The sequence below is a fragment of the Macaca fascicularis genome, chromosome 5 (genome assembly GCF_037993035.2).
Source record: "Macaca fascicularis isolate 582-1 chromosome 5, T2T-MFA8v1.1".
Lineage (NCBI taxonomy): Eukaryota > Metazoa > Chordata > Mammalia > Primates > Cercopithecidae > Macaca > Macaca fascicularis.
In genome coordinates this window covers 24089928-24161749 of record NC_088379.1, presented here as the reverse complement: position 1 = coordinate 24161749, position 71822 = coordinate 24089928, and the positions used below count along the sequence as shown (strand labels likewise).

The following is a 71822-nucleotide window of genomic DNA, read 5'->3' as shown; positions in this document are numbered from 1 at the left end:
ATTAAAGTGAATTTCACCTTTTGTTTTTTTATTTTTAAAAAATATAGTTAATAGGTTTAAAATTTTATATGTAGCTTGCACTTTATTTCTATACAATAGCACTTTTTTAGGGGAAAAGTACAGATACTATAAGCACCGAAGACAAGCAGACCTGGCCTACTTAGGGAATTCGGGAAAATCTTCTCCCAAAGACATGAGGTTTAGATGGAGAATTTTTGTGTGTGTGTGTGAGATGGGGTCTTGCTCCGTTGCCCAGGCTGGAGGGCAGTGGTGCAATCTCAGCTCACTGCAACCTCCACCTCCCTGGTTCAAGCAATTGCCCTGCCTCAGACTCCCCAGTAGCTGGGATTACAGGCGCCCGCTACCACACCCGGATAATTTTGTATTTTTAGTAGAGACGGGGTTTCACTATGTTGGCCAGACTGACCTCGAACTCCTGGCCTCAGGCAATCCACCCTCCTCGGCCTCCCAAAGTGCTGGGATTACAGGCATGAGCCACCGCGCCTGGCCTAGATGGAGATCTTGAGATTCATTAGGGTTTAAGTGATGGAATAAGGTGAGTGAGATGTGGAAGGGCAGAGAGCCCCAGGCAGAGGAAAGGGTTTGTACAAACACTCAGGCAGGAAAAAGTGTGGACCTTGCCTGAGCTCCTTTTTGCCCACAACAGCTGGCCAAATGTTGACATTCAACTGCTGGGGGGGGGGCTAAGTACTCCCTGCAATCCCACCCCTGACCGCTCAGGGGCGCTGTAGCACAAAACGGCGGCATGCAGTTGTAAAGAAGACTCAAAGACAATCAACAGTTTCTGGGAAACATCGTGTATAATTGAAAGTTTAGGCCGGGCGCGGTGGCTCAAGCCTGTAATCCCAGCACTTTGGGAGGCCGAGATGGGCGGATCACGAGGTCAGGAGATCGAGAGACGATCCCGGCTAACACGGTGAAACCCCGTCTCTACTAAAAAATACAAAAAAATAGCCGGGCGAGGTGGCGGGCGCCTGTAGTCCCAGCTACTCGGGAGGCTGAGGCAGGAGAATGGCGTAAACCCGGGAGGCGGAGCTTGCAGTGAGCTGAGATCCGGCCACTGCACTCCAGCCTGGGTGACAGAGCAAGACTCCGTCTCAAAAAAAAAAAAAAAAAGTTTAGCGTAAATAATCTAATTATTTACACCTGTAAACAATTCAGGCACACTTGGAAGATAAGATGAGCCTATTACCAAATTGAACAATTTGAAGTTACGAAAACACTCCCTAGGCATCACTCAAACGACACATCTCCAGTTTACCCCCATTAGCCAGTGGTGGCTGTGACTTTCAGGGTGTCCTTTTCATGCTAGTCAATAGGATCCGTTTTTATTGGGTTATCAGAGACAACAACTCCAACAACCCTGCAAGAATTTACTATAGTACCCACAGGATTCCAATGTTTGTGCCAAGAAGAGGAATGCCCCCTCCACCCTAACACAGGGTGTGAACCCAATGCTCTGAGCTGAGAGCGTGGATGAGGCTGTGCTCAAGATGACAGGATGAAAGCAAGGGCAGAGAGAAGGAGATTCGTGTATTCATTTCCAAGCTAAGCCCTGCTGCCTTAAATATATCTGGTGTCTTAACTGGGAAGGAAATTTCCTCTACACTTTGAAAAATGGAAATGTAGTTGGTTAGCACTAGAAGAACATCTTTGAGGCAATCTATTTTTGAATGCAAGCTAATTCCTCTCTACCCCCATGCTCCATTGAAAATTTGAACCATTGGAAGTCTCTATAGCACGATGTTTTCATTCATTCATTCATTTATTCACTTATTAACCCATTTGTGGAGCCCGGAGAGGTTAGTGATTAAGGTTACAGAGACAGTTAGTGACAGAATCTATCTTTTTTGGCTGAAGCCTCATTCCCTATAGTGAAAGCAGGATTTTTTTCTTTGTGTAAGAGACAGGGTCTTGCTATGTTACCCAGTCTGGTCTTGAACTCCTAGGCTCAGGCAATCCTTTCGCCTCGGCCTCCCAGCTAGCTGGGACTACATGTGTGCTCCACTGTGCTCAGCTAAGGAAGCAGAATTTAAGAAGCCAAGCTTCAAACTATGACAGGAGCAACCTTGACCTAGGCCAGATTTCTGAATGACTCCAGGGGCCTAGAGACCTTTTGGTCCTTCCTGGTTTCTCTTTGTACAGCTTGTCCTTTTCATTAATGCTTATCCCAGGTGCTCCAAAACCCAATGCTGTCTAGGAAGCTTCTACACTGTGGGGATGCGGGGATGAACGCGGGTCCTTTCTTTATTCTTTCATTTATTCATCTAATGAATATTTGAGAGACTCTTCTGCACCAGGGACTGGGCTGAGCCAGGAAACCATAACAGTAAACCAGGCATCATGGACTCTGCCCTTGGGCTTCTTCAGGAACATGCAGTTTCAATGCCATCCACTCATCCACTCATTCTGCAGTAGGAGCTTTTCTAGGCCTTTGGGATTGAGCAGACAACAAGACAGGCAAGGTCTCTGCCTCTGTCGAGGTCACATTCTAATGAGGCAAACAAACATTAAATGTGTGAGCAAGCAATGTATACTACGTTGAGTAGTGGGAACTGCTTACAAAGAAAAAGCTGCGTGCACAGATGGAAGGTGATGGAGGTCCCATTTTAGATGAGGTGGGCAGGGAAGGCTTTGCTAAAAATGGGATCTTTAAGAAAAGATATGAATAAAGCCAGGGTGAGCTGCTGCTGAGTGAAGATGAATAATGGGCTCTTATTCCACCCAAGGGCGAAATTGACAATGGAAGAATCTTGTGGGGTCTCAGTCCCTGCAGCACCCGAGTGGGGGTCTTCCTGGCATCCCCCTGTCTGCTCCCCCTGGCCTAATGATGTTGTGTCTGAAGTTGCTCAATGTCCTCTTCTGCTGACGGCAGTGCAGCCAGGGGACTGTAGAGAGCCAGCTGGAATAGTCAAAGTCAGAGTGACAGATAGGAGGCTCGCCACACGAAATCGCACCCCTCCTGCCTCCTGAGAGTTCTTCATCCGTTGAGGAGAGAGGAGTGTCATTTCCCAGAACTGCATGATCAGAACCTAATTATCCTTGGAGCCATGAGTTTGAGCAGTGGGATTCCTGTCACCTGGCACTGGGAAATGGGTCAGCTGCCAGGACAGAATGTGCTGCTCTCTTGAAGTGGGCAGCCTTGCCAGGCATGTGCCGCAGGGCTGGTCCACTCAACGTTGGTACAGGAACACTTGGAGACAACTCAACACACCTATGCTCAGCACCTTATTATAAAAGGAACCATGGACACCTAATTTCCTACACAGAGAACAGTGATCTGGTTCTACTACTTACTCTCCCAAAGGCACCTGCCCTCACCAAACCCAGCGGGCCCCTCTAAGTCCTCAACCTTCTCAGTCCCAGCACATGACAGCACTGGAGGCTGTTTCCGCGTAACTCCCCTCTTTGCATCAGGACAGTGCCCATCTTCTTTCAGCTTCCACCTTCTGGCCCCTTCTCCCCCGAAGCCCACAAGCATTATAATATGCAAAGCTCTGGGATCATGAGGTCTGGAGCTCCCACATGGAGACGTGAGACCCAGAGATGTTCAGTTGATGTATCCAAAGCCCAGCACTTGGTCCAGGGCAGAGCCAGGTCCCAGGCTCTTCCTTCTATTCAAGGGCACCTCCATCCTCTCTCTATTCTACTCTTTGCTTTCTCTTTCACTGGATTTGGTCTCCTCTGCAGCTTCTTAAGTGGTGCAAAGTAAGGGAAGTTCCATCCTCAGCCTGTTCTTTCTCAGCCAGGGCGCACTTGCTCCATGAAAACTCAACAGATTTGATTCAAATCACCAGCCTGTGAAAGGCCAGAGTCCTGCCCATGATTTCTGCAAATTTTCCATGCTTGAGTTCTCAGGGTACCTCTGCCTGGGCCCCTGTTCCAGGTACACAGTCTCTGTTTCATCCAGTGTGGGGCCTGAAATGAAGTCTGCTTTGTTGACTTACACACACACACACACACACACACACACACACACACACACACACACACACACATTATTATTCGTTCAGATCATGTGTGCTTTTGGTAGTTTTTCCAAAAGCTGGGGAGTCATGAGAAAGAACTTATAGCTAGCAGAGCCTTCCTTCTCTCTCTCCATCTTACCTCTGCCTTCTCTCTTCCTATTTCTCCAACCCATTTGCACCCCTAGCAAAACAGATTCTGTTCTTCTGCTACAAGACAGCATTGACATCTCATGCTCATGGTATTTTTCCAAACAGACCCACTGCTCTCTTTGAGTGAATAAATAGGTCTCCACCTCTAAAACTAGCAATGATCTCTCCCTCTCTCTCCAGAACTCCTTTCTAACTCCAACCTCTTGTCTGCATTTTAAATTCAAATTTCTGACAGGCTTCTGGGCATGTCCACCTAAATGTTCCACAGACCACCCAGGGGTGACTGACCACTCTTCTTCTCCACTCCAGAATGTCTCCTTCTCTTCATCCTCATCCTGCTGTGTGCCCTCCCTGGCCAATGGTATTGTCAGTCTCACATGTTAGCAAATTGTGTAGGGGTGGGAATAGGTTTTCAAGTCAGATCATCTGACTTTGAAAACTGAATTTTCCACTGCCTGTGCAACCTTAGGCAAATTACTTCATCCCTCTGAGCCTCAGAACCTTTACCTATATATTGGGAATACTAATACTGATATGGTTTGACTGTCCCCACCCAAATCTTGTCTCAAACTATAACTCTCATAATTCCCTCATGTTGTAAGAGGGACCCAATGGGAGATAATTGAATCATGGGGGTGGTTTCTCCCATACTGTTATTGAGGTCGTGAATAAGTCTCATGAGATCTGATGGTTTCATAGAGGGAAACCCCTTTCACTTGGCCCTCATTTTCTTCTCTTGTCTACCGCCACGTGAGACGTGCCTTTCACCTTCTGCCATGATTGTGAGGCCTCCCCAGCCATGTTGAACTGTGAATCCATTAAACCTCTTTCTTTTGTAAATTGCCAGGTCTCAGGTATGTCTTTATCAGCAGCGTGAAAATGGACTAATACAATTAGCTCCTGGGCAGAACTGTTTCAAGTCTTAGGTAGGATAAACTTACATAAAGTGTGTGGCACATAATAGGCACTAGAAAAGTGTTAGCTATTATTCTTGCTGTCATTAATCAGTGGCTTTGCTCATTCCATTCCATGCAAAATGTCCCTCTCCTAGTATCTGTCTACTTAGGTCCTACCCATTCTTCATTGCCCAGCTCTAACATTAACAGTCCCGGAAAGCCAGTCTGACCTTGCAAAGCAATCACTGCCTCTTCTGTACATGTATAGTCCTCTGTGTTATCACCTCCTGTGAGGTGGTGAATTTATAAGCAAAATGGGCTAACACAATGGCTCACTGCTGTAATCCCAGCATTTTGGGAGGCTGAGGGAGGAAGTTTGCTTGAGGCCAGGAGGTCGAGGCTGCAGTGAGCTATGCTTGTGCTGCTGTGCTCCAGCCTGGGCAACAGAGTAAGACCCTATCTCACACACACACACACACACACACACACACACACACACACACAAAGGAAGAAAGAGAGAGACAGAGAGGAAGGAAGGAAGGAAGAAAGAAAGAAAGAGGACAAGGAAGGAAGAAAGGAAAAAGAAAAAGAAAAGAAGGAAGGAAGGAAGGAAGGAAGGAAGAAAAAAAGGGAAAAATTACTGCTAATAGTCTCTTGGGTCTAGCCAGAAAGACCTGAAGATTTTCTGTGACAACTTCTAGTGAGTTTCTTTCAGTTTTTGTCAACTGATCAAGCCCAAATGTCTTTCTTTTCAATAACAATTGTCCCAAGCTTTCTTGGATTTCTTCAGCTATTTGCACACCATATTTATCTGTTGCAGAAGTAAGCCCTCAGAGAGGAGGTCATAAGCCTCAGGAATCTTTGTAGCTTCAACCCTTCACTCAGGGTTTACCATTTTCAAGGGGTTCAATAGATATAGATTGAAAATGCTCAGTAGATGTTTATTGAATTAGCTAGTGAAGTAGGAAAGAATAAAATTCAATAAGAGGCAGTTATGAACTCCTGTTAAGCAGTGAATTTCTAGGGAGAAATCACTGTAAATATTCTTTTGGGTCTAGAAAGGCCTGGAGATCTGTAACAGCTTTGACTGAGATCCTCTGAGCTCATGTCCTCTGGCCAAGCCCAAATATCGTTCTCACCATTTGTAGCAGACCTGGAGAATCGCAGCTCAGATCTCTTCATGAAAAGACTGGCTGCACAGCGACTGAGAGTGTGCTTAGCTCACCGTCTCCAGCTGTTCACTCCTCCGGATTTTCCTCAGTTTGCAGGGAGCAAGGGAACCCTGGTCCTGTAACTAAGCAAGACCATGGTACAAGGGCCCAGCCTCTTGCCCTGGATGTGGGATTCCTCTCGCAAGCAATTTCTGCTTTGGAGCTCCCTGCTGGGCTGGTAGGGACTTTATCCAGTCTACAGTGCTTCTCCTCTTTTTCTTTCCTTGGTGTACTTCCTAATAAGGCTTTTGCATTGTCAATACCAGCTCAGCCTCTCATTCCCAAAATCCCAAAAAGCACACCACTGCAGACCAGTGTCTCCAGGGAGCTTGGAAAGAGCCAGGAGGAAGACTGACCTCATTTTCCAGGAGCAGTGCTCATTTACAGCAGGTGAAGAAACATAGAATATTGAGCTGATCTGACAGCACCAGGCATATGGCCATCAGAAGCCTTGTCCAGTGGCCTGGGCTGCCCATATACCAGAAGGACACCCAGAGTCCTTTGGTTTTGCTGGGGGAATCCAGCTGTAATTACATTGTCCAAAATATGATACTGTAGCAAAATTGATCAAAGAGAATACTGTTCCCGTGGCAAACTTCTTGATTTCCCAAATGAGTCTAAACATAAGACATTATTGATGAATCCTATTATTTTTCTCAGAGGATAAAAGATAAAAATAAATAGGGCTGTCTTGGATTGTACTCCCCAGGAAGCTGCCATGGCTCATACTAGAGTGGGGAGGAATGTGCAAGAGGCTGGGCAGTTTTTCCAGCTGGCCTTTTGCTGGTCTGGAGGCTCCAGGATTATCCCTGATATCCAGGGGTGACTGTGTCTTTTCTACTGTCTGCCATTGTCAACATCCAGTGATTCTCTCTTGGCTCTTGGGAAAGCTTGTCTCTTGCCAGGTCTCATTTGGATCAAGGAGGAATTTGCAGAGGGCTTCCATTCTCCATGCCCCCTTTTGCACTCAGCTGGTGCCTCAAGGGATATTTGGACAGGTTCATCCTGGAATTCATGTGTGTCTGCAAGTCATGAAGACTCTCCCTCTGAGGGCCTGAAGAATGGTCATATTTAAGATTGCTTTTGAATGATATTCCAACATCAAAGAGATGCCTTCAAATAATTTGGGGTTAGATGGTGGAAGGAATGATAAGGCTTCTACCTTCTAGAACTTTGTGGAAAGCATTGATACTCTTTTTCCCTCCTCAGTATTCTCCAGCAGCTTTGTTGATAGAATAGGACAACTCCAACCACTATAGTCGATGACATGATGACATTGGCTACCTGATCACATAACCTGTCCAAGCCTCAGTTTCTTCCTGTGAAAACTTCTGTTTCAGGGTTATGTGAGCTGCAATAGAGATAATAGAGATGAAAAAACCTTGTAACCTAGAAAACCGCTAGATGAATATCAGATAATATTGTAACCTTAAGGGCTACTCGACTTCTCCTTCCAGGGAAGGTGAATATCGCAACATAGGGATGCTGGAGATAGGAACTCTCCCAGAAGTTTATGTATAGCAGAGGGAGAGCCCTTGTCTGACATGAGCTAAGACAGCCTACTGGTGACAGACTTGGGATTTACAACTGTCCTCTCCTTGAAATGACTGCTCCTGCGTGTCAGCATTTGGGCCAACAGACACACCCCTTTGCCCTTCCTCAAGTGATAGATCACCCACTCTCCCACCAAATTAGCAGTCTTCAGGAGCCACATAAATTCTAGGCTCCAATGTCCTTGTAACAATCGAGAACAAAGAGTCATGAGGTTTGTTTAAGGGATAGAGATTTATCTCAGCACAGTGGCGGGTCTGGCCTTGTCCTGGTGGAAGGGCAGTGGTGATTGAGTATGCTGGAGTCTCCCACATCTTGTCCTTGGGCTGGGCTCCCAAGATACTGCCTAATGGCCTGGGGGCTGCTAATCCCAGAATGTAAGAGGTACACCTGGAATTGTTGTATGTGCAGGGCAGGCTGAAGGCAGCAAGAGTCGCCTTGTTCACCAGTGGACTCCTACAATCTAGCACAGTGCCTGGCCATGGGAGCTGCTCAGGAAATACTTGCTGAACAATTAAACTAAGCTCCCCAGCTTTCAGAGAAATTCACAGATACTGTCTCTTGGGATTGTGGAAAGTGTTGGAGAAAAACTAAAACACTTCTGAGGCTCTAGGAGGCTGTTTTGACATAGAAGAGTTTTATTTTCTTGGTACATTTTAAGCTTCTTGAGAATATCTTTATCTTCTCTCTATATATATTTAGCTATATCTATCTGTCTGTCTACTGTCTATCTATCTATCTATCTATCTATCTATCTATCTATCTATCTATCTATCATCTACCTATCTGTCCATCCATCCATGTCCATATCCATATCTTATCCACATCCATATCTATATCTATAGTGATTTGTGGCTCTCAATAAACAGGGAGAGACCAACTAGCTAACCATTTAGTTAACTAATTTGTGCTGCTTATAAGAATGTTCACATTTTTCAACTGACTTCATCCTTCAAGCAATCCAAGCTGATGTCCATTGTCCTCTCCCATTTGCAGAAGAAATCAAGGCCTTAGAACTGGTGAAACTGAGATTCAAATCACGCCCTGTGACAACACAGGCCATGCTCCTTCACTGCACCACCTTCTCAGTTGGTGAGCTTTGGAAAGGGAGGCATGGGGGTGAGTTCTGAAGATGAGCTATGCCTGCTTGTCTTCTGAGCAATCCTTCCTATAAGATGTAGGTGAATCGAAGAGGAGGGACCCACAGCCAGGCCCGTAGGTAGCAGTGGAATCCTTTGTCCACGTTCTGATTTTAGGAATTCAGAAATTCCCTCCATGGTGATTAGTTTAAGTCTGAGAGCTATATTCAAACACAAACATCCCTGGGAAGTCTAACCCAATAAGCAGGCAGTCATGGGATTAAATGTGGATGCATTTTGGACACTTTTCCCAGAAGACATTTTGATGTGAGCTAGGGTAGGTTGAACAGAGGGCATGAGACCACAGAGTAACTCAGATGCTAAGGAACAGAAAAATTATAAATCCCAAATATATTTAATTTAGCCTTGATTAAAATTAAGTTGAGACCAGAGGCCACAGTCTTGAATAGCAAAAATCTTGAGAGGATATAAGACCTTTCAGAATGCAAAGCGTTGGATTAACCATGGTTTGTGGATAACAGAAGAGCTTAGAGGATATTTACAGACCCCTTATTATAAATTTAAGTTAAATCTCTGCTTATTCCACAACTCGTTCGCCTAAAGTAGAATTTCTGCTAAGTCTGTTTGCTAAGAAGAGTAAAGAGATTTCTCATAAAGTTATTATGTTACTTGTAAAGTTGAGACTGAAAGTTTGTTATATAGAAAACTGTGCTTGTCTTAGGGGGTTGACTTTACTCACAGACTCACTCTCTGTGACCTCACAGACTGGGCACATTCTCCTAGAACTAGGAACACAGATAAAGGCATTCTGTCTTGTAAACATAAATAAAGTATAAAATAAAAAAGCATAATAAAAGATTCTGATTAACTTTTTTTGCACAGTGCAGAACTTCAGAATAAGTAAAAGAAAAGAATGAGAAAGATAAAAGCATGTAGTAATGAAATAGAAAACCAAGATAGAATACAGAAAAGCAACAAAGGCGTAACTTGATTCCTGGAGAAAACTAATAAAATCGACAAAACTCTGACGGTATTGATCAAGAAAAAAAGAGATGACATAAAGGGGAGAGGAGCAGAATTTCAAAACCCCCTTAACAAAGAGGATGGAAAGAACATTACGAAGTTGGAGAGAGAAAAAGCCCTGTTAAGGAGTTTTGTTAGCCCTGGTTGTTCCAGTTGGGTGGTGTGTTTATCTCTAAACCACTCAGTGTGGCTGGGAGAATGGAATATTCTGGAACGCTCTAGTCTAGATGACATGTATACTTCTTGGAGATGAAGGTATTCATCAAGTGAGCCACATAGACTGAACCCTGAGGAGGAGTGATTCTCTCCAAAGGAAAGTCATGCCCTGTTGTCATGAGAAGGGGAAGCTGGTGCAGGGTAACAAAAATCCCACAGGCACATTACACTGGTAATGGGGAGTAGGTAACAAAGGTCACCAGAAACCAATGCCAGGGTCCTGAGGGCCTTTGGGCTGATTTAGGAATCTAACTAAGATATCCACAGGCAGCTCTTCAAGAACATGATGCAATCTAAGAGGCCAATCAGGGATAGATTCCAAATGAGTTCTAGACTTGTGACACCCACTGAGTTTATGAAGAAAACAAATGGTGGGAAGCCAGAAACAGGATCTACATTTGGTCAGCAGCCAACCACAAGAATAGCCCGTTAGGGTGATATGGTCGAGAAGGGATTGACATACCCTGATTTTTAAAAAACGGACAAGAACTTTTTTCTTTTTCACCCCAAGGAATCTCATTTGTAGCCATTCAAGCCAAGTGCCCTTGAGATTTGGATGAATAATTTTGTTTTAGTTGTTACAGCAAGCATCAGAGTTAGAAGTATTAGACGTTAGTGGAGGCTTTCCAAAGTTTCTATCTCTGGTAAGAAGACCAGGTAGGGGGTGGGGATAAAGTTAGCTTGGAAAATGGGGAGTAGGAGAAGAGAGGGAGGATAAGCAGCCTGATGTGGTATCTGAGATTCTTACAAGATTCACAGTTTGGTGTAGAGTTTAAAGCCTATTTTTGGTCTTAAAATGGAATCCCCAAACTGTGATATTCTCAGTCACATTCTTCTGTAAGATTTCTGTTGCTTCTTACTGATTGCACCTGAGAGACATTGTCCCTCTAATGTCTGTATTTCTGAAATGTCATTCATTCATTCAATCAACCAATGTTACATTGAGGGCTTGCCAAGAGGGAATCAGGGATTAGCCTTTGGTCTGAAGATTTCCCATCCACCTCCACCCATCTCTCCCTTCCTATCCTCACTGGCCTTCTAGCTGCCAACTCAACATCTGCACATGGATGCCTCATGGACGTCTAAAACTCAACATCCCCAAGACCAATCTCTTAATATTTCTCTTCCAGCCAAACCCTCTCCTCTTCTAGACTTTCTTTTCTTAAGAAATGGCACCTCCATCCACCCACTGGCTTCAGGCAAAACCTGGGAGGCATTCTTGCCATTTCTTTCCACCTCCCTCCTAAATTAAACCAGCAGCTAGTCTTGCTGATCCTTCCTTTAAGATACATCTTGAGTCCACATCCACTCTTCTCTGCCAGCAGTCAAGTCCCAGTTGCCATCATCTCTTACCAGGACTAGTTCAACGGAACTAGTTCCCATTCTCTACTCAGCAGTCAGAAATAACTGCTCTGAAGTATAAAGGATAGCATGCCGCTTCTCTGACTGATGTCCTTCAGTGGCCTCTGACATTTAGAACAACATGCAGGCTCTTTGCCTTGACCTACAAGGTCCTGCATGATTTAGTTTCTTTCTACCTTTCAGACCTCATTTCATCTCTTCCTCTCCCTCATTCTCCATGCTCTGGCCACACTGGCCTGCATTCAGATCCTTACATGCACTCAGCATGTTCTGGTCCTAGTGACTTCACACATCCCATGCTTTCTGCCTGCTCCACCCCTCCCTTAGTCTCTGCTTACTGCCCTCCTGCACTTGCCTGCCCTTCCTCATCTCAAAGCACTCAGCTAAGTTCTCAGATGGGCTTTCATCATCCTGATGTGGTTTGGCTGTGTCCCCACCCAAATCTCATCTTTAATTGTAGCTCCCATAATTCCCACATGTTGTGGGAGGGACCTGGTGGGAGATAATTGGATCAACAGTGTGGCGGTTTCCCCCACAGTGTTCTTGTGGTAGTGAATAAGTCTCACAAGATCTGATGATTTTATAAGGAGAAATCCCTTTTACTTGGCTCTCATTTTCTCTTGTCTGCCACCATGTAAGACATGCCTTTCACCTTCCGCCATGATTGTGAGGCCTCCGCGTGAGGCCATGTGGAACTGTGAGTCCATCAAAATTATTTTTCTTTATAAATTACCCAGTCGCCAGTATGTCTTTATCAGCAGCATGAAAATGGACTAATACACACCTAAATTAGGTCTCCCCTCTTCTCTTCCTTCATAGGCTCTATCAAAATTTGCAATTGCTTACTCATTTATGCATTCTTTTAATTTAATATCTGTCTGCAATGAAGGTGGGGATCATATCTGTCTTGCCCATTGTTTTATTATGGATGCACAGCACATAGTAGGTTCTCAGTTAATACTGACAGAATGAACTGACAAGTAACTGAACGTGAGGGTACATGAATGCATGAATGAATGCCATTTTGAGCTGCCAACACATGCAATCATATAAAGTAGAACCTGTTTGAGACTTTAGAGAAGGCCACTCCAGCCAGCACCGTTTCAGCCACTGTAGGAACGTGTGTTATTCATGTCATAAAGACATAGCTTGAGTAAGTGTACATCTGAAGAAGGATTTTTACATTTTCAAAAACTCTTGCTATTTCCTGAAACAGATTGTGTCTCTCTGATTGTCTATTAAGTTTTTTTTATTTAAACTGCTGAGGAACTTGGAACACCACCAAAGTAATCTGCATTTCCATTTTTATATTTTAATTTATAAACTGCGCCTTATAATTTACAAGCACTCACTTACTTAGTGTCTCTAGCAGAGCCGAAACAAATACTAACTCTGCCAGCTATGCTACTCCAGCCTACCCTCTGCATCACTCCTATCAGGAACTTTTTAGATTTTGGGGTTGGAGAGGGTGGGCTGGAGCCAGCTCTAGCTTGGGGAAGTTAAGGTTAGTAACAATGATGATATGTCACATTTATTTAGGAAAAGGTACAGAAGGGCTCTTTATCCCCATTTTATAGATGAAAAAAATAGGAGCTAGAGATGGGACTAACATAACCAAGAAGGTTTGCTTGTGACTGATGAACCTGGCTTACAATCTGCTTCTCTGGAATTCCTCATGCCAAGGGTCTTTCCAGAACACTAAGCCGGGCTCTCTCAACCTTGGCTCTAGCAACATTTTGGCCTGGATCGTTCTTGCTGAGTACTGCAAGATATTTAGTAGCGTCCTCAGCCTCTACACATTAGACGCCAGGGGCACCCACCCCAAATATCTCCAGACATGGCCAAGTGTCCCCTGAATTATCCGCAATTGAGAACCACAATACAAGACGGTGACTCTGACTTTGATTACAATGGAAGCACAGAAGTCAGGAAAACCCATCTCCCTCCATAGTCCTCTCCCCGTCACTTCCCTACAATCTAGTCACATAAAACTCTGCTCAAACGCCCAGTGCCTCCTTTGTGGTACTAAGTGCTTTACTTTCTCGATCTCATTTAACCCCCAAACGTGGTTACAACAACCTCTTGTTTACAGGTGAGGAAATTGAGGTTTAGAAAGATCACAACGTGCACAGCAGTAAGTGGCAGGCTGGGATTACACATTTACACAGCAGTAAGTGGCAGGCTGGGATGCAAACCAACCGGTCTAGTCCTGGGGCCAGCATTTAGCTACGCCGCCCTGTCACCCCCGGCTCTCACTCACAGGTGAGAAATAGATTTTCTTTTCCTGAGTCAGCAGGGAGTGCTGTGTTTGAGAAGCCTCCCGTCCTCTGCTCTATAGAGCAGTAGCCCGTCCCTCTTAAGGCAAACGTCTTTCAGGTGCGTAGCACACACATCCATGATAGTGGGTCTGCATGTCTGTCGCCCTCCCCAGGCTGTGGTCTGTGTCCTCAGCACCTAACACTGGGGCTTGCTGAGTAAAGTATTTGTGAAATGCATGCCCACACAGCAGCGAGGGTTAGACACAGCAGCCAGGGTTAGACAGAGCAGCCAGTTGTGGAGTATGATCCCCCCGGCCATGTCTTGTGTGACCTTGGGCAAGATAAAAACTTCTCTGAGCTCAATGTTCCCATCCATAAAATGGGAGGACCCATTTCTCAGGACAGATGCAAGAATTAAATGATGATAAATGCAGACTGGTTTGCACTGATGCCTGGTGCTGGATACATGGCCACTAGCAGGGAATGTCTAACTCCCTCCATGAAGTTGCCTACACAAAGCTCGCTTTCAATTCCTGAACCTCTTTTGGTCAGTCTGTGACCCCCATGTAGCCGGTGTAGTTACTCTTTTAGGTTTGTCTGTCCAGTTAGACTTTAAGCTCCCTGAGGACAGGAGCTGTTCCTTTGTTCCCTCCCACAGCAGCCAGCCTGATACTGTCCTCATGGATCTTGTCAGCGGATCACCAACAGTAATTGCTGAAGAAGCAATAGTATGATTCCTATTTTTTCATTGGATACTGCCTTTTCAGAGTAGGTTTTAGCATCCGCAATGCTTTTCTTTGGTTTGCAGCTGGACAGTGGTGCTGTGATTCCCTTCTCCGAGCAGTTCAGGCTATTAGACATTCCTTTGCTTCTGCTTTAGCCATTTTCTTTGATTTCCTCAGCCGCACACTACCTGTGTTAAGATTTCAGCTCATTGCTTCAAACTTAAGGAGATGAAGAGGGGCTCAGGAGGGCCCGGTTAATGTGGCCCTTCAAGGCTCCGAGCCCCATCCTGCCCAGCCAGGAGCTGCTGGACCACCAGCCAGTCAGGATGCTTTCTGGACGTCAGCAGCCTCATCAGTAAATTAAGGATACAAGCAGGACCTGCCTCAAAGGGTTAGGAGATTAAAATCACAGTGGCTAGGATGTATCACACCCTCAATCCCTACTAACCCTCCTCTGACTGGGGCGGGTGGGGTGGCCCGTGGGCAGCTGAGCAAGGGGAAACTTTCCGGGGCTTTCCAGCTCTTTAGCAGGCAGCAGGCAGGGCCCAGAGCGCCGGGCGTGCAGGCTGCAGCAGCTTTGCTTCCCCACGTTCCTCCTATGGGGAAGGCTGGCTGGCTTCAGTAACCCCTGGTGCTGTGGAAACGGGACCTCACTGCCCCACCGCAGAAGGCAAGCAAAGACATCCCCGCTGACCCCACTGGCAGCATGCACTTCAAAATTATTAAAGGCTGCTCAAAAGTCTCTCCTCTTCAAAGCACCTACGGCTGCCTCCCTCCCCAGTAACCAAGCCGGTTCTCCACACTCCCCGCTCCGACTTTATTCATTATTTGCCTGAAGGGAACCCAGTGCCCTCCCCAGATTATACCCCTGGAGGGATTGCAGGCATCGGATCCTCCACCGCTCAGCCAGGCCCCGACGGGGGTCTCCGCCGGGTTTGGCCCCTCCCCCAAGGTCACCCAACTTTTCCCTCTGTCCCCGCGCCCGGCCCGGGGCGGGAGGGGTTGGCGAGGTGGTGGCCGGGTGGGGCGCCATGGGGGCGGCGCTGACCCCCTCCCCCGCGGGGCGGGCCCCGCCATGCATTATTCATTGGCCAGAGCGGGGCTGCGGGCGCGAGTGCTGATGTCAGGCAGGCGCGAGTGCGGCGGGCGCAGCGGCGGCGGCCGCCCAGCAGCCCGGGCTCCGGTGGGGGGGCGCCGAGTGGGGGTGGCGGCCAGCATGCTGCTCGGCTGCGGCTCGGCCTCCCACACCCGCGGCGCCCTCGTCCTCACCAGCAGCGGCGGCGGCAGAGCAGCGAGAGGCGCCCTGGTCTGCAGCGGCGCCGGGTCCGAGCGCGCGGCGCGACGGTGGGGGTCGGGGCCCGGGCGGGGAGCCGGGACTGGGCATGGCGCTGCGGAGAGGCGGCGGCGGGGCGCTCGGGCTGCTGCTGCTGCTGCTGGGCGCCGCGTGCCTGATTCCGCGGAGCGCGCAGGTGAGGCGGCTGGCGCGCTGCCCCGCCACTTGCAGCTGTACCAAGGAGTCCATCATCTGCGTGGGCTCTTCCTGGGTGCCCAGGATTGTGCCGGGCGACATCAGCTCCCTGTGAGTGGGACCCCTCCAGCCCCCATCCCGCCCCGCCCCACCCTGCGTCCGCTGCCGCGAGGGAGTTGCCTCTGGCGCCGGGGCAGCGCAACCCTGACCCACTCCCCAGGCCCCTTGTTTGCCTTTGGGTGGGGGACGTGGGTGGAGTGTTGGCCCCGGGGAGGATGGTGAGAACTTGAGCCCCAGAATCTGGAAACCCAGACAAGTCCCAGTGGCAGTATTTCTCAGAGTGTGGCCCACGGGCCACCTGCATCAGACTCACCTGGGGAAGCTTGTGCCAATGCAGAATCTCGCTGCTCTGAAGCAGTCTTTGGAGTGGAGTCCTGGAGTGTGCGTTTGACGTCCCCGGGAGACTCAGGGGTGCATTAAAGTTTGAGAGGGTGTGTGTGTATGTGTGTGTGTGTTTGCGGGTTGAAGTTGTGTGTGCAGGGGCGTGCATAGGAGCAGCTGAACACGACCTGATTGAGTGCAAACTGGGAAGGGTGAGGCCTTACTGCCCCACATCAGGTCTGGGGCGAATGTTCATCCCGTGGCCTCCTCCCGACTTCTCCACGTTGCAGGTTACAAAAGGCCGAGGTCAAAGCATGCAGGCTCTGGGAGCCCGAGGGTCCGCCCCACGTGGCCTGGAAGAGAGGTCACAGAAGGCTTGGCAGAGGTTTGGGGCATATCGGGCGCCTAGCCCAGTGACCAAGTGCTTTGAAATCAGCTTTTCTTCTTGCCCTGAGGTCAGGAGGGCTTCTTGCCCCCTTTCGCCATCACACAGTTGTGTCGGCTGCATTTTTCAGCAGGAAGAACTGACAGGAAAGGGCTTCACATGACGTAGCCACCTGCCGAGGTGCTTTCACCCTGCCCTCACCTGGCCACTCAAGCCAAATGACCAGCTCTCATAAGGGCGGTGGAAGGGGCTGTTGGGCTTTATCTTTACTGCTAGGACCACTCTCTTGTTCCAGGCCAAGATGTCTGGGTGCCCATTCGGTGGTGGAGGCAGGGAATCCCCGAGGTGACGTTGCTTGTGCCCAAGATACTTTCTTGTGTCCAACGCTCCCCAGCCTCCCACCCAAGGCAAATTGTAGGGGCCTGGACCCAGGAGTGAGGGGGTTCCCGTTTGCACTTATAGAAAGTCAGAAGAGTTTGGCTGGTGGGAACAGAGGACATTTTTGATTCTTAATATTGCCAAGTCGGGTGACATGGAGGATTCCAGAAATTAGAGTTCCCCTTATTAAATCCTTCAGACCAGCAGCTGCTTAATTGACCTGCGTGCGAACTGAAAGGAATTCTGAAATAATATATTCAGATCCTGCTGTGGCCAGAAAGGATAGGGGGCCTGGGGGCAGAAATAAAGCCAAGCATCTTGCCCCCTGGTTGACCGTTTTATTTGGCAGATGGCACTGTCTCTCCCCACACAGGGGAGCTCAGGTGTCTGTGAGTTTTTCCCCAGGGCTTTCATGGTGCATTTAATCAGAAGTGCTCCGACTGTCTTTCAGAGATGGGTTCCCAAGAGGAATGCTTAATCCTACCCCAGCGTGTCGTAGGCCAACAGTAACGCTGTGTCTACACAAACAGAATCATGGGCAGAGGTGAAGCGATTATCCATTTTCAGGCAAGGGCCTCCTGTAGTTAAGAAAAGGAAGTGAAGGGATTGATTTAAACTGCCCGAGATAATGTCTGTGGAAGGAGCTGATGGGAAAGGTTTCTGTTATTCAGACCAGTTTTCATATTGATCTGATTCATTGGGAAGTGGCTTGTCTCCTCGTTCCTACCCCGGGGAAGATCCTGGGCAACTGTGCTCTGCCTCACTCCTGAGAGTCAGGGTTTGAAGTACGGGCGGAGGCAGAGGTCGATCCCCCACCCTGCCTGGCACTTCCTGAAAGAAACTGAGGCCTACTTTTGTTCATCTTTTGCCCATAGGAGCCTGGTAAATGGGACGTTTTCAGAAATCAAGGACCGAATGTTTTCTCATCTGCCTTCCCTGCAGCTGCTGTGAGTATGGGAAGTTCCCTCTGCATAGTGGGGGCCCTGCAGTGCCATCCTTGAACTGCTGTCTCTGCCCCTTTGGTATCAGCCCTTCCTAAAGGACCCCAGCTCCGGGAAGAGACCATGGCTGCCTCATGGTGTTAATTTACCCTGTGATGTCCCCAGCAAAGCACTGAGGCTCTCTGCTCAGCTCTTTCCTTAGTTGGATACTTGTTTTCTTCAAAGACTTTATTGTAGATCCCAACACCCACATCTAGTAAATGGGGAGGTAATTGCATTGACTCATGACCTGCGTCACCTAAATGCACTGTTTCCCAAACACCTCAGTTTAAAATAAAACTTCATTTTAAAATCTTACTGTTACTCTGGAAATAGGAGTGTTTTTAGTTTGCTGAGAACTTAAACCAGTCAGGCAGCATCCTATGAACTTACTTGCATAATTTTATTTCATCATCACATCATCCGTAGGATGAAGGCATGCTTATGATCCCATTTGATAGATAAGGAAACTGAGGCTCAGGGAAGTTAACTAACTTGCCCCAAATCACAGCCAGGATTCTAGTCCAGGGCCAAAAGCCCACACTCGTAACTATTCCTCATCCCAGCTCCTCTCTGTGAGCGATGTTCAAGTCACTGTGGTGATGCTCATGTCGTACCCTGTAACCCAGGCTGGGTAATGTTTGCTGATGAAAAGAAGTGTCCAAAAAGCAGTTTTCAAAAGCAAACCAGTGACAGGCAAAGTATGAGTACACACCTCATTCTCCTAATCTATGTTGGTTTCTTAAATCTGAGATCAGATTGAAATTAAAACAAGCAATGTGCTCTAGAAAAATTTGGATAAATGGAATATAGGAGATCACAATTCATCCTAAATAAACATACTCTTGATACTTTTGTTCTTGAAATGTTATATGCCTGCTTCTAACATCATACTTAACATTTTAAAATCTGAGGCCTCTTAGAAATGGCAGTGCTATTAAAATATACTTTTCATATAATAGAAATACAATTTTAGGTATTCTTTTGCCAGTAGACTTGGGTGATGACTCAAATAGAAAACTATGTAGTGACAGTCTTCTGAAAGTTTCTTAAGCGACCTTTTTTTTTTAAAAAAAAAACTATTTTTATGGGAGTGTATAATACAGTAGAAAAGGTTTTTCTGGTTTTTGTTTTTTCTTGGTCGCAGCTGTGTGACTTTGGTCAAGTCACTTAGCTTCTCTGGGCTTATATTTTCCTAAAAATAGATTTGGATTAGATCTTTTTAGATCTCTAATTTTATGATTGCTTGTGTACCATAAAGCGTTCACTGGCTGTTTAGTCGTGCTGAGCATTATGATGTTTTAAAGTAATAGCTATCAGGTCATATTTACTGAGACACAGGTTCGAAAGGAGTAGAGTTCTGGAGATGACAAGAAAATCTGGTCAAAAGGAATCTACTTGCCATCGTCTCTAAGAGCAGGCTGTGAAAATCAGGTTTCTTACAACCAAATGGGTTCTCCTTAGACTAAGAAGAGCTCATGTTTGCCCACAGATCAAAATGTAGCAAAGGAAATAGAAATGGCTTCACCATGTGACTCGAGTTTTACATCTCTGCATTGGAATCTGTCTCTTACTTTCAGATTGCTGAATTCTAACTCATTCACGATCATCCGGGATGACGCTTTCGCTGGACTTTTTCATCTTGAATACCTGTAAGTTTTGTGCTTTGTCTATGTGCTGAACATTTGGTATCTTGGTAGAATTTCTGGATTGGTTTCTGTGCTGGAACAGCATCTCTGCGAGGGTTTAGGGGTGGAGAAAATGGAGAACACCCCATTCTCTTTTCAGCACTGACCTTCTGTAGTTTACTTGCTTGCAAACATGCTGGGGAAGGAGGAGGCTGGAGACAAAGAGGGAGCGACAAAACAAAGAAGGAGAGATATTCATTCTCTGCTGACATTTAATTTGTCATGTAGTAAGCACAATTGGAAGTTGCACTGGGTATTTTTACTTCTCATAAGTAATGAGCAAATCAGCATGGATTTGCTGATCAGCCAGAAATAGAGCTGCAGGGTTCTGAGGGTTACTTACTTTTAAGAAAGCCTCCCTATTTGGGGGGTACAACTTCATGTTGTTCATTCACTGTCCTACATCTCTTTTGCAGTATCTCCTATGAATTGCTACCGAGGGTCTAATTTCATTTTTTTTTTCCTTAAAAAAAGTCCTTTTCCCCTTTTTTGATGTGCAGGTTTTTCCCCTCACAATGAGCTTTCCTCTTGTTCTGATTTCTGCCTTTTCTTCCTTTCATGTCTTTTTTCCCCTTTAAGTTCTTTCATCCTTGTCTTTGGTAACTTTGTAATAATGTTAATCCTGCTATCAGATGGGATTTCCTCACTTAGCATTCAGAGGGATTTTTAAAGCCTTGTCTCATTATCTTGTCTGAGTTCAACAGGTAGGTATTGGAATTCTAGACACATCCCAGATATAAGAAATCTCTCTGCTGACTTTGTGTCTTGAGGAAAGATGTCCCTGGAGGAATCCTTTCTCCAGAGTATACATAATATGTGTATTCGCATAATACTCTGATATCATCATATGCATAGTATGGAAAGTGTAGCAGGACTGCAATGCTGAATCTGACTAGGGTCTGTCAAAGCACATACATATCCAATGGAGGTAGCAGTTGTAAAGCTATGAGTTTTCTCTTACGGTAGTTCATCTTATGGTCATGTGGAGAGGAAGTTGGCTGAGCTCATCAGTTTATGCTGAAGTGTGTTACTGAAAAAACATCTCACTTTTAAAAACCATCAGTGAGTTTTCAGTGCAAGAATCAAGAACTAATTCACTGATGATGTTGTGTTACAAAGCACCACCCATGGAGCATCTCATCAAAGACCCTCTTGCATTTGACTTAATATGATGCTATAAACTAAAATTTAGTTCTCCCTGGGCCTAGAGAATAGTCATAGTGAATTCACATCAATTCTTTCCCACAAAGACCTTAAAGCATGGCCAGTGGTAATATTACAAGATCCCATGAGAAAACCCTGTGGGGTTTTGGTACAGAGAAAGAAGTTTGGTCCCTACTCAACTTCATTGTACTTCCTACTTCCTAGTGGCTTAGAGGGCTTGAGCTTTTCCTGCCTTGTCACCCATTTGCTTGGTGATTAGATGGTGTAGGACACGATAGACTCAAGGTTGCTGAAAACCAAGCTTGACGGAATTCTCCCCCAGCAAAAAACTTTAGTATGGAGATGTAAAACAAGGGAACTCCCTCAAGGGACAGTGACATTAACAGAAGTATGAATGGCCAGGCACCATGAAATGTGGGATTGAGTAGGGAAAATGTCTGGAAGTGCTCCAGTCTTATAGAGATATGAGAATTTCTTGCCTTTGTATAGTGCTTTCTTCTTTATTTCTCCCCAAGATGTTTTTACCCATGTTGCCAGCTCAGAATTCTTCCAAGACTTCCATGCCGCTTCTGGAAGGAGTGCAGACCACACACTCACATGCGTGTGTTTTTGCATACATACTGCTACCACATGTAATTTGGTGCAGCTGACCTAGTCTTCAGAGATCAATTCTTACAATTCACAAATGCTTTCAGATTTTATTCTGAAATCTTACCAACATAGTTTTTTTTAGAGATACTAAGGAGAGAAAATTCATTTTAATTATACAACTTTTTCTCTTAGGTTCATTGAAGGGAACAAAATAGAAACCATTTCAAGAAATGCCTTTCGGGGCCTCCGTGACCTGACTCACCTGTAAGTCCTATGGAAAGTACTGTAAGTCCTCTAATATGTGGAGTAAGATTCGTTTCCTGGAGCCTCTCTGTTTCTTGGTTGTAAGAGTCCCCGAAGGAAACGAATTTCTAGATTACTTAAGAGGTTTCTATGTTGTCAATCAGATACTGGCTCATTGTGAGTACTCACATACTTGTCTTATTATCATCTCTATCAACCTGAATTGCAGTTATAGACCACATGACTGTGTGGGAATTAAGGAGCAACCTGGGGTGTGAGGGACTTGTGTTGCTTGATGGAGGAGATGGGAAGAAATTTCTTTTTTTTTTAGGCAGAGTCTCACTCTGTCGCCCAGGCTGGAGTGCAGTGGCGTGATCTCGGCTCACTGCAGCCTCTGCCTCCTGGGTTCAAGCCATTCTCATGCCCCAGCCTCCCGAGTAGCTGGGATTACAGGTACACACCACCACACCTGACTAATTTTTGTATTTTTAGTAGAGACCGGGCCTCGCTATGTTGGCCAGGCTGGTCTCGAACTCCTGATCTCAAGTGATCCACCTGCCAAGGCCTCCCAGAGTGCTGGGATTACAGGCGTGAGCCACTGCACCCAGCCGGGAAGGAAATTATTGGGAGTCTTATACTTGCTTGGCACCAGGCACAGGGCTGGGTGCTTAGTGAGCCTTCTCTTCTTCATCTTTCATAATAATCTGTGAGTCCCCATTTTACAGATTTTGGAACCAAGTCTTAGATGACTAGGTGGAATGTTGAATCAGAATTAGGATAAAGTGGAATAGAGACATTTTCATGGTTCCTCTCATTTGAGTGCAAATCACTTTTTCTTTTATGTTGGATTAATCTGTGGTTTCAACTAAGCTCTCTGGTTCTTTAAGAGCTTTCTAGAGATAAAATTAAAGAAATTGATTTGAAATTGGCATACAAAAATGAAGCAAGTACACACACTTAGCAAATGTATAAAATTTGTAAAACTAGAAAAAATAGTGGCTGTGTTTATGAAAATGTAAAAATACTCGTTGTCTTGGTAGGAGCAATTCATTAGCCAGGAACCAGGTCCCATTTGCATGATAGGTATTTTGAGTTTGAGTAAGATAACATGTCTCATCTCTGTAGTCAGCCTGCCTGCCATAAAGACAGTTGGGAAAACTGGAGGGTTTTGACTGGAAGTGTTGGGCAGGGATGGTAGTACCTTCAGCATGTGTAACCCTGACTGGTACAGTGTGGACATAGTCATCTAATTAGGAAACCATTCACATCAAGCCCCGATATTGGCCAAGGGGTTTGTCAATAGGCTTAGCAAGCACTTGATTCTGGAACGCCCACAAGTAGAGGCTCTGCTTAAGTTAAAGCCTATGGGGTAAGGAGATGAGGGCGCAGACGTGGGAAGCCCAAACTTCTGTGTCAGCATAGTTGGTACTGGAGAATGTCCTAGGTCTTCATTTCTTCCTATAAAAGCCTTTATTGTTTTTCAGATTCAACCTAAGTGTGAAATCCCCAGATTCCTGTAGAGGCTACAGTTGTGGGCTTGGAGTCATATAGGCTTGAGTTTAAATCTCAAGGCCATGATTTATTAATATTGCTTAACTTTCTGAGATCAATTTCCTCCTCCATAAAATAGGGATAACTATACTGATTTCATAGGATCGCTGTACATAAAGGGTTAATGCTTGCTTGCAAAGCATCTAGCCCATTACCCATGGTAAATGCTCAAGGCATAGTTGGCATCATCATCATCATCATCATCATCATCATCATCATCATCATTCCTTCCCTCCACGCATTAAGAAGTCCCAATTTCCTCCATGACCCCTCAAGTATCTTTGGCAGTTTGGGTGGCCAGACAGAGTCTGCTAAGGAGACAGCTGTGGGTGTCTGAAGAGGAACAGCTGTGGCCAGATGAGCCTGGTTCCCAGAAGTCAGGAATTAGGGCTTTGTATTTGAGCAAAAGCCCTGGGCAGATTATAAACCCAAAGCCCATGTGACGGGCTGAGTTAGTCCAGATGGCAACTTTCATTTGCTCAGATGGCCATAAGCAGGAGGGTGTGAACAAGCAGGTATCATGCACGGGTATTTGCATATCTTTGTGTAGGTGTACAAAGTATCCTTGGATGCATGGACTTATATACATGAGTGTACATAACTGTGTTCGTCTGTGCATGCTTATGCGTTTGTTTCATGTGTTATCATGCATACATGTGTGCAAGAGGCACCTCCTTTTCTGTGGTATGTACAGAGAACACAAACACAGAGGGAGCGAGGGAGTCCTGCACTTGGGTCCAGAGAGCACAGAATGCATTAGAGAAGAACCAGCTCATCCCAGTGAGTAGGACCACCCTGCTGTCAAGCCTACAAGTCAAGCCCCTCTTCAGCTCTCTAACCTTATTTCTCTGAGTGTCTTCAGAACATCAAGCTCTCGGTGCTCCCCCACCTCATCCCACTGCTTTTCCTCATATCCTCTCCCTTGCCTGGGATGCTGTTTCTTCCGCCCTTGGTCTCTTGGCATCTGCCTTTTCATGCGAAGTCCAAATTAAGTTCTATCTCCCCAGTTAAGCCATTCTCCATCTTCCTCTTCACTCCTGTCATTGGCTTCATGCAGCCAGTACTTTACTGTCTACAATGACCATACTGGTTGGTGCTGTTGCCTGGGTGTTCGTTTTATCTCCCAGCACATGGGAAGCTCCTGGAGGGCAGGACTTTTAGTGATCTGCCCTTAGCTCTGTTCTTCCCCCAGTGTCTAGCGCAGGGCTAACCCAGCAGGACGTACTTTCTGATTTGCTAATTGATGGATGGCTTCTTTTTTTTTTTTTTTTTTTTTTGAGACGGAGTCTCGCTCTGTCACCCAGGCTGGAGTGCAGTGACCGGATCTCAGCTCACTGCAAGCTCCGCCTCCCGTGTTCATGCCATTCTCCTGCCTCAGCCTCCCGAGTAGCTGGGACTACAGGTGCCCACCATCTCGCCCGGCTAGTTTTTTTGTATTTTTTTAGTAGAGACGGGGTTTCACCGTGTTAGCCAGGATGGTCTCGATCTCCTGACCTCGTGATCCACCCATCTCGGCCTCCCAAAGTGCTGGGATTACAGGCTTGAGCCACCGTGCCCGGCCGATGGATGGCTTCTTAATGGAATTGGATTTCCCATATGTGCTCTGCTTCTGGACAAGTCAGGTGAATTTCTTTCTTTTTTTTTTTTGAGATGGAGTCTCACTCTGTCACCCGGGCTGGAGTGCAGTGGCGTGATCTCAGCTCACTGCAACCTCTGCCTCCCGAGTTCAAGCGATTCTCCTGCCTCAGCCTCCCGAGTAGCTGGGACTAGAGGCACGTGTCACCACGCCCGGCTAATTTTTTATATTTTTAGTAGAGACGGAGTTTCACCATGTTAGCTGGGATAGTCTCGATCTCCTGACCTCATGATCTGCCTGCCTCGGCCTCCCAAAGTGCTAGGATTACAGATGTGAGCCATCGTGCCCGACCAGGCAACTTTTAACGTTGACTCCTCTAGGCTGGAGATGTATTTAGTAATTCAATAATTTAATATATTGTTTAAAGAATGAATCAATTCACCTCCCTCCGCTTTTAAAAACCTCTAAGCAAAGAGAAGATACCAAGTCTCTAAAGTTCACCCCTGTGCTACGGAAGTTCCTATTTGGAATTTGCTTGTTGAAGTTAAGCAGCTGATTTTTATCTTTTATGAACTTTTCCAATGCTTACAGACTCACATGCATAGGAAAAGAGACATAGATCAGGTTTCAAAGCATTGAAGGAGCTGTGCCAATCTGTAACTAAAATCTAGAACATTTGTTTCCGGCAGTCCCATGAAGCCCAAGGGACAGAGAGCTGTTAAGTAGTTTTAGAAATAAAGTAAGTGCCATGATTTGTAGGCAAAATGAAGTGGAAAGGCAGGTGTTAAGCACTTAGTGTGAGTGGGGTGAATAGCCCATCTAAATAATTGTGCTTTCTGAAATCTAAATTGAACATTTGGAACGTTGCTAAACACTCTGCTTTTTTTTTTTTTTTTTTTTTTGGCTTTGACCATTCTGTGTATATTTATCATATCAATACAATAACTTTCAATTAGTTGAAGTTTTTAGCTAATAATGTTAATTAGCTAAAACATTGTTGTACTTTACTTTCCAGAAAAAGTGACCATCGACCAAGGAAAAAAAAAATCAAAATGAACACCCCCCCTTTTAAAAATTTCCAAAAACTCTTTCAGAGTAGCTTCAGTCTGTTTACATATTCAGCCTATTTTCCAACACAGTTAAAAATGTACAAATACATCATTTAGAAAAGAAAGGCAAAAGAGTACATGAAACTTTATTTAAATCCATTTGTGGCTACCCAGATGGAAAGGGGCATAATTCAGAAGCTATGGGTCTCCCTATATTCAATTGGTGCCTTGAAGCAAGAATGTTTGGGCTCCAAGCTTTCTACTGTGCCCAGCTAACCGACTCTAGGTAGAAAGACTCATTTCTTTAATTCATCTTTCTGGGATGGGTCATTATGATGATACAGAAGATACATTTCGTAGATATCTTAAATAGGTTGGGGCTGAATTGCTTACATGTTTGTCATTTATATGTTTGGCTGTTTGCATTCATATGTGTAAAAGAAAACAAAAGTAGGCATCAGTTTCTTGGCTGACTCACATTAGAGTGCAGTGCCTGGGGAAATCACAAACTCAGTGTACATCATTTCAACACTCCGCGTCTTTCTACATCAGCCCTGCACCGTGGACATTCATCTTCACAGGATGATGACAGGGCACTGCAAAATCCTGAATCATCAGAGAAAGAGTTGATGCTGTGCATTCTAGTCTATTTCCTGGAGGTGGGGTGCGGACTAAGACGTCTTAGAATGATCTTTAACCCCACGAGCAAATGCAAAATGGTTTTGGGTCAACCTTTATTAATGTGAAAATGAAATTGATCATAGTCAATCATTCCCTACAACTCTAACCTTTATTCTTAAAGGTTAGAGCTGAGTGTCTTTATGTAAAGGAGTATTTACTGAGTCCTTTCTTAGAGTCACAAGTAATAGAATTCACTCAGATGGACCATTAGGGAACTTCTTGGGACAAGACTGTAAATCTTCTTTTATCACTCTCACTTTGGTGCTTAATACATTAATTCAGCAAAGATATACTGAGTACCTGCTGTGTGCCAGGCACTGTTCTAGGAACTGGGGATACAGCAGTGGACAGACAGATAATAATCTCTTTCCTCATGTGGCTTATGTAGAGGGAGAATACACAGCCAGTAAACAAATAGATAATTAAAATATGCAGTGTGCCAAATGATGGCGGTGCAGGGAAGGGAGGTGTGCAGAGGCCTGAGAAGGTGGTGATACTTGAGGACAGACCCAAAGGAGGCAATGGAATGCCAAATGGATAGCTGGGGAAAGAACATTCCAGGCAGATGACCAAGTTCAGAGGCCTGGAAGGTAGGAGCATGCCTCACCTGTTGGAGGCATAGCAAGGAGGCCAGTGTGGTTGGATCAGAGATCCATTGAGTAGTTGGAGACCGATGACATGGGGTCTCCTAGGTAAGCAAGAGTGGAGGTAGCCAGGCAATAAAGGGTCTTGCATGCCACCGAAGGAACTTTGGCTTTGATTCTAAGAAGCATGGGAAACCATCTGAGGTTGAGCAAATATACATAAAGAGCTTAAAAAGTGCTTTTTGTAAAAAAAAAAAAAGAAAATTTATATTATAATCCAGCATATCTTATGTTATCTTTGCATAACTAAGCTCTCTCTCAGTATTGATGACCAAAGCTGTGCTGTAAGTCAATAGCTTTATCTGAAGGGAATTGAGAGTGACAGGGTATGAGATAATAACTGCATTGCAATGTGACTTTCTTGTTCTAGTTCTTTGGCCAATAACCACATAAAAGCACTACCAAGGGATGTCTTCAGTGATTTAGACTCTCTGATTGAACTGTAAGTAATGAAATTTAGTTTATGTGTTCTTGTCATTGTGCCCCAGTTAATCATGTCTTTCAATCCCCTCTTACCTTTCTTTTATGCATTTCTTTTATGCTGTGCCTAAAAATCTATAACAAAGTAGTGCATCCTGGGAAATAGCATACAGTTTGTGTTGTGTTGGATTTTGCCATTTTATACTTAGCACCATGAGGCCAATGGTAAAATGCACTTGCTGGGTGGGAGGTCCCCTCCTTGAGATGGCGCGTTCACCTGCTTTATCTTCTAGCATTGCTTCTTACTGGATATAGTTTTGTTTTTGTTTTTTAGATGGAGTCTCGCTCTGTTGCCCAGGCTGGAGTGAAGCGGCATGATCTCGGCTCACTGCAACCTCTGCCTCTCGGGTTCAAGCGATTCTCCTGCCTCAGCCTCCTGAGTAGCTGGGACTACAGGCGCATGCCACTGCCCCCAGCTAATTTTTGTTTTTAGTAGAGACAGGGTTTCACCATGTTGGCCAGGCTAGTCTCGAACTCCTAACCTCAGGTGATCTGCCCACCTTGGCTTCCCAAAGTGCTATGATTACAAGCATGAGCCACCGTGCCCAACCTACTGGACGTAGTTTTAACAAAAGCTTGAAGTTTCAATTGTGTTTGTGAAAACTATCTTCCTACAATATCCTCTTTATGTTGATGAGAACCTCTGTTGGGGGCTGCTCTTCTGTCACACGTCTCCCATTTCCAGCATGGCGTGGAGACAAGAGCATCTAGAGAGATGATATGTCCTCGCTGAGAGCTCCCTGGACGTTATATAGTTATGCAGTTAAATTCCCGGGTGCTGAGGAGTATTAAATAAAGTCAGTGATAGATACAAGAAACAGGAGGCATTATATACAAAATTTTTTGAACTCCATTTTAAGGGATTTTAAATATATCAGGATGTTAATAATTCTGGAGTTTCGTGTTACTACCAAAACATGTCAGACATGTCTATGTGTTTGTGCTTTATTTTGATTTTTAGAGATTTAAGGGGTAATAAATTTGAATGTGACTGCAAAGCCAAGTGGCTATACCTGTGGTTGAAGATGACAAATTCCACTGTTTCCGACGTGCTGTGTAGTGGTCCACCAGAGTATCAGGAAAAGAAGCTGAATGATGTGACCAGCTTTGACTATGAATGCACAACTACAGGTATTCAGAGCCTATCTCATCAGACATGGATATCTAGAATAATCTCTTTGTCTTTCTTTTAGACTGTCAACAGAGAGTGGGGAAAGGTGAATATAGAACTGTTTATCAAAATAGTTCTAGAGAAATTTTAAACATTCTAAAGAAATGAATTGATGTGGTAAGGAAAACATCTCGAAAGTTTGGGAGAATTTTTGTTAACTGCCCTGGCTTTAATTTTGCTTCTTTGCAAAATTCAAATTTCTCTAAGGGTTTCATTTTCTTAAGTCAAAGTATAAACTTGTGGGTTTGGCAAGAGAATGTTTTCACATCAATCTAGGTTTCATAGAAGGTCAGTGCAGGGAGGCCTAAATTACTCGGTTGAGACTGTTCTCTTGCTTTAGGAAGATGAAGTTCACTGGACATTTAACTAACAAACACCAGACTTTTTTTTTTTTTTTTGAGGTGGAGTCTCACTCTGTCACCCAGGCTGGAGTGCAGCAGTGTGATCTCGACTCACTGCAACCTCCACCTCCTGAGTTCAAGCGATTCTCCTGCCTCAGCCTCCTAAGCAGCTGAGATTACAGGTGTGCACCACCACACCCAGCTAATTTTTGTATTTTTAGTAGAGACGGGGTTTCACCATGTTGGCCAGGATGGTCTCGATCTCCTGACCTCATCATCCGCCCGCCTCGGCCACCCAAAGTGCTGGGATTACAGGTGTGAGCCACTGTGCCTGGCCCAAACACCAGAGCTTTAAACCCACAAATGACTTTCAGAGTCCCATGTAAGAAGAGATAACTAGGTAAATTATAACCAATGGCAAAACAGAAAATAAGAGTTAATGACTAGTTATCAAAAGGAAACAACTCATGTTGACGGAAAAATGTAAAGAAAGTTTCATTTTGTTTTCCAGGGCCTGCCACAAGCTTTCAGTTTATACATTTTTCAGGTTATAAGATAAAATTAAACTATACTTACATATATACTAACTGCTTCCACTGTCACAACATGAGGCCAAAGGTACTGGTGAGTATCTCCATTGGAAAGGCTTACGTGGGGTTTCTACAGCTTCTAAAGTCAGAGAGAGGATCAGGCCACTGTATGAAAACCTGCTTACCTGATTTATAAAAATAAACATTCAGGCTGAGAGCTGCTATCTACAAAGCCTCAAGTCATGTCAGGCGAAGCAGCAGGAATGAGAAACAGAAAATAGTTACAGAAACTCAAAAGACACCAAAACTCCAAGAACAAAATATCACATTTAGGCCAGTCCCTGCTACCACCGTCCAACAAATAAACAAAAACCCACAAAGTAAAAATCATTTCCAGGTATCTTTGTTTGTAAATAAGGGACCCCTGCAAGTTCTGTTCTTGTCTGATAGACAACCTGAAATCTCACAAAAATGACTTTTTCTTTCATCATCGAATAGGGGCTTCTTCAGCTGTGTAATTGGCAGGTGCTCCATAGTCAGCTGAGGCCATTAGGAGGTTAATTTATTGTATTTTAGGGCCAGAGCAATAAATCACTGGTCGTAGTCGATAACATTTGCACCAAAAGGTGGCATTCAAGACTATTTGGCATTAAATGCTAAATTAAATTAAATTGAATTAAACCAAAGCTAAACCAAAGCTCACCGAGAACTTCTCTCTACCTTTTCTCCATTTTCTCTGGAGAGTTCTCGAAATGCTAAGGTGAAATTTGCAGATTTTCCATTGTTCTCTTCACACCTGGCCATAGCGTGGAGAGACTCTGCTAACCTCTGATGGAAGTAATGGGCTGGAGGGCCGTGGGAATAGGAAATAATTTCTATAAGAAAATATATTTTCTGAACTTAGGGCCCTGGGGATGGTTGTAAAAGTGACCCAGGCTCTGAGAATTGTTATTGGAATGGTGGTAGCTTGGAACTGAGGTAACCTGTCCTCATCCCAACATGGAGCAGCAAGAGGCCTTAACACATTTTAGAGGCTTCTCTGTGTTATGCAGTGTTTGTCTTCATGAACAAGCTTCCTCCTAAACTTTAAAAAGTCAGCGCTAGGCTTTCTGGTGAGAGGGAGATGATAATTCTGGCTTTGCTATGGTTTTATCCCTTTAAGACTCACAAACAGAGATGAGGCTCTTGCTGACAGTTTCTTCCATCGGGAAAAAAATGGTGCAATCAAGTTGTGACCCACCCCCAAATATAGGCCCTGATGTGTAAGAACTAGGTCAACAAATTGTGAGTGTTCAGGGTTCATTATCTTTCGTTCAGATCAAACCTCAGCCTCTGTTGCTTCATTAAAAGCTAGATGGGCAGTAGGGGCGTGGGGTGGGGGGAACAAATGAGGATGGATGGAAAATGGAAAGCCAAATTCGAGAGTTCATGGTGCAGTGATTGTATTCTTGCCAAAGGTTTGGAAAGAAGCATATTTTCTAAGTACGGTTGTTTTCCTTTTCAACTCAGATTTTCAGAAAAGGGGTGAGTTTTCTCCTGTCTCACTGTTTTTTCCCAGAGAGAGGAAGGTACTGTCCCCATTCTGTTCCTTGGCCAACGCATGTAATTCATACCACAAAGCCAACATTGGGCTGTTTCAGATCTTTAATCAGCTCTTGAACCCTTCCCTTCAAGTCTATTTTTAACCACCTCAAAAGTCCCTGTTACCTACCAATGATTCCCTGTGTTAGATGGGTAATTCACTAAATTCCTTAGAGGAAGTGAATTTTGCATCCTAATTGTCCTGTTAGCTTCCCCTTTTCGGGGCTGATGAAAATGCAAAGAGAAATAATGCATTAATGTGCAGTTTCTCTCCCAGCAGGATCGGCGTCATGTATAATTTATTTTCTGCAAGTGCTATAAATAGCCATGTAAAAATCTGTTGATTCCACTGGGAGAAAGGCCTAAATTGTAAGAGTCCCACTGACATCATGAACTTAATCCAGTGTGAATGGAAGTGGCAGCTCTTTTTGCAGAGTGCCATTAATATTTTAACACTAGTAAATTGATGTCACATCAATATGTGTATTTCTAAGATCTTTCCACAAGAATGTGCTTTTGCTGTTTGTGAGAAGTAAATTTAATTGGGGGTGGGAGAAGATATTTAAATTCCTCTGGTCCTCTCTCTGATATCCACAAACATATATGCATCAACCATTTGCTTTTCATTCTCTCTCTTTTTTTTTTTTTGAGGCAAGGTCTTGCTCTGTCATCCAGGCTAAAGTGCAGTGGCACAATCATAGCTTACTGCAACCTCAGACTCCTGTGCTCAATTGATCTTTCCACCTCAGCTTCCAGAGCAGCTGGGACTACAGGCATGCACCATGACCCCTGGCTAATTTTTTTTTTTTTTTTTTTTGAGACGGAGTCTCGCTCTGTCACCCAGGCTGGAGTGCAGTGGCCGGATCTCAGCTCACTGAAAGCTCTGCCTCCCGGGTTTACACCATTCTCCTGCCTCAGCTTCCCGAGTAGCTGGGACTACAGGCGCCCGCCACCACGCCCGGCTGGTTTTTTTGTATTTTTTAGTAGAGATGGGGTTTCACCGTGTTAGCCAGGATGATCTCGATCTCCTGACCCCGTGATCCGCCCATCTCGGCCTCCCAAAGTGCTGGGATTACAGGCTTGAGCCACCGTGCCCGGCCTAATTTTTTAAATTTTCAGTAAAGAGAAGGTCTTGCTATGTTAGCTAGGCTGGTCTCAAACTCCTGGCCTCAAGCAGTCCACCTGCCTTGGCCTCCCAAGCTGCCGGGATTACAGGCACAAGCCATCTTGTGTATCTTGCCTGGCCCCATTCTTCTTTTTTCCTTCTCTTCCTCTTCTTCCTCCTTCTCCTCCCTTTTTTTTGGGGGGAGGGGTGTCTTCTATCAAGAGTTAGATTTGTAATTCAAATGATTGAACAATCTGTGTTATGCCAGATAGTATATAGAAAATATTGTGAAACCACTATGTGGGGAAAATAGATTAAAACAGGGCCACGAAAGGCTAGATTTGTAAAATGCTCTGTACTGTGACAGCTCCTTTTCATCCTGGGATTCTTCAATAAAACCAGAAACTTTCTAGTCTACACTTTAAACAGCCTGCCTTTTAAAGCAAATACTCATGTTTCTGTGAGTTCAGAGTGCAGTAGGAAGGCTAATGGGAGGGAGGAGATGAGTGAGTGGCAGGCATCGCGGGAGTGCCTAGAACTTTTGGCAGACTCGGATTAGTCGAATGCAACCGGAGATGTAGGAGAGGAGTTTATAGCCATCTTGGTTGTAATTAAAAGAAAGCAGCTATATTATCCAAGTCCTTTTATATCCCCAGAAAAGGGAGCACATGATGACTGATGCCATTTCCCCTTTCTTTGTCTACGTGTGAACACAGAAACCAGCAAAGCCTTGTGCAGTCAACACGCGCTTTCTGGCTTCTACGCTCGTTCTGGCAGTGCCAACAGGAGTGAACAGAGGTTCACTTTTTTCTGTTTTTTTCTTTTTTGTTGTTGTTTGTTTGTTTTTTTATCTTTGACCAAGCAATTATTATTTTGGTGGGGGGCGGGATGAGGGGGAGCCGTGACTCCTCCCTAAGTCTTCAAGCAGGCAACTGAATACTATCATTGTTGCATATATCAACTACTAAGTGATCACCATAGCACTGCAGTATATACTTACATGTACTCTTGGGTTTAGTCTTACAGTAACCTTATGAAATAGACACCACCCTCATTTTACAGATGAAGAAAGAACCTGAGGGTCAATTGTCTTGCCAAAGGTCATGCAGCTGAAAGTGGCAGGGCAAGAATCGGAAGCCCAGTTTGTCTTACCTTCGAGCCCCAGCCCTTCACCAGGATGTTCTGCTCTCAACTTGGGGATGGGAAGGTACCCCGTCCACTGGAGCCACTTGTCCACACTCTCCCTCAGTCACCTCCTACCTGTTGGGCTGCAGAGGCAGCCTCTTCTTTTCTCCTCCTTCTACCCAAATCTTCGTGTACCACTCAGCCTCCATCTCCTTCCCTGTAGTCTTTAGAGTGGGCTGAGAAGCAAAGCCAGTCCCCTCACACTGGTTTAGCCAACAAGTATTCAGTAAGCACCTACTCTGCCCCCAGAATGAAGGGAGGGGCACCTCTAAAAGGTAACATGTATTGAGCACTCACTTTGTGCTAGGCTAAGTGGGTAGGAACCATAATACCCCTGAGACCGTAGCAGAGGGTTTGGTTTGGTTTCCAGTGTTCAGTGTGCCATTTGGGGAGTGTACCATTCATTCTGAACATGCAGTGGGGTTGTCTGCTGACAGGCAATCCCAAGCTAGGGGTTACAACTGGAGATAAAGGGTCAGGTAAGTTTGAGAAGCACCACATCAAACAAAACAAAGCAGACTTCTTCCCTACAAGGGCTGTTCTGAGAGAGCTGGAAGTACAGCATTTTCCAAACTCACTGGACCACAGCCCCCACCTTGTCACAGTGTGATTTGCACGGCAGTTTTGAGAATGTTGCTGTGCAACGTCCTGTCTGTCTTACCACTTTGAAAGCCAAGTCTCACCAAATATGCTTAAAACTCAGATCCTTTAGCCAAACTCGGGAAGCCGTTTCTCCACAGGAAGCTGTAGTAGAAGCTGTGCATTCTGTCTGATGGTCCTGCACAAGCCAGGACTCTTTCTGGAATGTCTCAGAGTAAAATACGCTGTGATGTTTGTGTTGCTTCTCTCCTGTCCTCCTCCTCCTCCCCAGTCCTTTTCAGAGCTGATGTGGTGATGGAAAGGTGATGGTGGTTGATAATTCCTGCAGGAGGTTTTATGAACGCTTTTCTTTTTAAACACCCGTTCCCAGATTTTGTTGTTCATCAGACTTTACCCTACCAGTCGGTTTCAGTGGATACGTTCAACTCCAAGAACGATGTGTACGTGGCCATCGCGCAGCCCAGCATGGAGAACTGCATGGTGCTGGAGTGGGACCACATCGAAATGAATTTCCGGAGCTATGACAACATTACAGGTGTGTTGTGGCTTTCATCAGATGTGTTGAACTAATTTCAGCATTCCTCAAGCCCATGGGAGAAGGAACGCCCTCTGTATTGAGGGAGAGCTTGGCCGTCTAACCTGGTTAGAGCTGGGGAACACGTCCCAGCCTACCCTCTGGGTCTCTCCAGTTTTTGTCTTGGTGTGGTCGTTACTGGGAGAGTGGAAACCTCAGGTAGTGATCCTGCTTACTACTGATGACCATTTGCAGGTTGCACGTGGTGGGAGGCATTTTTTAGTAGGGGTGAGAAGTCACACTGAGAATCCTTTGTTCTGAGCAGTATCAGAACCCAGGTCTGTACCAGCTTTGTAGCAACTAAATTATGCTTTGACTTTCGTTAAGCTGATTGTTAACTAATATGCTAACAAACACACACACATACCCTATAGCTTGTTTCTAGCGCCCTTTGCTAAGTCCTAGTGATCACTGCTTTCTTTTAGTAAGTACATACAAAATAAGAATAAATAGATCCCTAAATTAGGCATTTGGGATATGAATTAGTTAACGCTTCTTTCAGTGCTGTCATGGGATCCCAGTGCCTTAGCCTTACTAAGTGTGGACCGTCTACTTGCTTTTGAAATAACCTTTGAAACACTTCTCATTTATCAACATGCAATCTGATAATAATACTGTGTAAACAGTGCCACAAAGGTCTAATTATCACCCCAGGAGAGGGTTTCCCTTAGAGGCTCCTGATGTGGCCTTAGAGCAGCGTTTTACTGTTGCAGCAAGAAGCATATTCAGGTAGAATTTCTAGATTGGGAGGCTCCTAAGAGTCTCCCAAGCACCAAGTGGCTTCGCAGCAGGTACGGGGAGGTGGGGAGGCGGGGAGAGCTGCTAATGAGCCTTATCTCACAGTGTATCTCAGTGTGAGATGTACATCGGATGCTCCGAGGATGCCATTTCAGATGAGCTGGCCACCGTCGGGCCATCTGGCCTCCCAGTGCTGAGCTAACCTTCCAGAGAGTAGCGCTCTTGGAAGTGCAGACTCAGCACAGAGTGGCACAGGTGAACCTGCTGTGGAAGCCAAGAACAAGGGATATGAGGAAGCGAGTCCATACCCACGTGGTTTTGTTCTTCCCTCTTCGTCCTCACATGGAAGATAGGGGAGGGGAGGATGAGCTGGCCTCTCTGCCTTTTCTCTCCATCTCTAGGGTAGGAGATGGGAGCAGAATGAAGCTTTGCTGTTTTTTGTTCTTTGTTTTTTTGTGGGTTTTTTGTTTTTGTTTTTGTTTTGAGACAGGCTCTTACTCTGTCACCCAGGCTGGAGTACAGTGATGCAATCTTGCCTCATTGCAACCTGGAACTCCTGGGCTCAAGGGATCCTCCTGCCCCAGCCTCCTGAGTAGCTGGGACTACAAGCACACACCACTGCACCCAGCTAATTTTTTATTTTTTGTAGAGACAGGGTCTCACTATGATGCCCAGGCTGGTCTCAAACTCTTGAGCTCAAGGGATCCTCCTGCCTTGGCCTCCCAAAGTGCTGGGATTGTAGGCTTGAGCCACCTTGCCTGGCTGAGCTTTGCTCTTGAACAAGTTCCAGAGCCGATGTTGGCTGTGAGCCTGTGAGGCACCAGGGCCTAGTTTATCCCATTGGAAGCTCATAACAGTCCTTGGAGTTACATCTGTCCATAGGTTGGAGGACAAAAGCTCTCTTCTTTAGAGAGAGGAGGCATACATACTAGAAAGAGCTCAGCTTTTGAAAACTGATGCACACGGATTGTACTCCCAACTCTGCCGTGGACTAGGAAGTACCTGTGCCTTTGAGGCGTGGTTTTCTCATCTGGGAAATGGGGAGTGGATGTGCCTCATGTGGATGCTGTGAGGACTGAGTGCACGGAGCAGGCACTTCTCAAAGCCGCCATCCTTTTCACAGCCTTACAAATGATGAGGTCCAGGCTCAGGCGTGTCCAGTCACCCACTGTTTATTCAGGGCCGAGCCTGGGGTTTCTCATGGTTGTACCCCACTGGATTTCTCTCCCAGGTTGACCTTGGTAGGACAGCCCTGTCTTTCTTTTTTCTTTTTATTACTATTATTATTATTATTATTATTACTATTTTAGATGGAGTCTCACTCTGTCGTCGTGCTGGAGTGCAGTGGCACAGTCTCAGCTCACCGCAACCTCCGCCTCCTGGGTTCAAGTGATTCTCCTGCCTCAGCCCTCTGAGTAGCTGGGACTGTAGGCACCCACCACCACACCCGGCTAATGTTTTTTATTTTTAGTGGAGACGGGGTTTCGCTATGTTGGCTAGGCTGATCTCAAACTCCTGCCCTTCTGATATACGGCAGCTGGTGGCATTCTTAAATTTATTCATTTGTTCCAAAGATTTCTTGAACATTTACTCTAAGCCAGGCATGTTCTTGGTGCTGGGGACACAGCAGTGAATAAACCAGATAAAATTCTGGCCGGGCATAATGGCTCATGCCTGTAATCCCAGCACTTTGGGAGGTCAAGGCAGGTGGCTCATGAGGTCAGGAGTTTGAGACCAGCCTGGCCAATATGGTGAAACGTTGTCTCTACTAAAAATACAAAAATTAGCCAGGCGTGGTGGTGGGCGCCTGTAATCCCAGCTACTTGGGAGGCTCAGGCAGAAGAATTGCTTGAACCCGGGAGGCAGAGGTTGCAGTGAGCCAAGATCATGCTGCTGCACTCCAGCCTGGGTGACAGAGCAAGACTCCATCTCAAAAAAACAAAACAAAACGTAAAAACCTTTGCCCTCAGGAGTTTCCATTCTAATGGGAGAAAGAGACAGTAAGAAAGAATTACATTTACGATAATGTAATAATTATCGTAAAAATAATTGTAGTATTAACAAAAAACACATCAGACAGAAATGTGCTAAGGAGGGGAAATAAAGTGAAGAAGGAAGATGTGGAGTACTGTGTGTGGGAGGATTTGAAGGCTTGGGTAGAGTGTCCAGGAGAGGCCTCGTCAAGAAGGTGCTACTTGAATAAGACCTGTGGGATCGGTGGGATTGGTTCCCATGGAGGGGAAGAGCATTCCAGGCAAAGGGAGCAGCATGTGCATAGGTAGAGGCAGGAGAGCATCTTTCCTGTTTGAAGAACATCCGGGGGGATGGTTTGGCATGAGCAAAATGAGCCAGCGCGGAGTTGCAGTTGATGAGTCCGAAGTCAGAAAGGCTCATCATGGAGTCTCACAGATCCTAGGAAGGACTTGGCTTTTCTTCTGAATGTCCTGCAAAGCCACGGAGAGTTTTGTGCAGAGGCGGGAGGATGCAGGTACCTAGCTAAGAGGCTGGATTGTGTCCAGCTACCAGGTCCAATATAGACTTTTGGAGTGAGGGCACAAAGGTGGAAGCACCGTGGCCAGCTAAGAGGCTATGAAAAGAATCTGGAACCCAGGCAAGCAAGCATGGCCTGGACCCAACGGAGGCCACAGAGCTGGTAGGGAGGAAGTCAGTGCGATCCGAGTGGGTGTGGCTGGGGTCAAAGCCCTGTTGGACCTTGTTAGTTTCCAAGGATTCCTCAGCCCCTCAGTCTCCAAGTCTGAATCATCCCACAGCTCGGCGACCATGACATGAAGCCCACCTGGCTCCTCTTTTCACCACCAAGCCCGAGAAATGAGTTCCAACATCAGACTGGCTTTTGATCATCCTGGCTCCAGCCCTTACTGGTTGGTGGCCGTGGCCAAGTGGTTTAATGTGCACGAGCCCCTTTCATCTGTAAAGTGGAGATTTTAGGAATTTCCACTTTATCTGTAAAATGAGATCAGCATAGTATTGGACTCAGGGAAACACTATAAGGAATTTTTTTTTTTTTTTTTTAGATAGAGTCTCATTCTTGTCACACAGGCTGGAGTGCAGTGGTGTGATCTCAGCTCACTACAACCTCCACCTCCCAGATTCAAGCGATTTTCCGGCCTCAGCCTCGCGAGTATCTGGGATCACAGGCACACACCACCATGCCGGGATAATTTTTGTATTTTTAGTAGAGACGGGGTTTCACCATGTTGGCTAGGCTGTTCTCGAACTCCTGACCTCAGGTGATTTACCCGCCTCCGCCTCCCAAAGTGTTAGGATTACAGGTATGAGACAACGTGCCTGGCCAATACTGTAAGGATTTAATGGGGGTAAAATAGGAGCAACCCTCCTTTTCCCCCCACAGACTCTACCTTTATGATTCCCATTAAAACTGCTCCACAACTTGCATGAGCGTTGGGAATGCAGAGAGCAGCAGACTTCCCTGAGGGAGGTAGAAGGTGGTGCTACAGAAGGAAGGGGGATCGCTCCATGGAGGGAGGAGTGGAGCTGTCTCTCGGTAGCTGGCATTGAGCCTGGCATGAGGGAAAGCCCTACAGCACACGTGGATAGGCAAGGACGCTGCCCTGGGTGCTACTTGCCTAGAAGAAGAAGGAGGTAAATGGATCATTCTCCCTCCCTGTGCTGTGCGTACCTCATTTGACATCTTGTTTGGTCGTGGGGTCGTCCCCAAGTTGACAAGGGTGGGGCAGGATTTTCTCAATGCATGCACTTCCTCCTTTGCCGGCCTGGTGACCATGTTGCCAAAGGGATGGCTCCAGCTGTCCATGTGCCCCAGGGGAGAGAGAGAAACCCATGGTCATGTTCACCGTGAGGTTCGCTTCCCCTCGTTCTCTCTACACCTCATCTCGGCTTTCTCAATTTTGGTTTATTTTGTTTGCCTTTTGATTTCTGCAGGCTAAGTATGTTCCGACCTGTAATCCCTCTTCCTACATTCACCACCCCCACCCGCCACACACACGCACACAATGATCTGTCTGCTACTGACAACTCCACGGCTAACCTGGACAGAGTGTGTTCCAGAGCATCTCCAGGAAAGGAATTCCTTCTGTTTCACGTGGTCCTTTGGCTGTGACAGGCAGACCTCTAGGATGCTTCTGGGGGGCGGTGGCCTCCGTAGCCAGGTGCTCAAGAAGAGACGAGGAGCCTGCACTCTCAATTAGTGTTGGCAGGGTGGAAGTCAATGCTGCTTTTGAAGAGCAGTTTGGCAGTTAAAACCCAAAAGCTTAAAAATGTGCACAACATTTGCCCCAGCAATTCTTACACTTGAGAACACTGCCAGATGGTATCAAAACATGTTATTTAACAATATTTCAAAGGAAACGTTATTTTACAATAAGGAAAACCTAGAAATAACTGCAATGTCCAACAGTAGAGCATTAATTAAATACAAGATGGTGCATCTATGCAATGAGATTCTGTGTAGTGTCAAACAGTATCAAGTTGTTGAAGAATCATCAGCATGAGGAAATGTTCACAGCATGGGCGCCAAGTGGAAAAAAGGTAGATTATAAAATATCTATGGATAACATAAACCCCAGTTTTTGAAAAAAGAATATTTGAATATGTGCATAGATTAAACAATAAATAATATAATCAAGATATTAGGTGTTATTTCACATCTATAGTACAACTGGCTTGTATTTTCTTCTTTGTGCTTTTTGGTTCTTTGGTAGCAGAGTGTAGACTGAGGCCAAACTATCTGAATTTAAATCTCAGTCTCTACCACATACTAGCTGTGTGACTTTTACTAAATTACTTAACTTCTCTGTGCCTCAGTTTTACCCTTTGTAAAATGGGGATGATGATGCTGCTAAGAATAGTATATGCCTCATACAGTTGTTATAAGGATTAAATAAGTAAATGCATGTAGAGTACTTAGAATAGTGCCTGGTCATAGCTACACATTTTTTTATTTTTATTTTTTTTTGAGATGGAGTCTCGCTCTGTCGCCCAGGCTGGAGTGCAGTGGCTCGATCTCGGCTCACTGCAACCTCCGCCTCCCGGGTTCATGCCATTCTCCTGCCTCAGCCTCCCGAGTAGCTGGGACTACAGGCGCCCACCACCACGCCCGGCTAATTTTTTTGTATTTTTAGTAGAGACGGGGTTTCACCGTGTTAGCCAGGATGGTCTTGATCTCCTGACCTCGTGATCCGCCCACCTCGACCTCCCAAAGTGCTGGGATTACAGGCATAAGCCACCGTGCCCGGCCCACCTACACACTTTTTACGTTTTACCTCTTAGTATTTTCAAAATTTGCTCTGGTAAACATTTAGCACACATATCCTCAGGAAAAAACAATGCAATAATTAGTTTTAAACAAGGAAAAGGTATTAGGTCCTTGCAGGAAGGCCAGAATGGTGAAAGAGAAAAGTAAATGCCACTCTGAAAACCACCCAGTGTCAGCCCCCAAAGCCAGTCCTTAGGATAGAAATGGAATCATCCTTAGAATTTGGGATTCTGGCCAATTTCACTTTGGTCCAAATTACATAGAAAATTAAAGGAAAGAAAAAACCTTTAATCAAATGATCTAGATGGAGGATCAGTGGTCTTGTGGGTGGTCCTTTGCTTAGTGGTTGGTCTTCTGGAACGGGGAGGTCTGGGGGGCATCTGGGTGCAGGATGAGAAGGGATGGTGGGAGGTGAGCCAGAGAGGAGAGTCACCATGGAAAATGGTCCCGTCTCTGCAAAGTCTTAGTTTTATGACGCCTGAACGAGATCATTCAGACTATCGCTCCTTCTTTAGATATTTACGCATGCCCCCTATGGGCAAGCACTAAGGGGCAAGGTCTTGTGATTACTGTGACAATTGCTTCAATTGTCCAATAATGATACCCACTAATGATCAATCACCCCCTAGGTGCCAGTGCTCCATGCTAGAAACGCTTGCCATGAATGATCTCATTTCATCCTTACAGTCACTTGTAAGATCAGTGCTGGCGGCATCTTCAATCTCATTTTATGAATGAGGAACTTGAGCACAGAGTTGGGTTAACTGGCACAAGGTCAGAAAGCTTACAAGGTGCTAGGCTTTGAACCCTAGGCCTCTGGTCTGTGTCATGAGGTTTAACCCTACTCTTTCTGCCTCCACTTGGCTTCCTTTGGCTCTGGAAATCAAAAGAGCCCAAATGTCTTCAAGAACACTCAGAAATCTTTTTCTCCTGCCTCTGAGACCTCAGTCCTGCCTTTTTACCATCCCTTACCCAACCCTACCGCCAGGAGAAGCCTGTTTAACTGCCTACTTCTGCCGTATGGAGTCAGGAAATACTTTTTATTTTTCTTCCATGGATACACATTTTTTAACTGACAAATTAAAATTGTGTCTATTTGTTTGTGTATAAAATGTAGTTTTGAAATATGTATAGATTGTGAAATGGCTAAATCAAGCTATTTAATGTAGCTTTATTAAAAAGCATGACGATAATTCCTTTGGTGCATTAGTGAGTTTCCTGAATTGTATGCCTGCCTCTGAGGACTCCAGAGGCCCTGATGACCTCACTTGACCATTTCTATGGAAGCACATTTTTAGATAATTTTAAAAAATTGTTTTAATTGTGGCAAAATACACAAAGCACAAAATGTACTATCTTAACCATGTTTTAATATACTGGTCAGTAGTGTTAGATACATTCACATTGTCGTATAACTAACCTCCAAACGCTTTTCATCTTGAAAAACTGAAACTCTGCCATTAAATGACAACTCCTCATCTCCCCCATCCCACAGCCCCTGAAAACCACTCCTTTCCTTTCTGTCCCTATACATCCGACTGCTCTAGGTACCTCATATAACTGGAATCATATAGTATTTATCTTTTTGTGACTGGCTATTTCACTTAGCTTAATGCCCTCAAAGTCCATCTATGTTGTAGCATATGGCAGAATTTTCTTCCTTTTTAAGGCTGAATAATATTCCATTTTATGTATATGCCACACTTGGTCTATTCATCCGTTGAAGCAACCTGAGTTACTTCCACCTTTTGGCTATTGTGAAGGATGATGTTATAGGTGTCTTAGTCTGTTTGGGCTGCTGCAACAGAATACCATAGACTGAGTGGCTTATAAGCAACAGAAATTTATTTCTCGTAGTTCTGGGGCTGGGAAGTCCAAGATCAAGACACTGGCAGATTTGGTATGTGGCAAGAACCCACTGCATAGCTGACCACCTCTTTGCTGTGTCTTTATGTGGTGGAAGGGCAGAGGGAGTTGGAAGGGCACTAACCCCATTCCTGAGGACTCTGTTCCCATGAACTAATCACCTCCCAAAGGCCCCACCACCAAATACCATCACATTGGAGGTGAGGTTTCATCATATGCATTTGGAGAGAGCACAAACATTTGGTCTATAGCATTAGGTGTACAGATATCTCTTTGAGTCACTGCTTTCAATTATTTTGGGTTTATACCAAGAAGTGGAATTGCTGGCTTGTAGGTTAAGTCCATGTTTACTGTTTTCCATAGTGATGGTGCCATTTCACACTCCCATCAGCAGTGTACAAGAGTACAAGTGGAGATGCGTTTTTAGCTGTAGTTGCACTAATCTCCTCTCCTTTATTTTGGAGCACAGGTCAGTCCATCGTGGGCTGTAAGGCCATTCTCATCGATGATCAGGTCTTTGTGGTGGTAGCCCAGCTCTTCGGCGGCTCTCACATTTACAAATACGACGAGAGCTGGACCAAATTTGTCAAATTCCAAGACATAGAGGTCTCTCGCATTTCCAAGCCCAACGACATCGAGCTGTTTCAGATCGACGACGAGACGTTCTTTGTCATCGCAGACAGCTCGAAGGCTGGTCTGTCCACAGTTTACAAATGGAACAGCAAAGGATTTTATTCTTACCAGTCACTGCATGAGTGGTTCAGAGACACGGATGCAGAGTTTGTTGATATCGATGGAAAATCGCATCTCATCCTGTCCAGCCGCTCCCAGGTCCCCATCATCCTCCAGTGGAATAAAAGCTCTAAGAAGTTTGTCCCTCACGGTGACATCCCCAACATGGAGGACGTACTGGCTGTGAAGAGCTTCCGAATGCACAATACCCTGTACCTTTCCCTCACCCGCTTCATCGGGGACTCCCGGGTCATGAGGTGGAACAGTAAGCAGTTCGTGGAGATCCAAGCTCTTCCATCCCGGGGGGCCATGACCCTGCAGCCCTTTTCTTTTAAAGATAATCACTACCTGGCCCTGGGGAGTGACTATACATTCTCTCAGATATACCAGTGGGATAAAGAGAAGCAGCTATTCAAAAAGTTTAAGGAGATTTATGTGCAGGCGCCTCGTTCCTTCACAGCTGTCTCCACCGACAGGAGAGATTTCTTTTTTGCATCCAGTTTCAAAGGGAAAACAAAGATTTTTGAACATATCATTGTTGACTTAAGTTTGTGAAGGTGTGGTGGGTGAAATTCAAAGACATGTAGCATTAGCTCTCACAAGAGAGGACCAAGAAAAATCAACACACAAATCAAAGCCAGGCTCAGAGCCCTGAAATTAAAAAGCACCGACATAGTTAGACGTTTTCAAACTTTTAGAACTCACATTTTAATCAGGGATTGCATTTATTGGCTAACTGCATGACATGCCCCTTCTGCCATTTTAAAGAGCATCTTAAAGCCTGTAATTTCTGAGAAAAGAGTACAGCATTTACTCTTACCATCTAGAAATGTAATATGCCTTTTTTCCCCCTTTTTAATGAGGAAGAAGAAAATTGGATAAGATGGGACAGCTCTTATAATGAAATAAAAAAACAAACTTTGAGCCCCTCTCATTCCACTTGAGCAATCTTTTTGGTAAGAACTCTTAAAGCCAAAAGTCAGCTGAAAAGATTTGCTGATTATTAGTTTAAAAATCTTGTAACACTCAGCAGTGCTATTTTGAGTCATCCCAGTTTCCTAAAAGTAATGCCCAGTCTTCCTGAATCCTCCTTAATAGCAGAACCTTGGTGATTTTGTTGGCTCATATGAATGCTTGTCATGGATACGTTAGCAATTTAATGTTTGACATTGCTTCCTCTGCCACAAAGACAATATTCCGGTGACACATGTCTAGACCCAGCACAGGCGGCAGGCCCAGCAGCGACTCAAAGGAGTTTCTCCCTCTTTCTTATGGTTCAAAGCTGACCCTGTGGTGACCAGAGCAGTAATGCTTGTTTGATGCTCTTCATGGCTCATCTGCTTCTCGGAACCCACCCGTTGAGTTTGTGGGTAACCAGCAGACAGGCCAAACACTGAATGGTGCTTTTCATTTCGTCCTTTAGAGGGATGAAACAGTTATTTCCGTCTGATGAGCATTTGGTAGAATTTTTGAAGTGAGATTTTACGAAGGCAAAGAGGACTTTACACAGATCTTGACGTGCTTTGAAACCTAGAGGTGGTCCTTTGATTGGTGCGTGTCCTTGCCCTCTGGACAACTGAATATTTCAAGTAATCGAATACCAACTTCCCTGCCGGCCCACCTGCCTTCTGCCCCGCTTGTGTAACAGTCCCGTTTTGTTGAGTTGCTGCTATTGCAGCTGCCAGTGAAGCTCACACCAAATCACAACCCAAGATACTCAGATAGGAAGACTCCCTCTCCCAGTGCTTTCCCAAAGGAACCCCGCCCCCCGCCCCGCCCCGGGACGCACATGCTCACAGGGCCCACGTGTTGGCCGTGGAATCAGCCTGTGCAGGCTGGGGATCTCAGGCTGATCAGTAGGGGCCAGCTTTGGAGCCAGACAAGCTGAATCCCACACTCCAGGTCTGTGCTCAAGAAACCAGATGGTGTATTTCCAAATGGGCCTCTCTGGTATGGGCAATAGGGAAGCTCCTGGGGTTCAGTTATGTGGAAGATTCTTAGTGGATGTTCCACCTGGTTAGCTGGTTCTCTTCAGAGAATATAAAGTGAATGCCTTTAGGGGTAGCTCTGAGAGAGAAATCCAACAACTTCATTCCTAGCCATGAAAGTAGCACGATCATATTGTACTGTATTGTTATTGTAAAATGATTATTTGCCATGTCATGAGTAGGTAGATGTTTTGCCACAAATATGAATGTGTTTGTTGTTTCCTGACTTTAAGCAATGAAGACTGAGACAATAAATAGCACTCAGAGAATGAAGCATTGATGTTACATCAGCACTCTTGGGTAACATTCTGGGACTGTAGGCTGAGGCTTCCAGCCTCAGAAACCACGGATTTTAGTGAACGAACTCACCCACACATGGTAGTGTTGTCACTTGAAACTTCTACAAATACCAAGCGAACAGGAGAAAAGTGGTTTGTTTTCATTTTTAAGTGCAAATTACTTTTCTTCTGCATTTTTTTTTTTTTTTTTTTTTTTTGCCTTCTTGGTTTATTTGAACAGGCTACAAATGCCCAGGTTCCCCCATTAGAGGCTGAAAGGGGAAGAGCTCTGCCGTTCCTGCAGCCCTAAAGATGGCAAGCTATTCTTTCTGTTGCATGGAACCCTTCAGACAAACTGAGCAGAAAAATGGGTATTTGGCAAACTGTAGGAGATATTTAGACAGTCCCAGCAACTATGCCAGATCAAGGTAATGTTCCCAATTCCAGCCACGTGTAGGGATGGCAAGGTGGCATCTTTTCACAGTGTTGCCACTGCAGAGAGGTATCATGTTCCCAGCTGTACCTCTGAGGGTGAATTAGCGACTGAGCCCCCTGCACTCACTATTCTGATCACATTGCCAGATTCTGGGAAACCAGGAAACACAGGACGCCGGGCTTAGGGTGGGGAGAGCTGTTGAGTCTGGATGGGGAATTAGGGGGTGAAAGAATGATCTAAACAGGTGATGGATGGGGTGTGAGAAGTGGGTGACCCACTCAACTGCAATCGGGTTTTCCTTTTTTATAATTTTATTTTATACAAGACTAAAGCCTGCAATCTACAGAGCGCCTATGCTGTGGAAGGAGATATTTATTCTGGCCAACTTACTAAAGGAGCATAGATGTTCTTGGCACAGGGTGGCGAACGCTTTGCTTCATTAATCTTACTGCTTCATCCCAAGAATCCCTGAAGTTTTAAACAATTCCTGCAAGAAGCATTCTTCCAGTAATAATGTAAAACACAAAACCAACCAAGCAACAGCAAAAATGCAAAGCAGAGACATATGTGGACTGTCCCCAGTGGAGATCAGCTTGAAGCGGGGGGCAGATCTTTCTTCTACTTTCCCTCCCATCACCCATTGGGTGGTCGTCTGCTCAGCTTGTTTCTTCTTGATGAGCTCTGTGGCTAGGCTCCTGGACTGATCCCTCTGTGCAGCCATGTGGCTTTAAGGCCTTTCCTTAAAGGGGGAATTGTCCCCATACTCCATAGGATCGGGAATGAGTCTGTTATCAAGACTCTAAAAATAAATCTTAGATATGAAGAGCACTGTGTTATTGGACAGTGGATGATAAGGCCACCTTACATTTAGCAAGGCTTTATATTTTTCCAATGCATATTAGTATTCACCTCATTTGTTCATAAATAGTTCTGAAGTTTATTGCAGGGTAGGTATTATTCTAATTCCAGAGAGAAGGAAATAGACATGAAAACTATATAAATTGCCTGCCATGGTTATCCAATGGGGACTGGCAAAGCAAGAACTCTCCCTCTGATCTGCAGACATTGTATTTTCTTTCTAAGACACCCTGCTATACCCTCCCAAAGAAAGACCTTCATTTCTAGCATGATTTTGAATTTGGCAGCACCTTGAGATAAAGTAAAAAGTGCAACAAAATATGCATAGCCAGAAGAAAAATCATACTGAATAGACACGATTCAACCAACTAATCCATTTAACAATGAACAAGCATGCAATTACATGCCCTACTCTTTTTACATGCAAGGCCCCACTCTTGAAAGTGGTTCAGAAATTTTGGATAGTTTTCTGCCGTTCTAAGGAGGATATCTAGCTGGTCTGGTTGTTTCTCCCCCTGCATAGCTATGGGAGGGATGTTGAGGTTGAGACACATCTGGTTCTTGTCACATTGTCCACCAGATAAACAAGAAGCGATCTGTGAAGGAAAAATTCAAAGCCTGAACGCACGAGTGGTGATGAATTGCTCTCGGCCATCAGCAGCCTTCAGGGAGCACACTGGAAATGGCAGAGTTGCATTTTTCTTCCCCATGGAGTGAGAGTCTGTGTATTTTTAGGAAAGAAATCAGCGTGGGATGCCGGAGGTTTGGCGGCCAGGAGTGCTCATGATGGAAATTTCTCCGGCCTGGGGTATAATGAAAGGGAGATGAAGATCTGCAGGAGGGCAGTCTATTTGCATGCCACCTAAAGAAAATCTCTTAAGCTGGCTTCCCGATTCTTCCGCAGAGGTATCAGCCTCTCCTTTGCAGCTGCGGAAGGAAGTTCTTTAATTAGGCGGTGGCCAAAGATTCTGTTCAACAGCTTCCTGGAGTGGAATACAATAATCTAGTTGTATGCAATGACGCAATGAGAAAGTGGTCCAGATTTGGGTGGCAGTGCAAGGGGAATGGCAAAGTGGGGCAGATGGCTCCGGAGGAAACTTGGGAAAGTAAAAACAAACTGGAAGAAAAGAAAAAAGGATAAGGACTTCCTTTGCCTCAGCCAGGCAAGCAGAGCATAGAATGACCAGGAAAATTAACAACATCTCAATTAGTAATGAAGAGAACCAACTATAATGCTCATTCAAATAAGAAGTATATTGTAAAGCTACTGAGATCTAAACCAAGTCATTATTATCCTTACTATATTCCATTGCTTGTATCAAAATCTACTTTTTTTTCTAGTAGGAAACTATGCATTCCCTATCAATCCCTTTGATTATCAGGAACGTATAAGAATTGTGATAAAATAGGCCAATATGCTATTTGGTACCATTTGTATGTATTTTAAATGCATAACCTAGGTAAAATAAGAATAGTTGCTATGTGTAAAGAAGCAAGTTTTACAGTATGCAGACTACAGTGGATGTATTTTAGGCTGTATACATATTTAGCTCTTTTTGGTAAATAGGGCGTACAAACTATATGCTTCTTAATTCAATATATTCGGTAAGCCTATTAATAAAAAGTGGTTCATGCCTAATATGGTCTTGGTCTCTGGTCTGCTTAATATGAATATGGCCACTTGAGTCACAAATTTGCGGGGACACCCATGGGCCACCGAGGGACAGCAGTATCTTTGCAGGTCACTCTCTGTTTGGATGGAAGGTAACCACCACAAGGGTCTTTTGCTTCTTCTACTTGGAAACTAAAAAATCACCCAAAAGTCACTAAAAATTCACTGAAGAGCTTCATGGTTACACTATGCCTGATCTGTGGAATTATAATTCTGACAGCTTGACAAAGAACTCTAGGAATCTTTGGATATCTTCCGATTCTACAAGGTAAGGAGGAAGTGAGATTGCAAGACTTCACTGGTTAGGTTGAACCACCATGAACCCCTGAGGACAGAGTTTTTGTCTTGTTCTCTGCATGTCTGGGATCTAACCTGGCCCACAGTAGGCATGCAGTGTTTGCCATGTATATCTTCATCTAAGACCCATCTGGTTTAGTTGGACAAATGAAGGCTCAGAAACCCAAATTACATATGACTGTGTACTTACTGTACTTCCAATTGCTATGGGGCTTTTGAAAATCTTCAAGAACAGAGTTCTTGCCCTCAAGAGACTTAAAATCTAGTTAAGAGGGAAAATAATAAGTGCATGATGCTATAGTCAACAATAAAGGTTTAGATAAAATTTTGCATCACAGTCCAGGCACGGTGGCTCACACTTGTGATCCCAGCAATTTGAGAAGCCAAGATGGTAGGATTGCTTGAGCCCAGGAGTTGGAGACCAGCTTGGGCCACGAAGTGAGATTCCATCTCTACAAAAAATAAAAAAGAACTGGGTGTGGTGGCATGCACCTCTAGTCCCAGCTACTTGGGAGGCTGAGGCAGGAGGATCCCTTAAGCCCAGGAGTTTGAGGCTGCAGTGAGCTCTGATCATGTCACTGCACTCCAAGCTGGGTGACAGAATGAGACTCCTATCTCTTAAAAAAAAAATGTTGTGCATCACAAAATAGTGTGTGACTAATTGTGCAATAAATGAAGCAGTTAAATGCAATCACCAAAGATCTCATCACCTTGTCTCTATTCTACTGGTTTGAAGCAGGTCACAATTTGTGTCCTCAAAGAGAAGAGATTATACAAGAATATGACTCAGGGGTGTGAGAAGTCACTTTAAGGTGTGTCCACCACAGGCGTCAACAAACAGTATGAAGGCCTACCTGCTTAGAATACACACGAACCATAAGCAACCACCCACCTGGACCCAAGGCATTCAGGTGGAATATGAGTGTGAATACAGATAATAAATTCATATGAGGAACAGTTATGTCAGATCAGGAGAAGCACCCTTTTAACCATTTTGGAGAGAATGGCCTGGTTTCTTTTCATTGCTGTTTTACCATTAAATCATTGTTTTGTGTTTGTGGAGAAGTACAGAAAAGAACTAAATTTTTTCAAACCTGCAAGTCAGAAACTAATTAAAGCAGAGACTAATCCTAATATCCCAGTGCATTTCATCTTGGAACTAAAGTGCTCTCTATAAATTGCCGAGAGCCAACCATGTACCCATTAGCAAGGCAAGTACACTTATTTTCTCTGTGTCTCAGAGAGTAAATTGAGGGCTGAGAAGAATTGGAGGCATAGTAATGTGTCACTTTCATTGATCTCCTGTCCTTGCAATTGGCTTCTGTACCCGCCTCCCACACAGGACAACACTTTCCAAACCGGGGTCTAATTGGCACAAACGATTTTTTTTTCCTGACAAATTGGTAGCAAAGCTGAGAGGGAAGGCCTTGGACAAACCTTACCCTCTTGGCCTCTGTTCCGGGCAGCCTCTTGCGAAATGTGAGTTTCTCCGACTCCTGCCTTTAGCCAGACAGCAAACCAAAGCAACACAGGGAAAAGAGGCTGGCAGTCATGGAAAGGCTACCCCAGAATCTCCAGCACCTGCTGGAATATCTCTGTGGGCCCCAAAGAGCATGCTCCTGCACACACCTCCGAGTGTCTACCCTGGAAATCCACACAAAGAGAGAAAATCCAGCTAAGTTTTCTTCCTCTTCCAAGAAACAATTGTTACCGAAGGAGAAACAAGTCTAGATCTGTGTGCCTTACCTCACACCATCCATCACCCGCAGAAATGATGCAGGGCCCTGATGAGTACCTCCAGTTTTGGAGCTAAGAGATTTGAGGTGGTGCTGCCAGCCCATCAGTTCTTCCATCTCCCTGTTTGCTTTCAAGGGTGGTGTGGGCTGCAGAGCCTATGGAAGTAGGGTTGGGACCTCAGAGGAAGTGACACTCTTGATGCTTGTCCCAGGCCCCGGCTTAACTCTCTGCTCACCCTAGTGTAACTCTCTCCTCATCTCCTGCTTTTGTTTCTCTTAAACTGTCAAAGAATTCTGGACACATTGTCACTTACAAATATTTTTATTTCTGGTTTACATCATTTTCCTGCCTCTTTGGATTATAGCATCTTGGCTTATAAATCATATGGAAATCCAAATACACTTTTTGCTTGAGTCTTTCCCATTAATTTTGACTACCTACTATGTGAACAGTGCTGTATACAAAGGTCTTAAGAAAGATACAAAAGCGTTCAAGAATCTTTTAAAATAGCGCTTTCTTGCCAGTTTGCATAGGGTGGGAATTCACAGGGCGTGTGAATGAATGTAACCTGAATAAATAATATGACCCATGTGATCCAGTCTCTCCACAGTGTAACACTTAATGAAACAGCCTCCAAACCAAATAGTCATACCATTAATTCTGATCTTTACGGTGCCCCTGAAAGAAGAGGAAAGGCTGTTCATAACCATCCAAACGCTGCCTCTGAAATCAAGTCTCCCACAAGCCTCTCGCTCTTTCACTGCCCACTTCAGTGCCGATCTCTTTCTCCACTCTTCCACAAAGCTCACCTTTACATCACCATTTCATCCACTGGCCTGTTCTCTTCCACATTTATCCACATCAGTTTTCCTGGGCAGACAATAGAGAGAAAGGAGTTCCAAATGTTCCAACATTCATGTATTTTATTCTTGCTATTATGAATTCAATAGGTTTTAATATTCTTCTGCTCTGCTTCTCTCTTTCTGCGCCATGTGACCTGCAGTGGTTTTGAAATATACTTGCAAATTATTTGGTGCCCCTCCCTTCAAGAGGTGGAGCCTGGTTTCCCTCCCCTGGAGTGTGAACTTTGCTTAGGGACTTGCTTCTAAGGAGTAGAATGTGGCAAAAGTGTTGGCGTATGACGTCCCAGAATAGGTCTTGGACTGCTCACTCGGAGGGAAGCCAGCCACTATGCTGTGAACATACTCAAGCAGCCTGTTGAGAGGCCCACGTGGGAGGCATTGAGTTCTTCTGCCAACAGTCTGCACCATGGGAGTGAACCGACTTGGAGGTGGATCTGTCGGCCCCAGTCAAGCCTTCATATGATTGCAGACCTGGTCAATGTCTTGACTCCAACTTCCTGAGAAACCTGGATTCCTGATCCATAGAAACTATGTGAGATGCTAAGCGCTTATTTTAAGATGCTGTGTTTTGGAGTAATTTGTTTTGCAGTAATGAGTAACTAACACACCACCATTATTAGCTTATAGGAATGAGGTTGCTGCCAAATGGGTCTATTAATTTGAGAAGGAACCAACACATCCACATACCACACTATATGTCACCACACACACACACACACACACACACACACAGTTTAAGAGAGAGATGTCATTTCCACAACACACATACTGTTTAAGGGAGAGAAGTCATTTTCACAAATAATTTGTGCACCCAGGTGAGTAAACAGTTGTATTGAAATTAAAAAGAGGAAATGATCCATTTAGCTAAAAAGTCAAGGGAGATTTCTTGAAGGCATTTCAGCAGAGTCTTGACTGGGAATTGAATGTTGAAGAGGAACGCAGTCACTTAACTTCCTTAACCATGGCCAAGAAGACTTCTTAGTGACAATAAAGTCTCCTAGGCTGCGTTTGGTGGGTTGTGGCTGACCCCGAGGAAGATGACGATGCTCTGAAGACTATCCATGATATCTCAGAGACATCTCTGTCACCTCCTGGGGTTTGGGATGGCCCTGTCACGAGCCCCAATTCTCTGTCTGAGTACTGCAGCCCTTAGGAAGTAGGGAACATGCCAGAATAGTGCCCTTTATGACTGATAAGGGTTACATTGGAGACCACAGCTTGTTATCTGCATGTAGATGGGTTTCCTTACACTGACCTCTGAAACACACATTTTGACATACCTGGTCACATCTTTGTAGTGTGGAGGAGCGGATGAACATTTGTGCTTGACAGGCAGACCAGAGGGAGAGGGTGAGATTGGTTTTAGCGCGTTCAGTTGCTGGTCCTAATTCACCTCGTTGCACCTATTGCATCTCGTTGGTGCTGGAGAGTGATGCCCGCAGACTTGTGCCAGGAGTACTGTGCTCCTGGGCTCCCTCCATGGGGAAGGAAGCATGAGGAGTAGGAATCAAGCCTTTTCTCTAATGTCAACTACTCAGGACAAGGCAATGCTTCTTATCCTTGAGTGGATCTGGGGAGCTCGGGCTCCCTGGTGCCCAACTCTGTTTGCAAGTTATGCACACAGACCAGGAGAATATATTTTTAACCACTTAGAAAAGATGTTTCTGGTATGAAACAGACCAGAGAAAGGAAATTTGGCAACACAAGGGAGGATCTTTCTGCAGTGCAGGTGATGAGAAAGGACTTGATGTCATTCAGCAAAGCTCTGCTCTCTGCACACTTCCTTTTAGGTTTTTTATTTGCTATTTTATCAGTTTTTCACATTGAATAGCACAAACTATAGTGAAATATAATGTCATTCCGGGGTCCTGAAAAAGGAAGCAGGTCAACTTTACATTTCTTTCATTAACATAGAAAGTCAGGAGAATTTTCTGGTATTTCATATTTTCAGCAAAGTGGAGTATCTGCTCTACTTACTAAAAATGACACTCCACCCCCCATTTCCATCTGCATTTACGTTCTGCACATACTGCTGAAGTAGCTTTTTCTTCCTTATGTTTACTGCCAATGCATTTGCATTTTCTGTCGCAATAAATAACCTAGTAAAACCCTCCAATGGTAGGTTCTAGCCTGGCTCTTTCTAAGCATGGAATCATAGACAATGATTTATAGTCATGCTGGCCCAGAGAATGGAAAAAATGGACATTTGTAAAGGAAAAATAAGTGATTTCAAACAAATGCTAGCTGAGCTATTAGAAAATTAAAGATGTGAAATTAACATGAAATTTTCTATGACCATCAAAGTCATGGATTAGGGTGAGAGGCAAGGCAGGAGGAAGCTCTCATTCCAGAGGCTGTGTCTGTGGGGGTCACCACTCTTTTCCCAGCACACCTAGCCCCAAAGTGTGCCTCAATTAATATTTTCTAAAAGGATGCTGATTAAATGATTGGTTGACATTTGCAGAGTGCCAGGCACCAGGCAGAGTGTTACATACATTAACTGATTTATTCTCACGACTCTTCACAAAACAGCCACTGTCATATCCCCATTTTACAGATGTGGAAACGGAGGCACAAAGAGGTTGAGAGCTTCCCTGGGTCACACAGCTGAAGAGTGGCAAAGCCAGGAAAACAGGGCCCAGAGTGGTTAGGCAACTCCCTCAAGTTTGCACAGCCAATAAGACCTGAAACGGAGAAAACAATGATCATATCTAATTCCGTAGCCCTAGCCCAGTGCCAGGTGCTATTCTAAAGGCTTTATAGCTATAATCTCAGTTGGTCCCCACAAATTCTGTGAGGCAGGTCCAATCATTATCCCCATTTTACAACTGAATCAACAGAGGCACAGAGAAGTTAAGGAACTTGTCTGGAGTCACACAGCCAGCAAGAAGAGGAGCTTGGGTTTAAACCCAGGACACTCTGGCACCAGAGGGTGTACCCTTATCCATTGGGCTACTCTCCATTTTTAATCCATAAATATGCAAAAAGCCTCAGCGTTGTAAGTGCCAAGTGCTGATCTAGATATGTTTGACTCCAGAGCCCATGTTTTGTTCTGTAATCCCATTCTAAGGCGAGCATGTAGATGTGGCAGTAGGGTGAGGGGGTCTATTTGGCTGCGTGGGTCGTATGAGAAGCTGGATAGACCATTCTTCACGAAGGGCTCTCTAAGCCCAGCCTTTTCTTTTTCTTTTCATTTCTTTCTTTTTTCTTTCTTTTTTATTTTTTTTATTTTTTCGCGACAGAGTTTCGCTCTTGTTGCCCAGGCTGGAGTGCAATGGCACGATCTTGGTTCACTGCAATCTCTGCCTCCTGAGTTCAAGCGATTCTCCTGCCTCAGCCTCCCTAGTAGCTGGGACTACAGGTGCCCGCCACCACACCCAGCTTTTTTTTTTTTTTTTTTCCAGTAGAGATAGGGTTTCACTATGTTGGCCAGACTGGTCTCAAACTCCTGACCTCAGGGAATCCACCCGCCTCAGCCCCCCAAAGTGCTGGGTTTATGGGTGTGAGCCACTGCGCCCGGCTCTAAGCCCAGCCTTTTCTGCTGACCACCCAGTCACCCATGAGTAGCCAGTAGTCACTGATGTGGAGCCCTCTTGTGTGCCACCAGCCAGCCACTCTCTCTGGAGCTTAGAACATGGTGGGAGCGGCGGGGGAGAGGGCAGGCCTGAGTCTGGGAATAGTTCAGGGGGCCTGAAATCCTTTGGAGCCTCTCCCTCCAACCCCCTTGTGTTCTAGGTAGGAAGCGGAGGCCCAGAGATGATGTGTCTTGCCTAAGGGAGGGAGAGCTAGCACTTTCCTGTGTGTGCTTTATTTTCACAGTGGAAGATGATGAACATGGTACCACCTTGGAATCTGCAGCTTGAACCATCTGAGTCTCAAGTGATCAAGATGGTAAAAGCCCATGACCTTGTGATTTACAGAAGCACAGCTAGGAGACCTGTGAGGCTGTGGCTTCTTGAACGGGGATGGGCTAGCCCATTTCAACACCTCCATCTCCCCTTGGAGCTCTTGTTTTCTACACAGTAGAAATGGTAAAGTGAGAGCTGTGCACCTTGTGAAGGTGACACAAAGGTTGAGTTTATGGCAGACTCTGTATTCATTGCTATACCTGCACTTTCCTGCACTTACATCTGTAATCCCAGTACTTTGGGAGGCCAAGGCAGGCGGATCACGAGGTCAAGAGATAGAGACTATCCTGGTCAACGTGGTGAAACCCCATCTCTACTAAAAATACAAAAATTAGCTGGGCATGGTGGTGCAAAGCTATATGTTATGCACTGAGACAAGCAGTGAGAATTCAGTGTTTAACAAAAAAGACACAGTTCCTGCTCGTGTGAAGCTATTTACCATGATACTCAGACACTAAGTGGTTCCTCAAAGCCTTTGGTCATATCTAAATGTGACTGGCCTACACAGCGATTTGTAAGTTTTTAGAGGGTCAACTTTTGATAAGCCAAACAAAGTCATGAACTTCCTCAGCAGAAAAAAAATTAAAATTGTATTTGCATTTAAAAATATATCCAGAGTCTGACCACATCCACTCTGACCCAAGTCACCATGCTTTCCCATCTTGATTATTGTTGTGGCCGCCACATTAGGCCCCCTGTTGCCTCCCTGACTCCTCCTTGTCTGTTTTCCACTTAGTGGCTCTAGGGATCCTGCTAAAGTGTAAGTCAGATCAGGTGGTTCAAGAAAAGTCAGGGCTTCCCATCATTCACAGAGCAAGAGCCAAATTTCTACAATAGCTTACAAGAACCTAAACTCCTCTTTCTGTCTTTGTTTCTCTGACACACACACACACACACACACACACATCCTCTCTGACCTCACCTCCTAAACGACTTCCTTTGCTTGCTTGGCTCTAGCCACTCCAGCCTTGTCCTTGCTCTAGCCACTCCAGCCTTGTCCTTGCTATTCCTTGAATGTTCCTTAGGCATAGAAGAGCAAAAGATGGAAAGAACCTGGATCCTGAATGACCACATGGAGCAGAGCTGCCCCACCAATCCGGATGGTCACCTCTAGACTGTCAACAGGGGAGAGAAATAAATTTCTGTCTCTCTTTTTGAGATGGAGTCTCGGTCTGTCGCCCAGGCTGGAGTGCAGTGGTGCGATATCTTGGCTCACTGCAACCTCCGCCTCCTGGGTTCAAGGGATTCTCCTGCCTCAGCTTCCTGAGTAGCTGGGACTACAGGCATGTGCCACCACGCCCAGCTAATTTTTTTATTTTTAGTAGAGATGGGGTTTCACCATGTTGACCAGGATGGTCTCCATCTCTTGACCTCATGATCCGTCTGACTTGGCCTCCCAAAGTGCTGGGATTATAGGCGTAAGTCACTGCACCCGACCACTTCTGTCTTATTTAAGGCAATATATTTTGGGATCTCTTTGTCATTGTGTAGTTTATATTCAACCCAAAGGATAGCGAACAAAGTCTCTTGAGCCAAATCTGTCTCTCCATATGCCTTTGTAAATAAAGTTTTATTGGAATTCAGTCTTGAACATCCACTTATCTATCGTCTGTGGCTGCTTTTGTGCTTCAGTGGCAGAGTTGAGCAGGTACAATAGAGATTGTAAGACTCCAAGGCCTAAAATATTTATTCTCTAACTTTTCATAGAAAATATTTGCTGGCTTCTCTTCTAAATAATATAAATCTGTTATTATTATTTTTCATGTGAAGAAAATGAAGCCCTCAAAGTAAGCAAGAGTCAAATAGCAAGTGAGTAGCTCAGCTGGGTTCAAACCCAGAACTGTCGGACTTTCCTATTCAGAGCAAATAGTGTCTTAGATATACCAGACTAGGAAATGAAGTCAAACCATAAATTTACTCAAACTCCACTAGAACATGCAAAAAATTGAACTTCTGTAATTTTTTGTCTAATTGACCTAATTTTTTTCTGGACCCCCAGCACTGGATAGTAGGTAAACCATGCACAGACCAACCCAGTAATGTCAGTCAAATCTAACAATTTCAGTAGTCCTGTTAGACCATTCAGGCTGTTAAGAGTTAAATGGTCAGTTTTTCAGATTTCCACCCTCTTTAGCTTCTCTTGCAAGAGAACTTTTAGGGTTCTGGTGGCAGTGGGGATGAGGTGGGATGGGGAAGGGTTTTCATGTGCATATAGTATATTCTGGACACACTCCATCTTCTGCCCTGTTCTGGTTTGGTCTTTGACCTCAGGACCACTGAGGTCTGTTTGATCCTATCTAATCTTGCTGAGAAATTTTGGCCAGGAACTTCTCATCTGAAAAGTGGGGATCATAATAGTGCCTACCTCCCAAGGCTAATTCAAAGATTAAATATAAGATAATAAATGGAAAGCACTTAGACAAGCCTGACATTTAATAAGTGTTCAATACGGGTCAATATCATTGTTGTTGGCCAGGACCCATCACTGGATCTTGGCCATTTGCTCTCGTCGTAGGAAATGACTGGCAGTGGACTCTGTCCCCTGGCAGGACCCTCTGCCGGCCCTTTCAGCCCCTCCAGGTCTCCTCAGCGGGGCATGTAAATGAGATCCTATGTGGCCAAAAGTGCTGTGTCTGCCATAGCCGTTGCCCCTACATTGTGTCATGTTAAAAGGGGCTGCTTGGTGGGCTTCTCCTGGACATTCTGCACATCCATCTGGGACTCACAGGGAAGCATGTCTCTGGCTGTACAGAGTTTCTGGCCCTCCCCTTCCCTCTGGAGCACACCCCCCACATCCAGAGCCTTGGCCATTCTTTCTCTGCTTTCTCGGCCTGGCTCCTCTTCCTCTCACAATCTCTAGGACTGGAAGGAATAGACTCCTCATTTCCTTGTCATCATACCATGGCTTCTTTCTTCTCTGTCTCATAGTAAAACTCTATGATCTAGGTAGCCAGGCTTTAATGAAGTAATGAGAGGAAGGGAGTTTAGAAAATCGTCTATTGACAGTGCCCAGCTATCAAGACCATTGTCTTGTTAAAGAGGTCAAGGAAGGCAGCCTAGAGACTCCAGGTGGTTAATGGCCTCTTTCTTCTGGATAGAACTTTCCCTTTCCTTCCCTGGGGCAACTGGGAATGATTATCCCCACTGGAGAAGCACTCTGGCAGATCCACTAGGTGGGGATGTTGTAGAAGGGAACTGAGTAGCAGATGTCTGGCCTAAATGTCCTCCAAGGTCCTTCCTAGCTGAGGGCACATGAGTCAGTGTCATGACTTATGGAGAGCCAAGGGTGCTTCTGGCTTTCCAGCCTGGGGACAGGACTCTGAACTCTGGTTTTTCTATTACCCCCAGGAATAATATAGGTCCAGTCTAGGGGCTTCTAAGTGCAGGTACAGCCCTGAGAAGTGGCTGAATGCCCCTGTTTCAGGGCCTACTTCACAAGGTGCTGAGATACATACCTCCAGTTGGCTAGTCATGCTTATGCTTTCCCAGGTTGGAATCTGGAACCAGCCAGCAGGTGCAAAGGTGGGGTGAAGAAAAACCTATACCAAATAAATAATTGTTGTTATCTATTAAGGCATCATGTAAAAATGCCCAAATGAACGGTCATCAAACGTGGAGGGAATGTTAGAAAAAGCCTGTTTTATATTCTGTGCTGGTATTGTGCACTTTGGGGGCTCCTCAAAGGGACAGGCAGAGGCAGACATCCTTCAGAGAGGTTCTGAAGCCCATGTGAAGACCAGTTGGAGGAAACATGCCAAGTTGACTAAGCTGATGTAGATGTAGAAAGCCAGCTGCAGTTTCAAATATGAGCTACAAATTAAAATTCAATTATGCAGGTGTCACAGGCTGTATTTTCCAAATTTGGCCCCAGCAACACCTCCCATCCCAGTGCTTAAATCTGAGTGGGCTTGTGGTTCATTTGTAACCAATAAGATGCAACAAAAGTGGCGCTGTGACTTCCTAAGCTGGGTTATTACAGATGAATTAGGTCTTTTTGTGGCATGACAAATGACCACAAACTTAGTGGCTCACCACAACATTAGTATATCACACTCTCTGTGGGTCAGAAGTTTGGGTATAGCTTAGCTGCATTCTCTGCTCAGGATCTCCCAAGGACAGAATCCAGGTGTGGTCTGGGCTGTGTTCTTATCTGAAGGCTCAACTAGGGAAGAAGCCATTTTCATGTTCCCTCAGGTTTTGGCCAGAATTTATTTCCTTATGACTGTAAAATCTGTGGCAGCTGATTTCTTCAAGACAAGTGTATTATTTTTCTAGGGCTGCCATAACAAAATATCACAGTTTTGGGATGGCTTAAACAACAGACATTTATTTTCTCACAGTTCCAGAGGCTGTTTGGCAGATTCGGTTCCTTTGTAAGCCCGTCTCCCTAGCTTACAGATGGGTGTTTTCTTGCTGTGTCCTCACAAGGTCTTTCCTCTGTGTGCACACATCCCTGGTGTCTCTCCCTCCTCTTTGTTATAAGGACACCAGTCAGATTGGATTAAGGTCCACTCTGACAGTCTCCTTTTAACATAATGACAACTTTTAAAGTCTGTCTCCAAATACAGTCATATTCTGAGGTATTGGAGGTTATGGCTTCAACATACGAATTTGGTGGTGTGGGGGGAGCAATCGAGCCCATAATAGCAAGCAATGGAGAGAGAGAGGGGACGAGAGAGAGAGAGAGAGAGAGAGAGAGAGAGAGAGAGAATTTCTGCTGCTTGGATTCTTTCACTACAGGGAAGATCTAGGTCTTCTTTTTGAAAGCCATACGATTAGCTCAGGCCCATTCAGGATTATCTCCCTTTTGATTAACTCACATTCAACTGATTAGGGGCCTTAATTACCCCTGAGATCCCCTGACACCACTGCCATATCACATAACATAATTACAAGTGTGACATCCCATTCCCTTGCCATATATGATTGGTTAGAATCAAGTCACAGTTCCTGCCAACCTCAAGGTGAGGCAGTTATATAGAGTGCAGATACTAAGGGGGAGAAATCATGGGGGCCTCTCTGGGGTGTGTCTACCACAAAAGATGTTGCAGCCTCAGTTTGGTTTCCTGGAGCACTTGCCTGGAGTTCTGTGCTACCCATGTCAGTGGTCTTACTGTCCTGAGGCCTCCATGATGTGAGGAAGCCCAAGCTAGCCCATACAGAGACCTCAAGGAGGGGCCCTGAGACTAAATGAAGAGAGAGGGAGATTCCTGGGCAGCCTCTACTGCTCCAGCTATGGTCTGACCACAGTGCCTGAGAGACTTGAAGCCAACCTGCCCAAGCTCTTCCCAAATTCCTGGCCAATAGAAACAATGGAGCTAATGAAATAACTATGGTTTTAAGCCACTGCAATTTGGGGGTCATTCTTTATGCAGCAATAGTAACCAGAACAGCAGGCATTCCAAATGAGACATCACTCCTCATATTGATAACTCTATGGGATGAGCATCATAGGGAATTTATTGAGCAGCCTCTCCTGCTTCTTACCACCCATATTCCCTGACCCCTTACTTGTTTATTTTTCTCCATTGCTCTTACCACTCTCTGGCATACTATATGTTTAGTTGCTTGTTTGCTTACTGTCTGTTCCCCACCCCCACCAGCTCCCAAAATGTAAACTCTACAATGGACAATTCTGCCTCTTTTTTCATTGCCTGGCAGGTATGGATCCTCAATAAAACTTTAGTATTTCAGCTGTTGATGGCTGGGCTAACAGCTGGAGGGAGGCCAGAACAAGATAACAAGTGTCCTGCAAAGGTCAGAAGATCAGAAAATCATATGGAAATCAATCTGGAAAGGTCCTTAGCATACAGTTCAATGCCACACCACCCTTGAGAAAATGGATGCCCAGAAAAAAAGGACTCAAATGATACAGGAGGGTAATGGTAGAGCTGGTTACTCCAACCAGGTCCTCTGACCCTCCTTCCAGGGTTCCTGCCACGAAGTCACTTTCATAGGGATTCCATGCAAGGGGCTCAGTGTCTTTGCTCCCTTGGTTTTCTGGTAGCGTTCTGCTGGGACATTTTAATTATTTTTAAGATTATTTCCTTTTTATTTCTCTATCAAAATTCAGTTATGGCATTACATTGTGTGGAGGTAGGTTATGTTATATTGTAAATGTGTTTCATTTCAGAAGATTAGCGGATCATCTTAGCCTGGGATCCCTGGAAAGCAGGGCCTTACGCAAAGGCTTTGTTGCATGGGGTTGACTATTGGAGAGGAGGATCCAGGGGAGCTGGAGTGAGAACCAGGAAGAGGAACAAGTTGGCCTGTGCTACAGGGGCTGCTGCCTGTGCATCCCACTGGGACCTTCTCAGTGGCTGTATTTGATGTATTTCAGAGCTGCATGGCAAGGGGATGAAAAGGGAAGCATTTATCCATCAGCGTTCATCCCCCATTGGCCAGGGGTGGCCTTGCAGGCATTTACTCTCCCCCTCTTCTGGGTTAGGCAGGCTCTAGGGGTGCCCCATATGACAGCATCAGGATGCATGTTCACCCAAGACAGGAGGACAGAGGTGCGTGGTGAATCCCAGTAAATATGTCCAGTTGCACCTGCACAAAGCTGGTCAAAGTCAGCCTGGAACTGGTCACTGCAGTAGTGGCTGGAATAAGAGATGGGGCCCAGAAGATTTTAAGGAGTATTCAGGAAAGGTCTGTCTAATCCCCAAACCTCACAGTGCAGACAAGTGTCAGTGCTTTAGAAGGAAGCATCTGGGAGCTTCTGCTACGAGCCTGTGGCATTTCTGGCTAATCACATGGATTTCTCATCTTAGAATCCTCTAGGAAATTCCAACTGCAGCATCAAAGTCACAGGGGAAGTTCAAGTGCCTTTATATTTGGAAAGAACTGAAACAAAATCTCACTTCTGGGAATTCCTGGCTCCTTAAGGTCTCCCACTTTTGATGCTGCAGCGGGTGTCCAACTTGTCCTCACACGGGCCCTGAGTACACAGAGGTTAGTAAGAGGGGTGCAGGGAACTTAGCCTGCCAGGGAGGATGCTGTGAGAAAATTAGCTGTGCTGACAGGGAACAGCCATCACTCACTGAGGACATACTAGTTCCAGACACTTGGCAAAGCACATAAAAGACATTTTCTCATTTACTTCTCACTGCAAATATTTGTGGTAAATAGTATTCTCAATTTACAGAGAAGCAAGACTGGCTACATAACTTACATGTCCCAGGACAAAATGAAAATGCAGGGTCCCTTGTTAAAAATTATCGCACATTTTAAGATGGCAACAGCAAAGCATGAAACTAAGTAGGGAACCTTTCCAAGTGGAGGAGACCCTAAGTGTCTGCACAGTTCACAGACTCTCGAAACTAACCTTGGAGAGGAGGAAACCAAAGCTCAGAGATGTTAAGTGACCTCCCTAAGATCACACACAGCAGTTATGTTATATTGTAAACGTATGTTATATTGTAAACGTAAGTGTTGGTGCCATGATTTGAATCTGGGTAGTCTCACTTCTACATAAACATTCTCGGGCTGAAGCAGAGGGGTGTGCTGGGAAGTACACTCCATCCATAGGCAGATGACTGGTATTCCAGCAACTCCTCACTCATTACATTTCCCTACCCAGGTGTGGTCTACCCAGATTCCTCGCAAGCAGCTTGAATTCAAAAAGTGATTGTCAATACACTCTGTAAGCCCGGCACTGCAGCAGCCTCCAGAGACAGAGGAGAGTTGGGATAATAAGCGTCGTCTTGCATTTTGACAATGGCACAGATTACAATGCCCTTGCAATGTAAGGAAGTGCCTGATCGCAGAGCAGTGTTTCCTGCTGAGAAGTTAAGGATTCCTGTGTCTTTTCCTGGGGAATAGGATTTTAATAAGAGACTATTGAGGAGCAGAACCTTAACTAACTCCCAGCTGCAGCCATCAGTGCTCTAGGTTGCAGGCGATTGATGCTGGCTTGGGCTGCCTAAGCAGACAAGGAGTTTATTAAAAGGCTATTGGGGCTAAACAGTAGATCCTCTTCTCCAGTTTCTCGGAATCAAACACTGACTGGCAGAGCCTCATGCCATGAGGGACTTGCCCATTGGTGGTTTCTGAGTTCTGCCAAGTGCAGTCCCAACTCTTAATGTCAGAATTTCCCCAAACTTAGCAAAGATGCTCAAATGCTTGAGACAGACTGAAAAGCAAAAACATCCAGTGCATTGACTTCAGAATGAAACAAATGAAACCATAATGATCAGTGAGGCTCATTTTCAACTCTTGTGACAGAAACCCGACTACTGTGGCCTAACCAAACAAGGTGTTTATTCTGCTCACATAATGAAGAGTCCTGGGTGGGCAGTGCTGGGCCTGTGACGCTGCTTACGGAACTAGTCTCCTCCCTCCTTTCACCATTCCTATAATGTGACTGTCAACCTCTTGGTCCCAAAGAGGCTGCTCTACCTTCAGGCATTGTGTCTGCATTCCAGGCAGCAAAAGGAGGGGAGGGCAAAGGGCAAAAGGCACATGTCAGCCAAGTCTTCTTTTTGTCATGTTAACAACAGCTTCCCCAGATGGCCCACCCAGTTGACTTCCATTTATGCTTTTTGACAAAAACTAGGTTACATGGGATCTAAGGAGAAGCGTATTTGAACACAAGGCCATCACAAATACAATCAGGATTTTGCTAGAATAGAAGAAACAGAAATGAATATTGGTGGGCTGGCTGAGCAGTGTCCCCCACAGCCACTCTGACACCATTTTGGCTCAAAAGCCCTCGCCAGCATCCCACTGTCCATTCCAGCACTGCCTAATAAAAATAGAACACAAACCACAAATGCAAGCTCCGGCTGTCCTTTAACATTCTCTAGTAGCCACATCAAAAAAGCAACAAGAGGCAGGGCGCAGTGGTTCACGCCTGTAATCCCTGCACTTTGGAGGCCGAGGCAGGTGGATCACCTGAGGTCAGGAGTTCACGACCAGCCTGGCCAACATGGTGAAACCCCATCCCTACAAAAATACAAAAATTAGCTGGGCATGATGGCGGGTGCCTGTAGTCCCAGCTACTTGGGAGGCTGAGGCAGAAGAATTGCTTGAACCTGGGAGGTGGAGGTTACAGTGAGCCGAGATCACACCATTGCACTTCAGCCTGGGTGGCAGAGTGAGACTCTGTCTCAAAAGGAAAAAAAAAAAAAGCAACAAGAATCAGGTGAAATGAATTTAAATATCTCATTTACTATAATCTATCCAAACTATTAACATCTCATCATGTAATCAATCTTTTAAAATATTAATACGATTTTTTAATACCAAATCTTCAAAATCCAATGTTTGTTTTTTCCACTTCCAGCACACTCCAATTCAGACTAACTTCATTGCAAGCCATTCATAGCCACCTGTGGCCAGTAGCTTCCATATTGGAGAGTACATATCTATACTTAGGCAATTGGTTCTCAGCTGGGTGTTTTTAAAAGCGCAGCGGAGTTGGGCCGTCTTTTGTCAGCAGCGATGATGAGGGTCCTGAGAGATCTTTGGTAATCACACAAGGCTTAGGACAGTCCCATTGACAATGAAGAATTGTCCTGCCCAAATGTTGATAATGCTTCTATTGAAAACCACTGCTTTCATACATGCAAAGAGCTTAGAACAGTGCCTGGCTCATGATAAGCACTGAATGCAAGTTTACTATTATTATAATTACTATGCAGTCAAGTCTAGACTTCATCTTCTAGCATATAAACCCTCCATAATCTCACCCCAATGCTTTTACCAAGAAACTACACACACACACACACACACACATACACACATACCCCATAATAATACATATCGGTACTTTCTATGTCTTCTATGCATATTGTTTGTACATGTGTGTGTGTAGTGCCTGAGTGTGTGTGTGTGTGTGTGAGTGTATATATATATATCTATATATATAGATATATATCTCAGGGTCTTCATATATCTCATTTCATTGCTCTGCAAATCTACCTTGAGAATAGGAGAGTGTATTAGTCTGATTTTATGCTGCTGACAACGACATACCCAAGACTGGTCAATTTACAAAAAAAGAGGTTTAATGGACTCACAGTTCCATGTGGCTGAGGAGGCCTCACAATCATGGTGGGAGGTGAAAGTCACGTCTCATATGGCAGCAGACAAGAGAACTTGCACAGGGAAACTTCCCTTTATAAAACCATTAGATCTTGTGAGACCTGTTCACTATCATGAGAACAGCACAGGAAAGACTTGCTCCCATGATTCAATTACCTCCCACCAGGTCCCTCCCACAACACGTGGGAATCGTAGGAGCTACAATTCAAGATGAGATCTGACTGGGGACACAGCCAAACCGTATCAGAAAGTAACTATAATTAGTTCTGTTGTACAGATAAGAAAACTAAGGCCAGAGAAGTTAAGCTGCTTGCTGAAGTTCACACAGCAACTGAGGAAGAGCCACAACCTCAGCCTTCTTTGCTAGAGATTAGAGGTTACTATCCATACATCTGGAAGCCCTAGCAATACCAAGGTTATAGGTATCAAGACTGAAGCGAGCCCATCTTCCACTGCCAAAGACCTGCCAAGCCCTTCCTTGGGCGACACACCAGAAGAACAATTCTCCCTGTGCCTGGGCCTGAGGCTCACCATACGGTTTCACTCCTGTCCTAGAAACGAGCTTGGAGCTGGTGACAAAGAGAAACATCCCAGTGCAATTTCAGTCTCAACAATGACAACTGATGATGCACAATAGCGGGATCTGGCCTGTAATCAGTTTCAAGCTATACTTAGCCATTTAAGCGTCCATTCTGCTCATTCCAGAGAGTGTGCAGGAGAGTCACACACTCCTCAGCTTCAGCTTCTGGCTCATCACCGCAGAGCACCATGCGGAAAAAGGACCCCTTTGTGACAGCACCGTAAATTACAGCCCAGGCAATCTGGAGTCTCAGCTAGAGTGGATTCTTCTGTCTCCTAAAAGAAAAATCTGTTTTAGGCTTAATTACAGTCTGTCATTACCCGCAATCTTATAATGATCCAAAGTCCCTGGAAAATGATAATAATAATAAAAAAAGAGAGAGAGAGAGAATTGATTCAAATATGAATGGAAAAAGCCAGACAAACGCAGGGCAGGGAAGTGCTGGTAGCATTCTTCAGAAACAATTGTGCCACGAGGATGAGAGCTTTACAATGGTAAATACTTATTCTGGCTCAGTTGTCAATTTACCAGGCCCAAGGGCTCAGTGTTAACTTTACTCACTTTCTGAATCTTTAATCTCGTTGCTCCAGAATTCACCTTATAAAATGCAGGAGCAGCTCCCAAGATAAATTGATGCTGAAAATCAGACGACTGAGATTTAATAGGACAATGCTACTCAGATCCCGCGAGGACGCATTGAACAGACAAAACGTGTTCAGTGATTGCTCTTAGTATGTTAGCAAGGAGATGCTGAGGTTTATCAGGAGACGCCTTTTAAATCAAGTTTTCTTTGTCAGTTTTCACGGACAGGACTTTCAGGTACAGCCGACCATTGGGAGCTCCCTCTTGTGGCCACATCAGGAATGGAAATGTATCTCTTCCCACCACCCCATTTACCTGCAAAAGCAAAACAGACCAACTGACCCAGTGGTGAATCCGCGATTGCCTACTAGACAGGGGGGCCGTAGGGAGTCTCAAATGCTACATTGGAATTTTCCTGGGGTCCAGATGTCCTTCTGAATCCACGAAACCTTGTGAAGCGATGTGAACGTCAGGAAAAAAGCCTTTCTTTTCCTGTTTAACTTCCTCGTTATTTATGGACACAATTACTTTATATTATGTACAGATTATATAAAATAACTCCTTGATCATTTTTAATTTATTGCTTGTGAGAATTCCTTGTGCATCAAAGAAGCCTTTTAAGCCCATTTTGCTTCCACAACAAGATTCTCGGATGAATTCAGTTTACCAGAATTAACATCAATGCAATTGATGTGACATTCAGTTGGGAACATGGAGCTGACTGTGTTTAGAGAGAGCTGAGCAAGTTCCCTGGGCAGGTTCCTTTTACGGTAATGGTCCCTGGGTCACAATGAGAACTTGGCTACCATCCATGCAACTCCTCCTTTTCTTTCCCTTGCACTCTGGTTTCAGGAAGGAAATGATGACATGACTTACCCATCAGCCCTGTTTCCTGATTTTGAAACCACAGGGGATCTACTCAATTGTAGGAACCAGGTTAGGAAAAGACTGAGTTAGGAATCATTACATTGCGAATAACAGAAAACTCAAACCAGTTTAAATAGCATATGGAATTTATAGGTGCAGGTAAATGACAAATCTAGACATAGGTTTCCGGTAAGGCTTGGTCCAGTAGATCAAGACTATCGCCAAGGACCCCACTTCTCTCTATGTCTTCTGTCTTTCTTCTAAGGTACAGCAGACACTGTCTGACCATTTCCCCGCAGCCTATCCTGAAGATCACTTGCAGACATTTCCTGTATGCTTCAAAGTTTGCCCGTATCTTTCTGTCTGAGGGCATTCTCTGTTCCTGGTGGCGTACACCCAAGCTGGAAATACCAGAAAGTTAACACCCCAAGACTGACCCTCAATACTAAGGAATAAAAGTTAGTTAATAAATATCCCAGGTTCCTTATCCAGGGACAATAAGGAGATATGCTCCACAGTATTTCTCAAGGTATTTCCCAAGACACTGAATCCATGTCCCCCATGGTGGCCTTATTAATTCACCCTTTATTGGCTTCCATTTGTTCCCTGTCTCACTTCCCTACTCCCTCAAAGTGTTCCCTGCAATTCCTCTCCCCCCAAACCATTTGCACGCAGTCCTTCTCAGGGTCTCCTTTTAGGGGTAATTCAGGCTAAGAACAAAGTGCACCGCCTGCAGAAAGGAGCCATGAGTGTTGGACAACCAGTCACAGAAGTCATCCTATTGAGAAATCCTAAAGACACGCCCAAGTCAGAGAAGCCAGTGGACTTCCCTTCTGGATATGGGGCATTTTACCAAAGGAAACCAGCGAGTCCAAGCAGATCTGAATCAGTGGCAAAATTGCCAGCATTTCAGCTGTGAAAAGCGCACAGGATGCTAAAACCATTTCATTGTCTGGTGGGTGGTGGGTGTGAACGGTGGGAGGAATGATGGGGAAAGGGAAGACAGTTCATTTTATTCACAGGGAAAATTAGAGACAACAACCACAGGAGAATGGGTTCCAAATGTCATCCTACCCCCATCCTTGTCGCTTCATCTGAGGTTTTTCTGATTTTTCTGACTACTCCAGAACTCACTGACCTCCCACGCCAACAACGAACCATCCCTCACAATTTAGACTAGTGGTGCCAACAGAAATAGAATGTGAGCCACATATGCAAGCCACCACGTGCAACTTACAATTTCCCAGTGCTACATTAAATGAGGGGAAAGAAACAGGTGAGATTAATTGTAACAATGTACTTTATTTAACTCAGTAGATCACAAATATCCTTTCAACATGAAAAAAAAATAAAAGGTATTAATATGATATTTAAGTTATTAAAAAGATACCAAGTCTGTGAAAGCTGCTGTGTGTTTTACACTTACAGCACATTTCAGCTCAGACTAGCCACATTTTACATGCTCAGTAACAGCAGGTAGTTAGTGGCTACTGTGTTGAACAGCACAGATTTATGTATGTATGTATGTATTTATTTATTTTTGAGACAGGGTCTTGCCCAGTCACTGAGGCTGGAGTCAATGGTGCAATCATAGGTCAGTGCAGCCCCAAAGTCTTGGGCTCAAGCAATCCTCCTGCCTCGGCTTCCTAAGTAGCTGGGACTACAGGTGTGCACCACCAAACCCAGTTAATTTTTTACTTTGTGTAGAGATGGGATTGTGGTTATGTTGCCCAGGCTGGAATTGAACTCCTGACCTCAAGCAATCCTCCCACCTCAGCCTAATAACCTGCTGGGATTATAGGCAAGAGCCATTGTGCCCAGCCAGGTAACACAGATTTATAGAATATCTTGTTACTATGTTCGCATTGAGCTTTTGAATTTCAAAATGCTTTCACATGCACATTATCATCTGGTCAATATTCCTAAGAGGCAGACCTATGTGGTATTATCATCCCTGTATTGGTAATGCCTTAGGGGAGGTTAAGCTATTTTATCCTCCTTAGGGGTAGCAGGGCTGAGACTAGAGCCGGACTCCAGTGCTGGGTGCCTTCTACCACGCCTTAGGTATTTCATTTGGGTCCACAACATCATCTTTTTTATCTTCTTCAACATCTGGCATTAGCTAGACAGGCTTGTTGATTCACAGATAACATTAGTCAGGATTTGTTTGGCCACAAATGACAGAGACTTGATTCAAACTGGCTTAACCATAATAACAGAGGTGTGGGGGAGTGAAATGTTGGTTTGTAAAATGAGTGCACGTGGTTTCAGGAATGGCTGGATCCAGGGAGAAATGGATGTGTCCTGACTCACGGCTCTGCTTTTGTCTGTGCTTGGTAGGTCTTAGGCAGGGTCTCCACGCAAGATGGCTAAGAGGAGCTCCAACCTGCCAGCTTGGCGTCCTCAATGGAAAAAGAATACCTCTTTCCCAAAGCTCCAGCAAATGTCCTGGGAAAGGAGCTCATTGATGGGGCTTGGGTCCATGCCCATCCTTGAACCAGTCACTGCGCATCATCACTAAATCCCGTGTCCACCCCTGCAACCATGAAAGCAACACAGTGTCAAGGGTGGTCCCCCAAAGAAAGGGGAAATAATGGACTCCGGGCAAGCAGAAACCACAGATGTCTTCCCTGCCGATCCTGCATGCCTGTCTTTGGATTTTGTAATTAGAAATGAGGTTGGTTTGTTTGTTTCCTGATCAGGTCCATCCTTTAATCAAGCCTGGACAGGTGTCTCGGGAAGCACAGAGCCTGTGTTCTGGTGTGGTCCATGCGCACTCCTCTAGCAGCCAGATGTTCTCCACAATCACACATAACTTCCAAATCCCCGCTTGGCTCCAGAGCCGGTGTCCATTGCACTCACCTGACAACACTTCTGGGAACATCCTTCAGAAACGACACCATACCAGTGCAGGCCAGGTGATGGCACACTTTTTGTTTTTTGTTTTTTTGAGAGGGAGTCAGTCTCGCTCTGTTGCCCAGATGGCTGGAGTGCAGTGGCGCAATCTCGGCTCACTGCAGCCTCTGCCTCCTGGGTTCAAGCGATTCTCCTGCCTCAGCCTCCTGAGTAGCTGGGACTACAGGCATGCACCACCATGCCCAGCTAATTTTTGTATTTTTGGTAGAGACGGGGTGTCATCATGTTGGCCAGGCTGGTCTCGATCTCCTGACCTCAGGCGATTCGCCAGCCTTAGCCTCCCAAAGTACTGGGATTACAGACATGAGCCACCGCACCCGGCCTGATGACACACTTTGGATAAATGTCCTGGTGATACCTCTACACCCACTTCTGCCTTCTCTAGCCCTTCACCCTGACACAGGTCTGGTTCCAGGGCCACACAGTGCCCAAGCAAGGAGGATACCTGCAGACAGCCTCAAGTGGGGGACTCTGCCTGTGCCCCATGTTGCTTTCCTTGACAAATGGGCCCTGGAATTACTCTACAGGGCCCAGATAGATTAGTAAAGATCCCTTCGAGCTCCAAGTACTCTTAAAAAATAATTAAACTCATTTAAGGAAAAAGGTAATTATTTGGCTCAAATAACTGAAAAATCTAAAGTAGGCACAGCTAAACACGGGGCTCAAATGATTGCCACCAGATCTTTCCTCTCTTCTCCACTTCCCTCCCTTCCCCCTCCCTCTCCTTCCCTCCCTTCCCCCCTTTTCCCTCTCCCTTCTCCTTCTTTTTCCTGTCCCCTGTCCTCCTCTACCCTCCTTTTCTCTTCTTTTCACTTCCTTGTATGCATGGACCACACTGGAACACAGACTCTGCCCTTCTCAGGACCTAAATGATGGACATGATCAGAAAAAAACTCATTTCTAATTACAAAATTCAAAGACAGACATGCAGGATCAGCAGGGAAGACATCTGTGGTTTCTGCTTGCCTGGGACCCATTACTTCCCCTTTCTTTGGGGGACCACCCTTGACACTGTGTTGCTTTCATGGTTGCAGGGGTGGACGCGGGACTTAGTGATGGTGCGCGGTGACTGGTTCAGGAATGGGCATGGACCCAAGCCCCATCAATGAGCTCCTTCCCCAGGACATTTTCTTCCTTTCTCCTCCCCTTCCCTCTCCTCCCTTCTCCTCCCCTCCCCTCTCCTCCCTTCTCCTCCCCTCTCCTCTCCTTGTATCTTTTCTCTCCTCCCCTTCCCTGTCCTACTTTTCCTTCCTTTCCCTCTCCTGTCTCCTCCCCACTTCCTTCTCCTCCCCTCCCCTCCCTCTCCTATCCCCTCTCCTCCCCCTTCCTTCTCCTCCCCTCCCCTCTTATATTCTCTCCCCTCCCCTCAAGTT

At 45.2% G+C, this 71822-nt stretch overlaps 1 protein-coding gene across 2 annotated transcripts; it reads left to right on the top strand.

Annotated features, from left to right (window-relative positions):
- The first annotated feature begins 15610 nt into the window (after positions 1-15610).
- LGI2 (leucine rich repeat LGI family member 2) lies at positions 15611-48619 on the top strand. Of its 2 annotated transcripts, none has more exons than XM_005554600.5 (8): positions 15611-16060; positions 17969-18040; positions 19654-19725; positions 21709-21780; positions 27631-27702; positions 28702-28871; positions 34624-34788; positions 43158-48619. In XM_005554600.5, the coding sequence occupies exons 1-8, from the start codon at positions 15864-15866 to the stop codon at positions 43973-43975; spliced, it is 1638 nt and encodes a 545-aa protein (XP_005554657.1). In that variant the 5' UTR covers positions 15611-15863; the 3' UTR covers positions 43976-48619. The 2 variants fall into 2 exon arrangements, with proteins under 2 accessions (XP_005554657.1, XP_073895578.1); XM_074039477.1 differs by lacking the exon at positions 43158-48619 and adding an exon at positions 39490-42012.
- The last annotated feature ends 23203 nt before the right edge of the window (positions 48620-71822 follow it).

Excerpts from the sequence above, each read along its gene's own strand:
- LGI2 (XM_005554600.5), top strand. The coding sequence starts at position 15,864 with ATGGCGCTGCGGAGAGGCGGCGGCGGGGCGCTCGGGCTGCTGCTGCTG. Across the intron at positions 16,061-17,968 it reads CCGGGCGACATCAGCTCCCT|GAGCCTGGTAAATGGGACGT; the intron begins GTGAGTGGGACC and ends TTTTGCCCATAG. Across the intron at positions 27,703-28,701 it reads TTAGACTCTCTGATTGAACT|AGATTTAAGGGGTAATAAAT; the intron begins GTAAGTAATGAA and ends TTTGATTTTTAG.